Here is a 68470-nt window from a genome sequence, read left to right on the forward strand (position 1 = left end):
GAAAAAAAATTATAAGAAACAAAAAAATGTGGGCTAGGCATGAGTACCAATCAAGTAAAAACAAAATTTGCATAAGGAGATTTTGAACCCATAAGCCATACTATTTTACAGTAATTCAGTAGAAAGAGTATAGATTTGCTTTCCGCATTTTTGAGGTTTATAGTTTTCTAGTAAATTAGTTACCTTCCTAAAATGTTTTGTTCCAATATTGCTCTTTTCTTCTGAAAATAGGTACAAATTTATACTCACACAAACATGCTTACTTACTCCATAATTTTCTTACACCTAGGGTTTAGCTTAAGAGTAATGTATATATTTAACTTTATGTAAATCAAAACTAACAAGTCTGTATGTGTTTGCAGGCAGAGAAGCAACATGTTCAAAAATACATATAACAATTTTTTAATGCTTATTTAGGACTCAATGTGTGGACTTTATTTATACTTCTATATAATTTTTAGCGTAACCATAAAAATAGCCCTGTAGTCAATAACAATTGTACATTAAAAAAACTAAAACTGTAGAACTGGTTTATAATACAAAGGATAAATGCTGGAGATGATGGATACTTAATTTTTCCTGATGTAATTATTACATATGTCTGTATCAAAATGTGCTATATATGGCATAAATATACAATGTATCCACAAAAATTAAAAAGTATAAACTTAAATGAGAAATAAATATTTAACCTATGGGACCAACATTCTTTAACCTCCTTGCAGTTTAAAGTCACTGGCAAAAGGGATTACTAGAACTGTTAGTCCATTATGTTACCAAATAGTATGTTACCATCTTTTGCCTACACCCTTGAGTAAAGTGAAATAGGTTAAAGTTAGTGGCATAATAACTTTATTAAATGCACAATTTTATAAATGTTAAATAAAATTTTAATAAAATAAGTTCACACATAACTTAAAATTTTAAGAATGTACATTTTATTACATAAAAGTACAATTAGTAAAATAATTTACTAATTTTAACTGAAATTTAAAATCTTTTTTCTCACTATAATGCAGAATATTACTCTGAACACCTATCTCATGTGTCACTTATATTAACAAAAAGAGCCTCTCCACTTAGATTTTTATCATGTGTTTTACATTTTCATGTCCTTACCCTTCCATAAAAGATCATAATGCCCAACTAATAAAAAAAATTCTCCTATCGCTGATGCAGCAACAATTAGTCACAAGTTGAATACAATAGAAATGAACAAGAGTTTTGAATTTTGAGAGTTGAATTACATTATTCATGTTGCAAATAATCTGTATTTTTAAGGAAAAAGGTATACTTTCAATGTAATTATAACTTTTCAAAAAATCTTCTACACCTTTTAAAGTTATACACAAATAATTTATCTAACAACTTTAGTTCTGGATTCTTTTTTATACTCAGGACTCTGATTTACTGTAATGTCTGAAGTGTCAGTGCCTTAGACATTTCTACTGTGAGTTATCAGATATTTACATAGACTTAATTTTAGAATAGTTTTATATTTACTGCATCTGCAAAAAAATGTATATATAGAGAGAGAGAAGAAGAGAGAGGAGAGAGAGGAGAGAGGAGAGAGAGAGGAGAGAGAGAGAGAGAGAGGAGAGAGAGAGAGAGGAGAGAGAGAGAGAGAGGAGAGAGAGAGAGAGAGAGAGCTGGAGTTTCACTCTTGTTGCCCAGGCTAGAGTGCAATGGCATGATCTTGACTCACTGCAACCTCTGCCCCCCGGGTTCAAGCAATTCTCCTGCCTCACCCTCCTGAGTAGCTGGAATTACAGGCAATCACCACCATGCCTGGCTAATTTTTGTATTTTTAGTAGAGACAGGGTTTCGCTATGTTGACCAGGCTGGTCTCGAACACCTGACCTCAGGTGATCTATCCGCCTCAGCCTCCCAAAGTGCTGGGATTACAGGCGTGAGCCACTGTGCCCAGCCTGCAGAAATATATTTTAGTACTAACTCTCTGGTGTTTTCTAAAGCTATAGCTTTTGAAAAAATGTGTTTTTCTAAATGTATTACATTTGCAGAGTTTTTCTCCCAGACAGATTCACTGATGTTGAAAAAACTCTGAGCAACTGCTTCAGGGTTTTTCTCTAGTACAAAATGTATATGATAAGATTTGTGATACCAGTAAATGTACTACAACCCTCTTTATGTTTGTAATCTTTGTCTTCAAAACGAATACTCTTCTTCACTTTAAAGGCTTATATTTTCTTAAAATCTTTAGACAGTAATTGCATTTATAATGCTTTTATTAAGTACCAACATTCTGTTATTAAGATGTCAACAGATATTAATGGCTATTTTACATTCTTTGTATTTGTACAATTTTTCTTAAGTATAAATGCTTTCCTGTGCAATAAGGTTTGAGCCTTAATTAACAGTATTGCCAAATTCTTCACACTTGTAGTTTTCTCCAGTATGAATTATCTTACATACAATGAAGTGTGAAAACCATTTAAAGACTTTGACACATTCTTTACATTTCTAGAATTTTTCACCAGTATGATTTCCTTTATAATTAGAAAAGTTTGAGGTGTTGTCAAAATCATTGTCACACATTCCAGTTTTGTAGTTTCTCTCCAGTATGTATTTTTTTATGTTTAGTAAGGTTTGCAGATTGGTTAAAAGCTTTGTCACATCTCTCACATTTATAGGGTTTCTCTCCAGTATGAATTATCTTATGTTCAGTAAGTTTTGAGGATCGGCTAAAAGCTTTGCCACATTCTTCACATTTGTAGGGTTTCTCCCCAGTATGAATTCTCTTATGTGTAGTAAGGGATGAGGAGTGTTTAAAAGCTTTGCCACATTCTTCACACTTGTAGGGTATCTCTCCAGAATGAATTTTCTTATGTTCAGTAAGTTTTGAGGATTGGATAAAAGCTTTGCCACATTCTTCACATTTGTAGGGTTTCTTTCCAGTATGAAGTTTCTTATGTTCAGTAAGTTTTGAGGATCGGTTAAAAGCTTTGCCACACTCTTCACATATGTAGGGTTTCTCTCCAGTGTGAATTCTCTTATGTGTAGTAAGGGCTGAGGAGTGTTTAAAAGCTTTGCCACATTCTTTACATTTGTAGGGTTTCTCTTCGGTATGAATTTTCCTATGTTCCGTAAGATTTGAGGATCGGTTAAAAGCTTTGCCACATTCCTCACATTTGTAGGGTTGCTCTCCAGTATGAATGTTTTTATGTTCAGTAAGTTTTGAGGATCGGTTAAAAGCTTTTCCACATTCTTCACATTTGTAGGGCTTCTCTCCAGTATGAATTCTCTTATGTGTAGTAAGGGTTGAGGATTGGGTAAAAGCCTTGCCACATTCTTCACATATGTAGGGTTGCTCTCCAGTGTGAATTTTTTTATGTGTAGTAAGATTTGAGAATTGGTTAAAGGCTTTGCCACATTCTTCACATTTGTAGGGTTTCTCTCCTGTATGAATTATCTTATGTGTAGTAAGGTGTGAGGACTGGTTAAAGGCTTTGCCACATTCTTCACATTTGTATGGTTTCTCTCGAGTATAATCTTTTTTATATTCAGTAAGGTTTGAGAATTGGCTAAAAGTTCTGTCACATTCTTGACATTTGTAGAGTTTCTCACAAGTATAAATTCTTTTATGTTTAGTAAGCTTTGAAGATTGGTTAAAAGCTTTTTCACATTCTTCATATTTGCAGAAATTCACCTTGGTATAATTTCTTTCATGTCGAGTTAGGTGTGAAAGCATGCAAAATGATTTGCCACATTCTTTACATTTGAAAGGTTTATTTTCCACATGTTTTATCTTACGTCTATCTGAATGTGAAAATTTATTAAAGACTTTCACATATTTATCACACTGAAACATTTTGCTTTGTGTAGTTGGTAAACATTGGTTAAGACCATTATAACCTCCCTTGTGCACCTTACATTCATCCACACTTTTACAGCCTTTTAACTGAAAATTATCATTTCCACATTTTTCATATCTTCTCAGTGTCACTTTTTCAAAAGAATCTTTTATGTTCTGCTCTGGCCAAAACTCTTGGGCAAAATGAGAACACATTACTGAAAGAAATAAAAATAACACATTACTTTACAGACTCAGATAAATATACTTTCCAAACCTAACTTATAAAATTACACAAACTACATAAGCAAGATGGCACCACAGGCCATAATTAAGTGTATGCATTGCCCCAGGTGAGCACAATGCAAAGAGCCGCATAGAAAAAAAAAAATTCTGTCACATTTACCCAACACAGCTTTTTCTACTCCCCAACATAACATAATGTTTTTAGAAGTAAATTACAGCCAGGTGCAGTGACTCACACCTGTACTCCCAGCACTTTAGGAGGCTGAGGCGGGCGGATCACGAGGTCAGGAGTTCAAGACCAGCCTGGCCAACATAGTGAAACCGCATCTCTACTAAAAATAGAAAAAAAAATTAGCTGGGCATGGTGGCAGGAGCCTGTAGTCCCAGCTAATTGGGAGGCTAAGGCAGGAGAACCGCTTGAACCCAGGAGGCTAAGGTTGCAGTGGGCGGAGATTGCACCATTATACTCCAGCCTGGGTGACAAAGCAAGACTCTGTCTCAAAAAAAAAAAAAAAAAAAAAAAGTAAATTGCAAACTTCAAAATTATTTACATATAGAGGAATACCTGAGAGTGGATAATTTATAAAGAAAAAAGATTTGGGTCACAGTTCGGCAGACTGTACAAAAAGTGTGTGCCAGCATCTGCTTCTGGTGAGGGTCTCAGGAAGCTTACAATCACAGTGCAATGCACAGAAAACTGGACACATCACATGGTAAGATACAAAGCAAGTGTGAGGTAAAGAAGCCAGGTTTTTTTTTTTTTTTTTTTTTTTTTTTAATGAACTAGCTCTTACTTGAATTAACAGAGTGTAAACTTACTGATTAACAAGAGGATAGTGCCAAGCCATCCATGAGGAACTTTCCCTCATGACCTAAGCACCTCCCTCTAGGTCCCATATTCACCTTCTATCAGGACCCAAAACAATGATGATTACATTGCAATATGAGGTTTGGAGAACATCGACATCCAAGCCATATCACAGACCAAATAGGCTTAACAGACCTGTACAAACCTTTTTAATCAAAAGCAAGAGAATACACAATATTCTTATTTGCACCTGGTGTATTCTGTTAGGACACAAATCAAGTCTTATTAAATTTAAGAATGCTGGCTGGGTGCAGTGGCTCATGCCTATAATCTGAACACTTTGGAAGACCCAGCTGGGCCAGAAATTTGACACCAGCCTGGGCAACATAGCGAGACCCTGTTCCTACAAATAATCAAAAAATTAGCCAGGCATGGTAGCAGCCATGGCACGTCTGTAGTGCCAGCTACTTGGAAGACTGAGGTAAAAGGATCACTTGAGCCTGGGAGGTTATGGCTGCAGTGAGCCAAAATTATGCCACTGCACTCCAGCCTGAGTGACACAGTAAAATCTTCTAACAGCAACAATAAATAGATTTAGGAAGACCAAAATTATAAACACTTTCTGACCAAAAGTGAATAAAACAAAAAATTAAAAGCAAAAGTAAAACTGGCAAATTGAAAAATATATGAAAATAAAACAGTCTTCAACACATTCTTGGCTCAAGGGCCAAAACACTTAATTTTTCAAAAATGTCAATGCAACCAAAAGTGGTGAACAAATTCAACATAATCTCTATAAAAAATGCATTAGGAGTGGCTCACGCCTATAATCCTAGCACTTTAGGAGGCTGAGGTGGGCAGATTACCTGAGGTCAGGAGTTTGGGACCAGCCTGGCCAACATGGTGAAACCCCTTCTCTACTAAAAATACAAAAATTAGCTGGGTGTGGTGGCATGTGCCTGTAGTCCCAGCTACATAGGAGGCTGAGGCATGAGAATCACTTGAACCCAGGATGCAGAGGTTACAGTGAGCCAAGATATTCCCCACTGCACTCCAGCCTGGGTGACAAAATGAGACTCCATCTCAAAAAAAAAAGGTATATATATATATATATATGTATATATACACACACACACACACACACAACGGATTATTCAGCCTCAAATAAATCTTGTCACATTTTAAGATAAACTTTGAGATTATATCACCTGAAGTAAGCCAGTAACAAAATGATGGATACTATATGATTCCACTTATGTGAGATATCTTAATTAGTGACACTCATAGAAAGTGCAAGGGTGTTTGTCAATGGCTGGAGAGAGGATAAAATGGGCAGTTGTTAATGGGTATTGAGTTTTAGTTTCACAAGATGAAAAATTCATAGAAGTCTTTTGCATAACAATACAAATACACTAAACATGCCTGAAACGTACAGTTTTTTTGAGACAGGTTCTCACTCTGTCATCCAAGTTTGAGTAAAGTGGCACAATGATGGCTCACTGTAGCCTCAAACTGCCAGGCTAAAGTAATCCTGCACCATCAATCTCCCAAAAAGCTGGGACCACAGGTGCACACCACCATGCCTGGCTATTTTTAAAAATTTTTTGTAGACAGAGAATCTCCACACGTTTCCCAGGCTAGTCTCACACTTTTGGGCTCAAGCAATTCTGTCTTGGCCTCCCCAAATCCTGGGATCAAAGATATGAGCCACTATCATGCCTGGCCCTGAAGTATACACTTCAATAGATTTTAGATGGTAAAATTTACTTTATGTGGTTTTACAATTAATTTTTTTAAAACAAAAACTGGAAAAAATACAGAATTATAAATCTTTACATGAATTACCTTCAAATCACAAAAGCGTTTCTCTCACACAAAAGAAATATATATTTATTATTAAATACATGGTGAAAATAAGACTATCTCACCGGGTGTGGTGGCTCACGCCTTGTAATCCCAGTACTTTGGGAGGCCGAGGCAGGTGGATCACCTGAGGTCGGGAGTTGGAGACCACCCTGACCACATGGAGAAACCTCGCCTCTACTAAAAATACAAAAAATTAGCTGGGCGTGGTGGCACACGCCTGTAATCCCAGCTGCTTGGGAGGCTGAAGCAGGAGAATCACTTCAACCTGGGAGGCAGAGGTTGCAGTGGGCGGAGATCACACCATTGCACTCCAGCCTGGGCAACAAGAGTGAAACTCCATCTCGAAAGAAAAAAAAAAAAGACTATCTCCATGACTAATCACTTAGACAAGATAAAACAATCATTGAAAATCAGCTAAGAAAGAATACATACAAGATAAGCCATAAACAAAATTGGGGTCATATTCATAGATAAACACACATATGTAATCTGATTGGGATATATATGTGGCTGATTTATTTCTTAATTAAATCCCACAGACTTAAAGTGTACAAACAATTGCAAATTGTCTCAAATGGTAAAACAAAAAAACAATAAACAGATGTCAAACTGAAAAAACACACTAATACGGAATGGCAAAACCATAGTAAGAGAAACGTTTACTCATAAAATCTTGCAGGCAACACTGATGTAGCATTAAAAATAATGTGTCTAGGACAGATGCAGTGGCTCATGCCTGTAATCCCAGCACTTTGGGAGGTGAGGCTGGTGGATCACAAATTCAGGGATTCGAGACCAGACTCGGCAACATGGTGAAACTCTCTCTACTAAAAATGCAAAAAAATTAGCCAGGTGTGGTGGCGCACACCTGTAATCCTAGATACTCAGGAGGCGGAGGCAGGAGAACTGCTTAAACCCGGTAGGCGGAGGTTGGAGTGAGTCGAGATTACACCATTGCACTCCAGCCTGGGAAACAGGAGCAAAACTCCATCTCAAAATAAAATTTAAAATAATAATAATAATAATTTTGGGCCGGGCTTGGTGGCTCACACCTGTACCAGAACTTTGGGAGGCCGAGGAAGATGGATCACGAGGTCAGGAGTTCAAGACCAGCCTGGCCACCATGGTGAAACCCCGTCTCTACTAAAAGTACAAAAATTAGCCAGGCATGGTGGCATGTGCCTCTAGTCCCAGCTACTCAGGAGGCTGAGACAGGAGAATCACTTGAACCTGGGAGGTGGAGGTTGCAGTGAGCAGAGATTGTACCAGTGAACTTCAGGCTGGACGACAGGGCGAGACTCTGTCTCAAAAAAAAAAAAAAAAAAAAAGACAGAAATTTTATGTTTTAAATATATGCTATTGTTACACAAAACAAAACTGCTGTAATCCAACTTTAGAAGCAAAAAAATAGCCTTACATTGCTCTTTCTCTCTCTCTCTATATATATATAAAATGCTAAATATATATAAATGTTAAATATATAAATATATATATTGCAGAATATGGTTAGTGTCTGATAAATAAAACAAATACCTGCGAATAAATTATATTATTTAGATATAGGCTGGACAAAATGGGTGTAAATCATAGAATTCTTTTTTCCTACATCAAGCCTAAATTTATAAGTAACAGTTTTAGTAAATATGGAGTGTCTACAAATTATCTAATTTACTTTAGACATTACATGTAAATTCTAGCATATTGTTCTAAACTTCTAAATCTAAAACTACAGACAAAATTGAAACAGAAAATGGAGAATAAAAATGTATAGCAGGAGTGAAATCAGTAAGATGGGAGAATAAAAGGTGCCCTATTTTGTTATCTCCTGCACAGCAAGACAATTTGTCAGCCATCCCTGACAAAAATGCCTTTATGAGATAGCCAGGCATCATGGCTCACACCTGTAATGAAAGATACATGGTATATTAAGTTTAGAGAATTGCTTCAGGTTAGGATTTCAAAATCAGCTTGAATTATGTATGTAGCAAGACTCCATCTCAAAATAAGTGCCTTTGAGAGCTTTGAGATCCAGAGAGAGAGGGAGTTGTGGAACTCTGATAAAGCCCAAGATTTAAAAGTCTTCTTTTCAGAAGGCAGGCCCTCATTCAGGTGTAAACTACAGGATCCCTGTTCTTAACTACAGACTAGGAAATGGCCCACCCAACTTGGTCCCACTGAGAATTCTGAACTTACTATGTAACCATCCCAAACTCCTCCCAGCCAAAGTCTGGGAGAGATTCTGCTTTTCCAGAGGCCCAGAGGAAGATACCCATTTATAGCCATGTGGACTGGCCTAAGGTAAAGGACCTTAGCCTTCACTGTGGTCCTTGAAGCAGTTCAATGACTCAGTTCCAGCTCGCTGAGCCACAGTTTATGGTCAGTTCTGCCTATATAGAAACCCACATAGTGACCTGGAAAGATCCTTTCTGGTACTCGCTGAAAGCCATAGTCATTCACATTTTGATATAAGGCCCACCATATGCAGACCCTACTGCAAAAACCTGCCCTAGTGTCTGCCCTACAGAGCAAAATCCCCTGCCAAAATTCAGTCTGTCCAAAATGGGAATTTAAACTACCCAACTTTTTTAGGACAAGCCAACTAAAGGTAGACTCTAGTGCAGACCCAGCTGCCTTGTGACAAAGCTACAACCCTGTCTCCACTACAAACCCAGAGGGCATCCCATCGCCCTGAGGGTCCAACAAAAGATCTTTACCTTCTGAAACCAGTTTATAAAAACTTAAGGTGTTTTCTCCTGTACACAGATGCCAATGCAAAACTATATGGTGCCCATTGTCAATGCTGCTAGTTTAACATAACACTGAAAGTATTGGCAGAAGAATTAGTCAAAAAATGAAAGAGCAATTGAAACTGAAGACACATAAGTAAAAAGTTGCTGGCTGTAGTTCATATGATCATATATATATAAACACAAACAGTACATTAAAACTTGTAAATACACTCAGTAAATCAGAAAAATATAAAACTAACATACAAGTTAGGGTTCCATAAACTCTCTGATAAAACAGAGAAAAAAAATCTTATTTACAATAGCATTAAAATAATAAATTTCTGAGAACAAATTTAACCAAGGAGGTACAAAATCTTTACAGTGAGAGATGTATCAGTGAAAGATATTAGAAAAGACATAAATAAACTTGAAAATATTTTATGTCTATGAATTGAAAGAATAAATACTGTTAAAGTGCCACGTTATCCAAAATGATCTATAGATCCAATAGACTCCCTATCAAAATTCCAGTGGCATTTGTTTTTCACAGTAATAAAAAATATAATTCTAAAATTTAAATGAAACTATGATATACTTTAAATAGCCGAAGCAAGCTTGAGAAAAAAGAACAAAGCAGAAGGATATCATACTTTATAATTTTCTTGAGACGGAGTCCCGCTCTATAGCCAGGCTGGAGTGCAGTGGCACAAGCTTGGCTCACTGTAACCTCCACCTCCCGGGTTCAAGCGATTCTCCTGCCTCAGCCTCCTGAGTAGCTGGGATTACAGGCGTGTGCCACCACACCCGGCTAATTTTTTGTATTTTTAGTAGACACAGGGTTTCACCATGTTAGCCAGGTTTCCAAACTGCTGAATCAAAAGAAAGATTTACCTCTGTAAGATGAATGCACACATCACAAAGCAGTTTCTCAGAAAGCTTCTTTCTAATTTTTATCTGACCTCCTGATCCGCCCACCTCGGCCTCCCAAAGTGCTGGGATTACAGGCGTGAGCCACCGTGCCTGGGTGCCTGGCCCTTGAGCCGCTGCACCCAGCCCTTTATAATTTCAAGACTACATCTGAAGACTATAGAAATACAAACAAATAAAATGTGTAGAAAAATGAAAAAAAAAGGGCGAGGAATAGTGGCTCACACCTGTAATCCCAGCACTTTGGGAAGCCAAGGCAAGCAAATGACCTGAGGGCAGGAGTTTGAGACCAGCCTGGCCAACATGGTGAAACCCCATCTCTACTAAAAACACAAAATTAGCCGGGCGTGGTGGCACGTGCTTGTAATCCCAGCTACTTGGGAGGCTGACACAGGAGAACTGCTTAAACCCAAGAGGCAAAAGTTACAGGGAGTCGAGACTGTAGCACTGCACCCCAGCCTGGGCTACAGAGCAAGACTCTGTCTCAAAAAAAAAAAAAAAAAAAAAAAAGAAGAAAAGAAACCAATAGAAAAGAAACTACTTCTCACACGTTTCAGACATGATGGAAAAAAAGAACTTAAAAAAATCATTTAACAGAGTTTCTCAAAATTATGCAGGTATTTCTGTGCCTCCAAAAAAAATGAGTAAGGATTCAGATTGCACAGTCTCCTGTATGCCATGAAGAGGACACTGGTTCTCACCGAAAACTTGAAGGAAAATTACCAAAAACGTAAACAGAAACCTTAGAGAATTTAAAAGCATAAGACAGAAAATGCTCAAATCTGAGAGCATAAAATACTCAGGCTTTCCAGAAACTATTCCTTTAAAACACGGCTTCCCAAATCACATTTTAAGGACTGGCTTTCTCTTTGACCTTTCTCTTTGACCTTAGTATTTATTCTTTCAATTCATAGACATAAAATATTTTCAAGTTTATTTATGTCTTTTCTAATCTCTTTCACTGATATATCTCTCACTGTAAAGATTTTGTACCTCCTTGGTTAAATTTGTTCTCAGAAATTTATTATTTTAATGCTATTGTAAATAAGATTTTTTTTCTCTGTTTGGACCTCTCACCAGTGTCACCTGTTGTATTCACTTTCATTCTCACTTACCTGGGGGTTCATCCACCATCTCATGTCTCTTCACAGTCAAAGGCTCTTTTTCTTGCTCCAGACAGGTGATCAGGTCTTGCTTAGAGACAGCAATACCTGTTTTATTAAAAAATAAATAACATGAATCTTGCTCATATTCTCCAATTACCAACCTAGTAATGTGTTCAGTAAAGAGAATGTAATAGAATAGTCTAGTAAATTAATCCCAAAATACTGACTTATAACAGAAATTTTTAAATACTTAGAAAATATTCTAAATTTGTAGGTTCTTAATTTCACTACCCAGTATTACTGAATCAAAATTTGGTGTTGGCAAGTAGATTTTAAGGTGTGGGCAACAATATTTTATGCCACTAAACTTCTGAAATTACCACTAATCTAGAGTGAAGGACACAGATCAGCTCAGGAATGTGGTAAGTTCAAATCAAGATGAAACATACTAAAGAAATTCTTCTCTATACAGACAAATCCTTAAGATTTTCTCAAAAACAGGGATCTGAAACTCATTTATGCAAAGCATACATTACCAAAATATATTCTACAAAGAAGAGAAATGAAACCTTTACGGTATATTAGAAACTGTGTGTTGGGACAGGCATGGTGGCTCACACCAATAATCCCAGCACTTTGGGAGGCCGAGGCAAATGGCTCATCTGGGGTCAGGAGTTAGAGACCAGCCTAGCCAACATGGTGAAACCCTGTCTCTACCAAAAATACAAAAAAAAATTAGCTAGGCATGGTGGCTTACGCCTGTAGTCCCAGCTACTTGGAAGGCTGAGGCACGAGAATTGCTTGAACCCAGGAGGCGGAGGTTGCAGTGAGCCAAGATCGCACCACTGCACTCTAGCCTGGCAACAGAGCCAGACTCTGTCTCAAAAGAAAAAAAAAAAAAAGAAAGAAACTGTATGTTTAAGTTATCCTTACCCAGGAAGACCAGGTTTCTGTAGTTCTCTAAAATCACATTTTTATATAAATTCCGCTGTGCAGTGTCTAGGCATTGCCATTCTTCCAGAGAGAATTCTATGGCCACATCCCTAAATGTCAACAGTCCCTGAAAAACACATACACACAAACATATTCACCAGGTAGCCAACAGAGATTATAATTTGACTCAAGGTAAAATGAGAGACTAAAGAGAACAGGTTCTGACTTATAGGAGTGACTGAAATTATCCAATAAAATCATATTTTTTTACACAGAAATATTTCCTAATGTGTTCTCTAACCCTGAGAAAACAGAGTGGCACAAGAGCCACAACATCAGTGTATACATAATAATTTTCTAAATAATAACATATATAATAGGTCAGGCACAGTGGCTCATGCCTGTAATCCCAGCACTTTGGGAGGCCAAGGCGGGCAGATCACCTGAGGTCGGGAGTTCCAAGACCCACCTGACCAACATGGAGAAACCCAATCTCTACTAAAAATACAAAATTAGCCAGGCGTGGTGGCGCATGCATGTAATCCCAGCTACTCAGGAGGCTGAGGCAGGAGAATCACGAGAATGGCTTAAACCTGTGAGGTGAAGGCTGTGGTGAGTGGAGGCTGCCGTGAGCTGAGATCATACCACTGCACTCCAGCGTGGGCAACAAGAGTGAGACTCCGTCTCAAAAAAAAAAAAAAAAAAAAAAATACATAATTAAGGGCATAAACACAAACACGTACCTTTTTGAGTGCTTCACAAGCTTCTGTGTAATAAACGCTATCTTGTTTAAATAATAGCTAATTGAGAACACAGATGGAGCCTCAACATTAGATGTTCTCCATTTTTACTAAGGACCCCAGGTTTTCCCAATAGAAATCTTGAGTTATCTACACCTTCGCATGTTCAATAGCCACAGGTAACATTTTTAATATTGCAGATTATAAAATAATGGTGAGAATTCTGCATGGCATATAAGAAGTCATGATGTAGAGAAGGCGCTGGTATATGGAAAAGAAGTATTTTTCAGAGACTCTTGACTATCATAAGAGTTTTTAGAAGTAGTTAAAACAAACTCATTAGGGAGAAAAAACCCAAGTAGAGAAGTCAAAGTTTGCAAGTAATAAACGCATGGCATTCCAGGAGGCAGAGCAGACACAGCTCTTGATCTGAGACATGTTTAACTGAAAAAAAGCCATTTTTTCCTTTCTCTGAAAATTCTTTTCAGATGCGATTCTCTGGAAAAATTACACCTGCATCTGGAGAATATGCCTTTAAAGGCATCAGCACCACATGTTTACCTGGCACCACCACACTCACAGGCAGAAGGACCAAGACTCACAGAAAAAGTCCACCCATTTCTGTCCTTCATACCAGAAGCGATTCAGGAACCATGAGCTGCTCCACGGAGATAAAAGTAAAAGTTTATTTTCTTCTGTCCTCAGGTGCCCTCCCCTGCCATGGACACCAACAGTTTCTGCTACAGCAATGATAATTCGGGCCACACTTTCCTGTCACTAACAAACCAAACAGAACCAGCCCTTTGACCATTCTTTAGAGCAAAGGTGGAACTTAACTCTCATGAATATATCTTGAACCCCTCATACTTGATTTTGGCCTCACGTTAGAGTCACATGAGGCACTTAATTAAAACAACATGGGCAGGAACAGTGGCTCACACCTGTAATCGCAGCACTTTGGGAGGCCAAGGTGGGCAGATCACTCGAGGCCAGGAGTTTGAGAACAACCTGGCCAACATGGCAAAACCCCATCTCTACTAAAAATACACAAATTAGCCAGGCATAATGGTACATGCCTGTAATCTCAGCTACTTGGAAGGCAGAGGCAGGAGAATCGCTTAAACCTGGCAGGCGAATGTTGCAGTGACCTGAGGTCATACCACTGTACTCCAGCCTGAGCAACAGAGTGAGACCCTGTCTCAAAAACAAAAAACAAAACATGATACCTCCGCCCAGAATAAACAGACCTGTGGATAGGGCACAAGTAGATATTTCTGCAAACTGGCCATGTAATCTTAATTAGAAACCTGGGCTGGGCATGGTGGCTCACACCTGTAATCTCAGCACTTTGGGAGGCCAAGACGGGGGGATCACTTGAGGTCAGGAGTTCCTGACCAGCCTGGCCAACATGGTGAAACCCCGTCTCTACTAAAAATACAAATATTAGCTGGCCGACGTGGCACTTGCTTATAATCCCAGCTACTCAGGAGGCTGAGGCAGGAGAATCGCTTGAACCCAGGAGGTGGAGGTTGCAGTGAGCTGAAATCGCACCACTGCACTCCAGCCTGGGCACAGAGCGAGACCCTGCCTCAAAAAAAAAAAAAAAAAAAAATCAAACCTGGGCTGAAAACCACTTAGCTGGGCATTGCCTTTAAAGCTTTAATGAGCTTAAAAAATACTTGGAAACTGTGGCTCCACTCTCTGTGATGTAATTCTGCAGACTTAGGGTTCATGAGTGGTTTTTTTGTTTTTTGGGTTTTTGTGTGTGTATGTGTGTGTGTGTGTGATGGAGTGTCGCTCTGTAGCGCAGGCTGGAGTGCAGTGGCGCAATCTCAACTCACTGCAACCTCCGCCCCCTGGGTTCAAGCGATTCTCCTGCCTCAGCCTTGAGTAGCTGGGATAACACAGGCGCCTGCCACCACAAGCAGCTAATTTTTTGTGTATTTTTAGTAGAGGCAGGGTTTCACCATGTTGGTCAGGCTGGTCTCAAACTCCAGACCTCTAGTGATTCACCCAACTTGGCCTCCCAAAGTGCTGGGATTACAGGCATGAGCCATGGCAGCCAGCCATTAATGGGTATTTTAAACCCATTAATGTTCCCTATCAATGCTGACGTTGCTCTTCTGGGGCTCATGATTAGCATTAGAGAAAGCAGGCACAGCATGGAGTCCCTTACACTCAGCACTCTTGTTACAACACAAATACTTCTCAAATGAAGACTACCAATTTTCATATTCTTTGCTGGCTCTTTAAAGTTTACAGAATAAACAGAAGGCAGCAACATTTAAATAAGTCTGCATTTGGAAACCATGAGGTACACATGTACTAATGAGGCAGGAGAATAGGGTCTGGAGGCAGGGAACCTAAGACCTTTTCACACCGAATTCCTAGACCTAAATGGAAAGGAAAACTAACTTTCCATGCCTAAGTAACAAAAAGACCAGAGGCTATTGCCTTTGCAAATCCCCACCTTTTCTGTGAGGCAGATAGGAAATTGGCTGTCCACAACCAATCAGACTGATTGTGGGCTGAGTCTCTATTTGAATAAAAGTGACACTTTGTAACTTCACCTTAGCCTCTGATTGGTTGCTTTTGCAATCAATCGGATATTTGCTGAGGATTGTGACCTTTGTAACTTCCCATCAGCATCTGATTGGTTGCTTTCTGCAACTAATCAGAGCAATTGTGGGCCACCACTTCATTTACATGAGGTGAGCACCAAGTGGGCAATGAGAAACCTCTAGGGGATATCTGAACCGAAGAAAATTCTGTGTCTGGGACCTTAAGCCATTGTTCGGGCCCACTTTCACACTGCAGAGTGTAATTTCATTTTCAATAAACCTGTTTTGTTCCTTTGTTGCTTCATTCTTTTCTTGCTTTGCTGTTTCATCCAATTCTTTGTTCAAAAGGCCAAGAATCTGGACAACTTGCAGTCAAGACCCTCTACTGGTAACTTATTTTGGTGAGCCAGGCAGGAGAGGAGGTAGGCCTAAAGTATGGGATTTAATTTTTTCCTTTCTCCTTTTACATACAAGTCTTTCTCTTTCTCTCTTTCTCTCTCTCCCCTCCCCCCACCCCACCCAGGGCCACTTTTTGATGAAACTGAAAGGTTTCCACATGTAAGTGCCTCACTACCACCTCACAGTTTGGGTGAGGGACCTGAGACCTTTTTTTTGTTTGTTTTTCTGAGTCCTATTGTTTTTGTCCTTTTTCTTTTTTTTGTCCTTTTTCTGAGACCTTTTCCTTTTCTCCTTTTTCAGTCTTTCAGCAGCCATTTTCTGGTAGATGTTCGTAATTGAGTGGAACTAGCCAGATCCACTCTCTGATGTTCTCTGAAGGCCAACGAGCAAACAGGGTTGCCTGTCCTGCCCAGAAGGGGGAAAGATTTTCTATCCTTTCTGGTTACAGTCCCTGATCCCTACATATGACACAGTTGGCAGCGGGCAGTTCGCCCAGGGTGAACTCACACATTTCAGGTGACTTAAACCTTCTTTTCTTTTCTTATGCTAAATTCTTCCCTTCCCCCACTCAACTAGCTATGCACAGAAAACCCACCTAGCTATGCAAAAAGGTTATATAAGTCAGAGGGTCCAAGCATGTTGCAGGTGGTCTGTGAGGTGCATGGTGGAGGGGGGGAACTTATGAAAGGAAATGTATTATTGCCGAAGTTGAGAGAGTTAAAGGGTTGCTTTAAATGGGATAGATAAACCTTAAAAAAAGCTCATAGTAGTCCGGGTGCGGTGGCTAATGCCTGTAATCCCAGCACTTTGGGATGCCAAGGCAGACAGATCATAAGGTCAGGAGTTCAAGACCTGCCTGACCAACTAAAAATACAAAAAAATTAGCCTTGCGTTGTGGCACGCACCTGTAATGCCAGCTACTCAGGAGGCTAAGGCAGAAGAATCGCTTGAATCCAGGAGGCAGAGATTGCAGTGAGCCAAGATCACGCCACTGCACTCCAGCCTGGACGACAGAGCGAGACTCTGTCTCAAAAAAAAAATTAAAAAAAAAAAAAAAAGCCTCATAGTAGGTCATCAGTGATTGAGGGAACCATTCTAAAGTGGTGCTGGCACCTATCTAAGGTCAGAGCCATCTGACAGACTTAAGTCTGGGGCCTAAAGAAGGGATGTTCCCAGAGACCCCAGTCTGGGCCAAGAAGTTTTCCAGGGAGATGCCCCAGGAAAAATTTGGGTCACCTAATGAGCCCTCTACTTTGCAAAGTCCTCTTCTTTTTTCTTTTTTGTAGACCACTATGAGCAACTCTCAATCTATTTCACCTGATTCCACTGTGGGCAACTCTATTTCCAATTCTGATTCCCTGCTTGGCTATATCTTCCACCATTAGAATCAATTTGACCCTGACAGTCTAAAGAGGAAATGTGTAGTATTTTTCTGCAATACTGTCTGGCCCTATTATGAGCTGCTCAGTTCAGAACACTGGGCAGTCAATGGTAGCATTAATTATGACACTATCCTGCAATCAGGCCTATTTTGCAAGAGGCAGGACAAATGGTCAGAAATCTCCTATGTACAGCCCTTCATGACCCTGTATCAAAACCTAACAATCTGTGAAACTCCCAGAACCTACCCCCCAAAGGAAAGTTCTAAGGCAGAAGTAGATATTATAGATAACCTTCTTTTACAGGGCCACCTGGTTCTCAGGGTGAGCAGCGACCATCCTTGCCAAGCGACCCCTTGCCAAGTGCTTCTGAGGCTAAAACTCAGGAGCAAACACTGGGGACCCTACAAGTTCCCCTTATACTCAAGGGGGAACACTGTATTGAACTCTCTCTCCAGCCCTGCTACTTCTTAGGGTAGCAGGAGCTGAGGGGCCAGTCCTAATGAAGGTCCCCTTCTCTATAACTGATAAACAACAATGTAAGGAGAAGCTAGGAAGCTATTCTGAGAATCTTGGGAAATTTGCTGATGGATTTCAAACTTTGATCTCTCATGCAGAGATGTTCAATTTATTCTAGCAACCTGTTGCATCCCTTCAGAAAAAGAACAAACCTTTGAGGCCACCCACCAGGAAGCGAACGGATTATTCACCTGAAACCCTCAGGGCAATCACTCAGGACCAGAAACAGTTCCCACTACTGATCCTCATTGAAACTACAACACCACTGTGGGAAACAACCAGGCTAAATTTCTTGAGGCTCTCCTTGGAAGAATGAGAAAGGGAATAACTAAGGCAGAAAATTATGATAAAGTACAGAAGGTTACACAAAGCAAGAAGAAAAATCTAGCCATGTTTTATGGCAGGTTGGAGGAAGCCTTTTAAAAAATATACTAATCTAGTCCCTTCCTCTCCTGAAGGGAAAATATTAATGGCAAAGCATTTTATTAGCCAATCTGCCCCTAACATTAGACATAAGCTCCACAAGCTACAGATAGGGCCACAGACTAACCAAAACCAGCTTCTTGATACTATGTTTATGGTGTATAACAATTGTGACCTGAAGGAAGGAAAAAGGAAAGAGTAAAGAAAAACGGCAAGCCAAAATTATGGCAGCCATCATTGGTGATGTCCTGAATGCCCAAAGAGCATCTAAGGAAAATCTGAAGGGCCATAAAGATAAAGCCAGCAGAGACTCTTGCTTCAAATGCAAGAAAAGTGGGCATTGGGCAAAGGGATATACTAAGCCTCTGCCAGGTCCCTGCTGTCAATGCAAAGGTACCAGTCATTACCCCTGGAGAACTGACTGCCCCTGTGCCACTATGGGGTTGGGTCAGAAAACTCTAGCAGTGCAAAAGGAGGAATTAGATGAAGACTGAAGGGGCCTGGGATCTTCTTCACTGCCCCTGTCTAGGAACATCGTAGCAACCATATCATGCCCAATTCAGCCGTTTATCTAGTTGCTCGTCTAGACTAAAAGTTCCCGGATGACAGGGACCATGACTGCTTTATTTATTTATCTAATGGTCATATGAAATGGAAGCAATTAGTTTATCTGAGTCTCCAGACCTCTTCCTTGTTTTTCACCTAAGTACCAGGAAACTGGAGAAACTCTCATCTGAGTACCAACCAAAGACATCTCTTGCATGGGGGTAGGAACAAACACAGGATGACTTATCTCTCTTGCATTAAGACAGAAGCAGAATTAACCACTCATGTCAGCCTTACACAATTCTGTTCTGGACATTTTCAAATTTCTCAAAGATGCCTAGGTGATTGTGAGAGGGTTCTCAGTGCCCCTGAGCTGGTGGCCCAATGATAAGCTAGGGATGAGAGACTCAGGCTAAATGAAGAATGGAACTGTCCTGGTAGAGCTCCAGAAGTTGAATTGCATGTCTTGATTAGTTAGCTCTTGGGTATATTAAAAAAAAAAAAAAAAAAAAGGACAAGAATACTCTACTCCAGTATCACATTTTATGGGTAGGTATAGTTTGGTCATGGCACTGGATACCTTGTAGTCTTAATCTCTTACTCTGAAGATGCTTGTTTACACTTACAGATTCTGCAATCAGGTTCTATTTACACCTGGAGCCTCTCACATAACTGTAGAAAGTCACTGGACAAGATCTGAGAAGTTCAAAAACCTGCACCCTCAAAAAGGGCTTTTAACATTTCTATGTTGACATCTCACAATGCAGAAAATGTCTCCTGTATGTTTTCTGTACATTCTCAATCGAAAGCCTAACCTTGACTTGTGAATCCCAGAGGTTAGACCTTATGTGCAGATTCTACGTCAGATAAACCTGGCTCTGCATTCTTGTGTGTCACAGAAAGTGGAGTACAATCAAAGGAGAGGTCCACTCACAGAGGCTGCTCTAGCTCATTCTAAATGATATTTCTACCTAAAAGGAAAAAGCTGAGGCAACATAAATATAAATAGACAGTTTTGGGGGGACCAAGCTTGAGGATTATAACATGAAAGCAAAGACTCAAGTTGCCTAGAATTTATACTTTGCTTACCACCAGTTACAAGTGTATTTGTAAAGGTAAAAAGAAGACAGAGGCTGGTCCCTCTTTGGGCTGGTACAAACTTGTTTGTCAGAAACTCTTATTTATAGGAATAACATTAATTATTGATTGGATGTACATCATTAAGGTTTAGAGTGTCCAGTGTGGCATTATTAATTTAATTCACAGCTACTGGTGGCAATAGCAAACAGTTTCAAGGTATGAATACATATAGTTGAAAGTGGGGAGAAAGACATAATTGTGCCCTCATTTTAATGTCTCTTCAAGTTTGACAGCTAAAAGGACCTGCATTTCTCAGATATAAATTTTTTAATTTCCAAAATTTCAAGACCTAGATTCAGAATTTGGAGCTGCAGATTTAGGTTCTGGATGGATAAGAATATCAGCAGGTGTTACCTGCACATTTGTGAGCATTTCAGTAACAGGAGGAAGTGGAAAGTGGAGATTCTCATGTCTACGTGTATACTCAATGCACACCTGTTACTCTAATTGGGTTTGTGGGCCCCATGGTCTCTAAATCAGTTTCAGGTCTGAAGATACAAGAGTAATTGAAAGAGGTAAAATGGCTGATTGCTGCCCTGTGAAGTTCGTAGAAATCTGGCCTAGCCCGTCTAGAAGTGACTGTAGAGGACTATAGATACCAAATAGGAGAGACAATTCTGCCTGCATATTTAGGTGACAGCATGCACTTGCAGCAAATTTGGGAGTGACTGGAAGCCTGAGAGGGTAAGCCCACTCTAGAGTAGATCCTGGTTGGCACCTTATATATGTTTCTATCATATCTGGTAATTCCAGACAGTGTTTGGGAAATATCATTAAAATAAAAATTTTCTGGTGGGGGGCAAGGGGAGGGAGAGCATTAGGACATATATCTAATGCATGCGGGGCTTAAAATTAGATGACAGGTTGATAGGTGGAGCAAACCACCATGGCACATGTATACCTGTGTAACAAACCTGCACGTTCTGCACATGTATCCCAGAACTTAATAAAGTATAATAAAAAAATAATAATAATAAAAAAAAATTTTATCCAGTCCCAGAGAAACTCCACAATGATAGAACATTAAGAAAACTGTTGGCCGGGAACAGTGGCTCACGCCTGTAATTCCAGCACTTTGGGAGGTTGAGGTGGGTGGATCACCTGAGGTCAGGAGTTCTAAACCAGCCTGGCCAACATGGTGAAACCCTGTCTCTACTAAAAATACAAAAATTAGCTGGGCATGGTGGTGGGCACCTGTAATTCCACCTACTCAGGAGGCTGAGACAGAAGAATTGTTTGAACCCGGGAGGCGGAGGTTGCAGTGAGCCGAGATCAAGCCATTGCACTCCAGCCTCGGCGACAAGAGCAAAACTCTATCTCAAAACTAAAATAAAATAAAACAAAAATAAAAATAAAATCCTGAGTCATAAAGAATGCCAAAAAGTTTATTTACCTGTTAATATGATATATATTTATTTTTAAAAAGCAGAGAAAAATATCTACATATAACCTAAATGCTTAAAGAAGTGAGAGATGGGCAGGCCACAGTGGCTCACGCCTGTAATCCCAGCACTTTGGGAGGCTGAGGCGGGCGGATCACCTGAGGTCAGGAGTTCAAGACCAGCCTGGCCAACATGGGGAAACCGCATCTCTACTAAAAGCACAAAAATTAGCCGGGCGTGGTGGCAGGCATCTGTAATCCCAGCTACTCGGGAGGCTGAGGCAGGAGAATCACTTGAACCCAGGAGGCGGAGGTTGCAATGAGCCTGGTCGACAGAACGAGACTCCGTCTCAAAAAAAAAAAAGGAGAGAGATGAGCAAAACATTCTTCCTTATTTTCAGGTATAAAAACAGAGCCTTTTGGCTGGGTGCAGTGGCTCACACCTGTAATCCCACCACTTTGAGAGGCCAAGGTGGGTGGATCACTGAGGTCAGGAGTTCAAGACCAGCCTGACCAACATGGTGAAACTCTATCTCTACTAAAAATACAAAAATTATTAGCTGGGCATGGTGGCATGTGCCTGTAATCCCAGCTACTTGGGAGGCTGAGGCACGAGAATCACTTGAACCCGGGAGGCGGAGGTTGCAGTGGGCCAAGATCACACCAGTGCACTCCAGCAGCCTGGGTGACAGAGCAAGACTCCATCTCAAAAAAGAAAAAAAAAAAAAAAAGAGAGAGCTTTTTATTTCTAACTTACATTTTCTCTTACAACAGCCAGGTCTCTGGATATGTTGAACTCTTCAACATCTTAATTTTAGTAGACACTGGATTCAGGCATCTAAGGAGTAGCATTGGGCACACGGTATTCACTTGAAAGAATGTTTATGGGGAAAAAAGCAGAAGAGAAAAAGGTGCTATAAAAAATCCATGGGCCCACATAAATAAAGCAACTTCTTAGAGACCTATGAAGACAGTTGGATTTTTACACAAAAATAGTGGGAGGCTACAACACGCCACAGACACTAGTAAACAAATCACTGAGGCAGAAAAATTGACAAAGACATTAGGACCTAAACTCAACACTTGACCAAATAGTAATAAAACATCTACAGAACTCTCCATCTAAAAACAACATAATATACAATGTTTTCACCACCACAGGGCACATACTCTAAAACTGACCACAAAATCAGAAATAAAACAATCTTGAGCAAATTCAAAAATTTCAAAATTGTATCAACAACATACTCAGACCACAGCTTGATAAAAATATAATTCAATACAAAGAAAACCACTTGAAACCAGACAACGACATGCAAATTAACCTGAACATGAATGACTTTTGGGTAAATAATAAAATTAAGGCAGAAATCAAGTTCTTTAAAATAAATGAGAACAAAGACACAACATACCAGAATCACTGCAACACAACTAAGACAGTATAAGAGGGAAATTTATAGCATTAAATGCTCACATCAAAAAGCTAGAAATATCTCAATTTAATAACCTGACATCCTAAAGAAAAGAATGAGAGAAGTGAGAGCAAATCAACCCCTAAGGTAGCAGAAAACAACAAATAACTAAAATCATATCTGAACTGAAGAATATTTAGATGATGTAAAAAACTACAAAAAAGATTAAAAAATTAGAAGTAAATGTTTTGAAAAAACTCAGTAAGATAAATAAACCACTAGCTAGATTAATGAAGAAAAAAGAGAAGATCCAAAAAAAAACACAATTAGTAATGACAAACGGACATTACCACTGATTCGGCAAAAATACAAACAAGGATGAAAGTCTACAATGAGCACTTCTATGCACGGTAAGTAAAAAATTTAAAAGAAATGAATAAATTCCTGGACAAATACCTCCTCCCTAGACTGAACAAAAAAGAAATTGAACCCCTGAATAAACCAATAAAAAGCTCCAAAATCAAATTAATAATAAGTAGCCTACCAACCAAAAAAAGCCCAGGACCAGACGGACTTACAGCTGAATTCTACAAGATGTACAAACAAAAGCTGGTATTATTTTTACTAAAACTATTCCAAATAATTGAGAAAGGACTTCTCTCCAAGTTATTATATAAGAACAGCATCATTCTGATACCAAAACCTGGCAGAGACAAAACAAACAAACAAACAAAAAACTTCAGACCAATAGTTTTAATAAATATTAACAAAAAATCATCAACAAAATACTGAAAAACCAAATCCAGCAGCACATCAAAAATTTAATCCACCATTATCAAGTAGGATTTATCACTGGAACACAAGGTTGGTTCAATATATACAAATCAATAAATGTCATTTATCACATAAACAGAACTACAGACAAAAACCACAAAATTAACTCAATAGATGCAGAAAAAGCTTTCAGTAAAATTTAACATCCTTTATGTTATAACCCTCAACAAACTAGGCATTGAAGGTACATACTTCAAAAGAGTTATCTACAGCAAATTCACAGCCAACATACTGAATAGACACAAGTTGCAAACATTTTTTTTCTTGAAAACTGGCACAAGACGGCCAGGCGCGGTGGCTCACGCCTGTAATCCTAGCACTTTGGGAGGCTGAGGCGGGCAGATCACGAGGTCAGGAGATCGAGACCATCCTGGCTAACATGGTGAAACCCCGTCTCTACTAAAAATACAAAAAAATTAGCCGCGCATGGTGGCGGGCGCCTGTAGTCCCAGCTACTTGGGAGGCTGAGGCAAGAGAATGGCGGCGTTAACCCGGGAGGCGGAGCTTGCAGTGAGCCGAGATTGCGCCACTGCATCCCAGCCTGGGCAACAGTGCAAGACTCTGTCTCAAAAAAAAAAAAAGAAAGAAAGAAAAAAAAGAAAACTGGCACAAGACAAGGGTGCCCTCTCTCACCACTCCTATTAAACATGGAACTTTGAAGTCCTTCCTGGCTGAGTAATCAGGCAAGCCGAAACAATAAAAGCACCCAAAAAAGAAAGAGAGGAACTCAAACTATCCCCGTTTGCAGATGACATGACTCTACATCTAAAAAAAACCTATAGTCTCAGCAGAAAAGTTCTGTAAGCTGACAACTTCAGCAAAGTTTCAGAATACAAAATAAACGTACAAAATTAGTAGCATCTCTGTACATCAACCATATCCAAACCGAAGGCCAAATTAATAACACAATCCCGGCCAGGCACAGGGGCTCACGCCTGTAATCCCAGCACTTTGGGAGGCCAAGAGGGGCAGATCACCTGAGGTCAAGAGTTCGAGACAAGCCTGGCCAACATGGGGAAATCTCGTCTCTACTAAAAATACAAAAATTAGCCAGGTGTGGTGGTGCATGCCTGTAATCCCAGCTACTCAGGAGGCTGAGGCAGGAGAATTGCTTGAACCCAGGAGGCGGATTGCAGTGAGCCAAAATCACACCACTGCACTCCAGCCTGGGCAACAGAGTGAGACTCCATCTCAAAAAACAAACAAACAAACAAAAAATCCCATTTGCAATTGCCACAAAAAAGAATAAAATATCTAGAAACACAGCTAACTAGGGAGATGAAAGATCTCTAGGACAAGAATTACAAAACACTTCTTAAAGAAGTCAGAGATGGCCAGCTGCAGTGGCTCACACCTGTAATCCCAGCACTTTGGGAGGCCGAGGCGGGTGGATCACCTGAGGTCGGGAGTTTGAGACTAGCCTGACCAACATGGAGAAACCCCATCTCTGCCTAAAAATACAAAATTAGCCCGGGGTGGTGGTGCATGCCTGTAATCCCAGCCACTCGCGAGTCTGAGGCAGAAAAATCACTTGGACCCTGGAGGCGGGAGGTTGCGGTGAACCAAGATTGTGCCATTGCACTCCAGCCTGGGCAACAAGAGTAAAACTGTCTTGGGGGGAAAAAAAGTCAGAGATGACGCAAACAAACGGAAAATCATTTTGTGCTCATTGATAGAAAAGTTCGGTATTAATATGGCCATACTGCCAAAAGAAATTTACAGACATGTTATTTCTATGAAACTATCAAAAAAAAATTTTTTTTTTTTTTTGACGGAGTTTGGTTCTTGTCGCCCAGGCTGGAGTACTGTGGTGAGGTCTTAGATCACTGCAACCTCCACGTCCCGGGTTCAAGGCTGCCTCAGCCTCCCAAGTAGCTGGGATTACAGGCATATGCCACCACACCAGGCTAATTTTTTGTATTTTTATTAGAGACAGGGTTTCACCATGTTGGCCAGGCTGGTCTTGAACCCCTGACCTCAAGTGATCCACCCACCTTGGCCTCCCAAAGTGCTGGGATTACAGGCATGAGCCACCACACCCGGCCTTAAAAATATTCTTTTTTTTTTTTTTATCTTTTTTATTTTTTTATTTTTTTTAATTTTTTTTTTATTTTATTATTAAAAAATATTCTTAACTAAAAAAAAAAAAAAAAAAACAATTAAATACATATGGAACCAAAAAAGAGCTCTAATAGCCAAGGCACTTTTCTAAGCAAAAAGAACAAAGCTGGAGACATTACATTACCCAACTTTATACTACAAAGCTATAGTAACCAAAGCAGCATGGTACTGGAACAAAAACAGACTCAGACAAATGCAACAGAATAGAGAGCCAAAAAATAATGCCACGCACTTAAAACCATCTGATCTTCAACAAAGCTGACAAAGAGAAATACAGGAACAATTTCCTATTTAATTTTAAATGTTATTTAAAATTTTAATTTAAACATTTAAATTTCTGGCCGGGCACGGTGGCTCACGCCTGTAATCCCAGCACTTTGGGAGGCCGAGGCGGGTGGATCACGAGGTCAGGAGATCGAAACCATCCTGGCTAACACGGTGAAACTCCGTCTCTACTAAAAAATACAAAAAATTAGCCAGGCGTGGTGGCGGGCGCCTGTAGTTCCAGCTACTTGGGAGGCTGAGGCAGGAGAATGGCGTGAACTCGGGAGGCGGAGCTTGCAGTGAGCCGAGATCACGCCACTGCACTCCAGCCTGGGCAACAGAACGAGACTCCGTCTCAAAAAAAAAAAAAAAGAAAGAAAAATTAAATGTAAATATTTAAATAATCCTATTAAAAATAATGCCACACACTTACAACCATATGATCTTCAACAAAACTGACAAAGAGAAATATGGGAATAATTTCCTATTTAATAAATGGTGCAGTAATAACTATTCAGCACTATGTACAAGGCTAACCCTGGATCTCTTCCTTACAACATATACAAAAATTAACAAGATGAATTAAAGACTTAAATGTAAAACTTAGAATTATAAAAAACTCTGGAAGATAACCTAGGAAATATCATTCCAGACATAGGAACCAGAAAATTTTATAATGAAGATACCAAAAGCAATTGCAACAAATTGACAACTGGGATCTAACTGAAGAGTTTCTTCATAGAAAACTATTAACAGAGTAAAGACAAACTACAGAATAAAAGAAAATATTTGCAAACTATGCTTTTGACAAAGGTCTAATATCCAGAATCCATAATGAACTTAAATAAGTTTACAAGAAAAAAAAAAAAAAAACTCATTAAAAAGTAGGTGGCCAGGCACGGCCACCTACTTGCTCACGCCTGTAATCCCAGCACTTTGGGATGCCGAGGCAGGTGGATCACCTGAGATCAGGAGTTTGAAACCAGTCTGGCCAACATGGTGAAACCCTGTCTCTACTAAAAATACAAACTTACCCAGGCGTGGTGGCAGGTGCCTGTAATCCCAGCTACTTGGGAGGCTGAGACAGAAGAATCGCTTGAATCAGGGAGGCAGAGGTTGTGGTGAGCCAAGATTGCACCACTGCACTCCAGCCTGGGCAACAAGAGCGAGACTCCGTCCCCACAGAAAAAAAAAAAAAATTAATAAAAACAAAACATGGCCTGGCGCAGTGGCTCACGCCTGTAATCCCAGCACTTTGGGAGGCCTAGGCGGGCAGATCATGAGGTCAAGAGATTGAGACCATCCGGCCAACATGGTGAAACCCCGACTCTACTAAAAATAGAATTAGCTGGGTGTGGTAGCAGGCTCCTGTAATCCCAACTACTAGGGAGGGTGAGGCAGGTGACTCACTTGAACCTAGGAGGCGGAGGGTGCAGTGAGCTAACATCTGCACAGCTGCACTCTAGCCTGGGGACAAAGCCAGACTGTCTCAAAAAAAAAAAGGTACATAAACATCATGGAACACTGTGTGGCCATAAAAAGAGACCAAGATCATTTCTTTTGCACCAACATGTATAGTGCTAGAGACCACTATCCTTAGAAAACTAATGCAGAAACAGAAAACCAAATGCATGTTATTATTTATAAATAAGAACTGGCTGGGGGCAGTGGCTCACGCCTGTAATCCCAGAACTTTGGAAGGCTAAGGCGGGTGAATCACAAGGTCAGGGGGTGTTTGAGATCAGCCTGGCCAACATGGTGAAACCCTGTCTCTACTGAAAATACAAAAATTAGCCAGGTATGGTGGTAGGCGCCTGTAACCCTAGCTACTTGGGAGGCTGAGACAGGAGAATCGCCTGAACCTGGGAGATGGAGGTGGCAGTTAGCTGAGACTGAGCCATTGCACTCCAGCCTGGGCAACAAGAGCAAAACTCCGTCTCAGAAAAATAAAAAAATAAAAAAATAAGAGCTAAATAATAAGAACACATGGACACAAAGAGAGGAACAACAAAAACTGAGACTTAGTTGAGGGTGGAGAGTAAGAGGACAAAGAGAATCAGAAAAAAATACTTGTTTGGTGCCATGCTTAGTACCTCAGTGACAAAATAATCTGCACACCAAACCTTCATGACACAATTTTACCTATAAAACAAACCTGCAGATGTACCCATGAACCAAAAATAAAAGTTAAAAGTAAAAAATCCATGGGTGGAGGAGAGTGCAATGTAGGTGGAAGGACTGGTTTGTACTACAGATAGTGGCTTAGGTGAGGCTACACTGATTTATTTTTGTGCCTACGAAGGCAGATGAGATTATGAACAGTTGGTCAAAACCCTAGGATGGTGGAGAAAACAGATTACTACTGCAGATTCAGTGTCTGCAGGTGGGGATATTCCAGGAGACATAGTCATTTTTTGGGTTTTTTGCAGGAAGCACTAGGATAAACAATGCTGTTGTGAATTTTCTGAGGGTGGTACCTAGTCCTGGGAGGGGTGTGGGCACGTCAGTGTCTAGTGGGTGTGTTTGTGAGTGGGTGGAAATCTTGTGGTGGTAGCTGTGAAAAAGTGGGGTTTGTTATCACAGCTCTTGTCCTTTAAGTTTTCAGTCCTCGCTCACCCTTGGAGGAGACCTGAAATCACAGGACAACGAGCTTGTGTACAGGAGAGCAGAGCCTCCCATTCCCAGGCACCCAGAGTTCCATTCCAGGCCAGGCCTCTGTGATATCTTTTTTCTGGCACCAAATCTGTAGAGTTTACTGAACACCAAGCAATTCTCCAACACTCATTGTCTAACATTTGAATTCTGACACCACCCAGAGTCAGCACAGACCCTGATTCAGAGCACAGTCCACAACATTGTCTTTACTGCAGATGCCAGTCACAAACTTCATGGGCTGATCTATGCTTCTGAGCCACTGTTTAATAATTGGGGACTCCCAGAACTTTCCTCAAGTTCAGTAATATAATAGAGCTATTCACAGAACTCAGTGAAACACTGTAGTTATCTTTACCAGTTTATTATAAAAGATACAACTCAGAAAAAGTCAAATGGAAGAAATATATAGGACCAGGAAAAAAGGTGGGGAAAAATGAAGCACAAAGATAATCCTGGTAAAGAGCTATGATTAATAAAATTCTCCATCCTTTGTATTCTCCAGAAATAGTTTTTAAAAAGGAATACCCTCTTATTATGACTTAGATGGTGCTCTCTTTTCTTACCTGTTGTATAGCCAGACATAGACTGCATATTTTCTTCCTTTTCTTAAAAAAATCAGCTAAATTTGTCTTCAGTGGTCAAAATAAAATACTTCTTAATCAAACTTAAGTTTTTCTTTTTCCCACAGCAACTAAACTTTGAGCTATACTCAGTTTGAGCCAACATACAACCCCATTTTATGTTCACCCTAAGAACATGCTAACTTCAGGGTAAAACATTTTCTGATCTAAAACCTGATTTTTTCACCCTCTATTCACCATTCTTCTGCTATTTTCTTTCTAATCTTGTTTTCTCCCCTCTGTGAAAAAAAGTCTGCCTGAACTTTGCAATAATAGTTGGTACTTCCTCCTGTTGCAATACTCCTTTGGAATTAAAATTTTTTTTACATAAATCTAACTTTGTTTCATTTTACAAAATTTGGAAACTGCCTCAAAACAGTAATACTTATCTTCAGTAAGACCTTTTCAGTCTTTTTTCATTTTAACCTTAACTGCACCTGCCTGTGCATCCCCAGCTTCCCAGGGCTCTCAAGCTTCTCTCAGGATAAAGCCTTCTTCCATGGCTGGGGCGAGCAGGCTGACATATCTGCAGAAAAGGGTCCCCAGAAAGAACTAACTGGGCCTTTAATAACCTCCTTTTGCAGGCTCAATATTAGCTTGATATGGGCTCAAGCTTTAATTTTCATGTCTGAGTTATTCACTTGGTGTCTGAAACTACGTGTTTGAAAAATGCAGCAAAATTACTGATACACAGTGTTGATATATAAAAGAAAATTTTAAGGTGCTTCCATTTCATACCTCTATAAGAAAACCAAAAGTATCTATACCTTTCAAACAATTGAAGTATTATTTTATTATTTATTTTAAAAGTTATGTAGTAGGCCGGGCACGGTGGCTCACACCTGTAATCCCAGCACTTTGGGAGGCCAAGGCCAGCAGGTCACCTGAAGTCAGGAGTTCGAGACTAGCCTGGCCAACATGGTGAAACCCCATCTCTACTACAAATACAAAAATTAGCCAGGCGTGGTGGTGCGCATCTGTAATCCCAGCTACTCGGGTGGCTGAGGCAGAAGAATCACTTGAATCTGGGAGGCGGAAGGTTGCAGTGAGCTGAGATCATGACACTGCACTCCAGCCTGGGTGACAGAGCGAGACTCTGTCTCAAAAAAAAAAAAAGAAAGTTATGTAGTAAACAATTAGTCATATGAGAACACTTCTAGGAGGTACCAAATTTCATAACACTTAGCATTAAATTCAGAAATCAAAATCATAGGATATAGAACAGATATTCACTGTCACAAATTTATGGTGCAAAGAGGAACTATGTTTTCATGAATCTATGTAACTCACCAATTATCTACTACATCTTCTTGTGGAAAGGTATTTAATTTTTACAGCCAAAAAGGAAGAGAGATTGTCTCGCTCTGTCTCCCAAGGCTGCAGTGCAGTGGTGCAATCTCGGCTCACTGCAACCTCCACCTCCCGGGTTCAAGAGATTCTCCTGCCTCAGCCTCCCAAGTAAGTAGCTGGGACTACAGGCACGTGCCACCGTGACCGGCTAATTTTTGTATTTTTAGCACAGATGAGGTTTCACCATATTGACCAGGCTGGTCCTCAACTCATGACCTCGTATTCTGCCCACCTCAGCCTTTCAAAATGCTGGGATAATAGGTGTGAGCCACCCCACCTGGCTCTTATTCTTTTCCTTGGTAGAATTCTAACAGCTAAACCTTGGAATTCTGTTTGAAATTACCCACCCATAAACACAACTGACAAATTTTCTAAACTCACTCTGGGAAAGAAAAAGGTAAATAAAAACGTTTAACAAATAGAATATACAATTAGATTTTTTTTTCCTGAAACCCAACTCTTACATGCTCTTTGTACATATTTTCTTACCTTTCAAATGCTACTAATAAAATGCAATTTACATTTAAAAAAACTAAAGTCACCGGCTGGGCGTAGTGGCTCACGCCTGTAATCCCAGCACTTTGGGAGGCTGAGGAGGGCGGATCACAAGGTCAGGAGATGGAGACCATCCTGGCTAACACAGTGAAACCCTGTCTCTACTAAAAATACAAAAAAATTAGCTGGGCGTGGTGGCGGGCACCTGTAATCCCAGCTACTCGGGAGGCTGAGGGAGAAGAATGGCTTGAACCCAGGAGGCAGAGCTTGCAGTGACCCCAGATCGCACCACTGCACTCCAGCCTGGGTGACAAAGCGAGACTCCGTCTCAAAAAAAAAAAAAAAAAACAAAAACTCAAGTCTAAATAAGTGCACTAATCTTTTCAAGGTGACAAACCTAGAGAGTGGCAATGCTGATTAGAAAACAGATGTGTCGGCCCAGCGCAGTGGCTCATGCCTGTAATCCCAGCACTTTGGGAAGCCAAGAGGGGCGGATCACCTGAGGTCGGGAGTTCGAGACAAGCCTGGCCAACACGGGAAAACCCCGTTTCTACTAAAAATACAAAATTAGCTGGGCATAGTGGTGCATGCCTGTAATCCCTGCTACTCGGCAGGCTGAGGCAGGAGAATCGCTTGAACCTGGGAGGCGGAGGTTGCCATGAGCCGAGATGGCGCCATTGAACTCCAGCCTGGGCAACAAAAGCGAAACCCCATCTCAAAAAAAAAGAAAACAGATGTGTCTAATTCATGTGTCAAGTCAGGTCACCAATCACTTGAGAGATTCTCCCACCCCATCCTGCTCACTTAAGTGCTCAATGACCACCCTCTCACTGCACTATGCCTCAGTGACTGCCCCAAGTGCATTTTACTTTGCAAGTTTTTGCATCATTTCACTGAGGTCACTTTTTGTCTTTTGAAATGCTATTTTTTCTTTCACAAATCTTACACAATCCAGGGGACAGAAATTATCTCTGTGTTCTTCCCTCAATACCAGCATCTGATTGGCTGACCAGCAATATGTCTCCAAGAAACGGAAGCTGGGTTGAGTAAAGGCAATCTTAATGTCTCAAGGCTTAGTTTTTCTTTTTTTGAGATGGAGTTTCGCTCTTGGTGCCCAGGCTGGAGTCCAGTGGTGCGATCTTGGCTCTCAGCCTCCGAAGTAGCTCGGATTACAGGCAGGCACCACCACGCCCAGCTAATTTTTTTGTATTTAGTAGAGACGGGGTTTCACCATGTTAGTCAGGCTGGTCGTGAACTCCAGACCTCAGGTGATCCACCACCTCAGACTCCCAAAGTGCTGGGATTACAGGTGTGTGCCACCGCACAGGCAAGGGTTAGTTTTTCAAAGGAAGAGCACAGGGGAGAGTCCTATCAGTCCAAGGGCATCCATCTGTTCCATTGACAGGCTACACTCCATACCTCAGGTTGTTTTATGAAAGAAAATAACCCAGTAGATTATATTCACTAGACACTCGAGCAGACATAGCCATGGTAGATATATTGGTTTATTCACAGAAATTACTGAAGCCCAGGACCATAAAAAACTGAAGGTGGCTGAGGCCACATCACCCATAAAGTTTCCAAAGGGAAACCTTGACCCAAAAATATTCTGATACTATCTCTGTGCCTAGAGAAGATTTTTTAAAATGAGGCGAAAAGATTTTTTACAATACAGTGTCAGGGAATTGTTCTTCTTTTTCTTCTCATAAAAAATATTTTCAAACAGAAAACGATTTAAGTGCCATTCAATGTCAAAAAATGCTTAGTTAAAATACAGCATCTAAGGTGTACAATAAAAGACAAATAGTTGATAACGTGAATTAGAAAGGGGAAGCTGGCATTTGAGAATGTGAGAAGAAACTGGAAATTTAGTATTTTACTGCAAGTCATAGTTAGTCTGGAGGAATGGGATGACGGGTAGGCTTGAGACCCAGCTTGAGAGAACTGTGAAAAATGCAGGGGAAAATCAGTCCCCTGTGGAGTGTGAAAATAACTAAGTAGCAGGCAATTAGACTGAGGTTACTCTAGTCCCTGGGTTCCTACTTTTTAAAAACTCTAACTCAAATGCATTTTTTTGTAAATTACTGAATTGAGGGAAACAAAATTTAGGCTTAAACAATCATAAACTGCCAATTAACCTCTGATTACATAACCCCGAAATGTCCACCTTAATCGTACAAATCAAGTAACTATGAACTGTACCTAACCAATTATTTAATTTGGTTTTCTTCATCATGTACCTTTAAAAGTCTTTCCTTCAAGCTGCTCTCATAAGTCACAAGCGCCAAACCACAGCTAAGTGCTCCACAATTTTTGGATCACTCTTTGCTTAAATTCTCCAATATTTTTGTGGTGATCCCCATAATTTATTTATTTATTTAATGTATTTCTATATATTTTTTGAGACGGAGTTTCGCTCTTGTTGCCCAGGCTGGAGTGCAATGGCGTCATCTCGGCTCACTGCAACCGCCACCTCCCGGGTTCAAGTGGTTCTCCTGCCTCAGCCTTCTGAGTATCTGGGATTACAGGCATGTGCCACCACGCCCGGCTAATTTTGTATTTTTAGTAGAAACGGGGTTTCACCATGTTGGTCTGGCTGGTCTTGAACTCCTGACCTCAGGTGATCCACCTGCCTTGGTCTCCCAAAGTGCTGGTATTACTGAAGTGAGCCACCGAGCCCGGCCCTCCCATAAAATTTTAATAGGAGAAAACAGGAACTGGGAACCCCACGGACCAAAACTCTTCCCATTAATGAACCTGCACCCTGAGTCAGGATTTTCCCGTGACGCCCCTCCCGTGGTCCCTGCACAATCTGAGAGAGATGCGGCGCTGAGGGTACAGAGCTGCCCAGAGAGGGCTACAGGCCAGGGCACAGTCACTACGCAGAGAAGAGACGGGACGCCCCGGGGCTGGCTGTCAGGGCGCCGCCATCTTATGGCTGCAGGGCACTGAGGCCGAGCTGGGGAAGGAGAACTCGGGGTGCAGATTGTGGAGATGACTGCGGGGAAGCCTGAGTCCCGCCATAGCCACTTCCCACCGGTTCCAACCAGCCCCTTCCCCCTCTCGGGATGTCGCAGCCGGAACTCTCACCATTTCTAGGCTTCTAGGAGGCCCTGGAGTCTTAGCTGTGGATCTCCCAATTTCTGCAGGTCACAGGCCCACAGAGGCTGGACCTCTAGGAGCAGAGGACACAGAGCAGTGAAAGGAGACACGGAGCTCCGGCTGCAGCGAGAGACAAAGGCGCCGCCAAATCCCGGAAGCCATCTTGTCTGCTCCAACTGCGTGCCTGATTGGACGGTTCCCAGCCCAGCGTGCCTGATTGGACAACGTTTAAGGTCCTGACCCTTCAGGCCCTGAGTGACAGAAGATGTGATCAGACACTGGGCTGAGTGAAGAGTGACAGCCTACGCTGCAGCCTTTTCAGCCAGGGCTTCCTCTTTTAGCTGAGCCAGGCCCATCCCAGAGGGTATTTGTATTTAACCTTGTGTATAAGGTCATATACATTTATAAATGATATATGGCTACTCACGAATAAAAATAATATAATAATAATTATTTTAGAATTTCAGATTTTATGACCTTCCTGGCTTCTGGTCCTTTGAGTAGGCAGCCTGAGAATTTTAAAAAGAGGCAATCCTCAAATAAAATGTGAGCCTCATGTGAATTTTACGTTTTCTACTAGTCAAACTTTAAAAAGAAAAAAACAAGTGGAATTGATTGTAACAATCTAATTAACCCAATATATCCAAAGTACTATCATTTTAGTATGAGAGCAATATGAAATTATTGATGAAATACACATATATATGTATATATGTGTGTATATATATACACACACACACACACATACACACACGGAACTAAATCTTTGAAAATAACTCTGTATGTTACCAAACACATTGCAATTCAGACCAGCCACATTCCAGGCACCCAGTAGCCACACGTAGCCAATAGCTGCCACATTAAAGTGCAGCTCTGATGTCAGGGGGGTGAAGAAGAGCCTGAACATCCCTTTTTTGCCAGAGGTGAGGGGACAGCCTCTCTCTACCAACATCTCTCTTCAATTCCAAGGAAGAAACAGTTAGTGACCATAGAAAGAACAGAGGACAGATAGAATAAAATAACCACAGGTCGACCTGTGGTTACCTCTGGTGATTTTATTAACTACTGCTGCCCACCTGTTGCTTACCTTAATTCCAAACATCAGACAGTGAACAAAGAATGATGAAGCCACAAAACAAGAAAACTGCGTGTCTTCAGATCTGTCCACAGTCTTAACCTCCAATGTTTAGATATGGAAAAAATAGATTAAAGGCAAACTTATTTTGCTATTTGGCCTTGGCCCTAATGGTCAGCCTGTGGTTATCTGTTTTCTCCTGTGGTGTGGTGAACTGTGTGAGTATAAGCACTAATCACACGCAGACATGTCTACGTGTATTTTTTGCATTATTCAATATTCTCTTACAAGACATTGGACTTTAAATCAAGAATAAAGGTAATGCGAGTCTTTTTTCTTGCCTTGGCGCTGCCCACAGGGTGCATCGTGACATATTGCTAAGTTCGGTATTCAGGTTATGTGACTCTTTTCTTTTACCCAGGCCCAGAATATTTTGCACAATAGAACATATTACTAGGCCCAACATATATAAAATGGGAGGCCCTCGCCTGGGCCCTTTTTACGGAGGGCTTTGTGATATATCTCTACATCAATCACCTAAGAGATGCAACTCTCCATTTTTCCCTGCACTCTGCCCAGAGGAAAAATTGTGACTTATCACTAAGTCTAGGTACCAGGTGATGTGTCTCTCCTGCCTGGGCCTTGAACCAAAGAAAGCATTGTTACCTATTGCTGGGCTCAGCACCCAGGTGATGTGACTCTGCTGCCTGTGTCCTGCTGTCAGGAGAAGGTTGTAACATATTCCTGACTGAGTATTCAGGTGATGTGACACTCCTGTCTGGTCCTTGCCCTCGGAAAATATTGTGACATATTCCTGGCCCAAGTATGAGAGCCAACATGTCCTTCAGGAACACTTCAGGTCCTTTAACCTTGGGTACATCATCTCACAATTCAGAAGGGCCCTTCCAAACTCAGGAATGAACAAGTGGCTGTTGGCTGTCTAGGTTCTCCATGAGTTCTCATTTATCATTGAATTTATGTCCGCTTAAATATCAGGTTTGTTTCTTCAATTTAGGTGTATAACACTGATAACTGAGGGGTAATTATAGGTAATCTAAATTGAACCACAAAGTTTATTCAAATGGCATATCTAAAAAGTTTTAGTGCTGGCTTATTTAACACAAAAATGTGTCAGAGGCCGGGCGCAGTGGCTCATGCCTGTAATCCCAGCACATTGGGAGACCGAGGAGGGCAGATCACGAGGTCAAGAGATCAAGACCATCCTGGCCAACATGACAAAACCCTGACTCTACTAAAAATACGAAAATTAGCTGGGTGTGGTGGCACATGCCTGTAGTCCCAGCTACTCGGGAGGCTGAGGCAGGAAAATCGCTTGAACTGGAGAGGCGGAGGTTGCAGTGAGCTGAGATCACGCCACTGAGACTCCAGCCTGGTGACAGAGCATGACTCCATCTCAAAAAAAAAAAAAAAAAAAGTGGCAGAGTATTTTCCTGATGTTCAACTATTTTTGTTTTTCCTGAATTAGCAGTTTTATGAGTCAGTGTCTTCTTTAGAATTCTCACAATCCTTACCCAGTCCAAACAATATAATTTTAAAATTATCAGAAACCTGTACTCAACTTGTCTGGGCTATGTCCATCTTTTCATGAACCTCCTTACAGACACAGTACTCCAGGATTTTGCATGCTTTTAAAGTTTATAGAAACTGCATCAGAATTAAACCATTAACTGTAGAAATGACTTCAAATAATTATAAAGAAACAAATGAAACAAATTGATTATGTCTGTGACCTGCAATAACTTATCATAACCATAATTATGACTAATAGCTTGTACTCAGATATATAAGATTTTTAGAAATTTCGTAATATTATGAAATAAATGTTAATAATATATATTAAAATAGAAGTTGAAGAGGGTCAAACATTATCTTTAATTCAACAATGCTTTTCATGTAATTTAACATATCAAATAATTACGTTTTTCACTCTTCTGGATGTTGTGTAGACCCTCTGTAGCATCCAAAAGTCAGGGGTCTAGGCCGTGCCCAATGGCTCACACCTGTAATTCCAGCACTTTGGGAGGCCGAGGCAGGTGGATCACCTGAAGTCAGGAGTTTGAGACCAGCCTGGCCAACTTGGTGAAACCCCGTCTCTACTAAAAATACAAAAAATTAGCTAGGCGTGGTGGCAGGCAGCTGTAATCCCAGCTACTTGGGAGGCTGAGGCAGGAGAATTGCTTGAACCTGGGAGGTGAAGGTTGCAGTGAGCCGAGATCACGCCATTGCACTCCAGCCAGGGTGAAAGAGTGAGATGCTATCTCAATAAAAAAGAAAAAAAAAGTTAGGGGTCTAATAATACATAAAATTTGTGTTCAAGAGAAAATTGTTGTACTTTTTAATTAGTGTATTATCAATGGTAAAGCTAATTTTAATAAAACCTACGAGTAAATTCATCAAATTTGTCATTTTTGGCCAATCTAGATTTCCATAAATATGTTATAATCTCTCATAATTAATCGCTTAAACTTTTTATATTTTATGTTTATCTACTATTTTATTTTTTCAATTTGACACAACCATTAAGTAATTTCAAACTACACTAAATGTTTCTAACTTCCTTCATCAAAAGCATTTTTTGCTTTTGTTTCTACACTCTATGCAGAATTGTTTTTCATATATCTAATTGATTTAATTATATATAAATCACATTAACTCTTTTTTTTAAGATGGAGTCTAGCTCTGTCTCCCAGGCTGGAGTGCAATGGCGGGATCTCAGCTCACTGCAACCTCTGCCTCCTAAGTTCAAGCGATTCTCCTGGCTCAGCCTCCAGAGTAGCTGGGACTACAAGTGCATGCCACTATGCCCGGCTAATTTTTGTATTGTTAGTAGAGATGGGGTTTCACCATGTTAGCCAGGATGGTCTCAATCTCCTGATCTCATAATCCTCCCGCCTCAACCTCCCAAAGTGCTAGGATTACAGACGTGAGCCACGGTGCCTGGCCTCATTAACTCTTAACAACCTTTTAGTGAAATTCCTAGGAAGCAATTTTGAACTGTTTGTTTCAGTATTGGTAGACAAAATTTATTTTATATTTTAAATAAATATTTTTTTATTTTTTTTAAATAACAGGTCTAAATATATTTAGCTTTTTTATATTACATAAAAATAAGATTCTGATCAGGCATGGTGTCTCATGCTTGTAATTCCAGCACTTTGGGAGACCAAGACAGGAAGGCTGTTTAAGCCCAAGAATTCAAGACCAGCTGGGGCAACATGGCAAAATCCCATGTCTACAAAAAAATACAAGAATTAGCTGGGCATGGTTGCCTGCACCTGTAATACCAGCTATTCAGGAGGCTGAGGTAGGAGGACTGCCTGAGTCCAGAAAGTTGAGGCTGCAGTGATCCATGATGAAGCTATTGCACCCAATCCTAAGTAATAGAGTGAGAACTTTTATTTAAAAAAGGCCAAAGCATATGAACTTAATGTTATGGGGGTTTTTTGGTTTATTATTATTATTATTTTAATAGTTTTGGGGGTACAGTTTATGTTTGGTTACACGGATAAGTTTAGTCATAATTTCTGAGATTTTGGTGCACCCATCTCCTGAGTAGTGTACACTGTATCCAATGTGTAGTCTTTCATCTCTCACCCACCTCCCGCCCTTCCACCTGAGTCCCCAGAGTTCTGTGTATAATTCTTATGCCTTTGCATAAGAGCTTAGCTCCCACTATGAGTGAGAACATACAATATTTGGTTTTTCATTCCTGAGTCACTTCATTTAGAATAATTGTCTCCAACTTCATCCAGGTTGCTTCAAATGCCAATATTTTGTTCCTTTCTTGACTGAGTAGTATTTCATTGTTTGTGTGTGTGTGTATATATATAGTGATATATATACATGTATATATAGTGATATATATACATGTATATATATTATGTGAATTATATATATATATATGCACACATATATATCACATTTCTTTATCCACTCATTGGTTGATAGGCATTTAGGCTGGTTCTGTATTTTTACAATTGTAAATTGTGCTGCTGTAAACATGTGTGTGCATGTGTCTTTTTAATACAATGATTTCTTTGTGTGTGTGTAGATACCAAGCGGTGGGATTGCTGGATCAAATGATAGTTCTATCTTTAGTTTTTTGGGTTTTTTTTTTCTTTTTTTTTGAGACAGATTCTCACTCTGTCACCCAGCTGGAATGCAGTGGCGTGATCTTGGCTTACTGCAACCTCTGCCGCCCGGGTTCAAGGGATTCTCTTGCCTCAGCCTCCCAAATAGCTGGGATTACAGGCGTGAGCCACCCCACCCAGCCCTACCTTTAGTTCTTTAAAAAATCTTCGGACTGTTTTTCTATAGTGGTTGTACTAGTTTACATTCCCACCAGTAGTGTAAAAGTGCTTTTGTTTCACCACATTTCTGTCAACAGCTAGTATTTTTAAATTTTTTTAATTAAGACCATTCTTATAGGAGTAAGGTGGTATCACACTATGGTTTTGATTTGCATTTCCCTGATAGCTAGTGATGTTTAGCATGTTTTTATATGTTTGTTGGCCATTTTTATATCTCCTTTTGAGAATTTTTTATTCATGTTTTTAGCTTACTGTTTCATGGGATTTTTTTTTTCTGATTCTTTTGAGTTCCTTGTAGATTCAGAATATTTGTCTTTTGTTGGATGCATAGACTGTGAAGATTTTCTCCCACTTGGCAGGTTGTAAGTTTACTCTGCTGATTATTTCTATTGTGGTCAAGAAGGTTTCTGGTTTAATTAAGTCCCGTTTATTTTTCTTTGTTTTTGTTTTATTTGCTTTTGGGTTCTTGGTCATGCACTATTTGCCTAAGCCAATGTCTAGAAGACTTTTTCTGATGTTAGCTTCTACAATGCTTACAGTTTCAAGTTTTAGATTTAAATCTTTTCTCCATATTGAGTTAATTTTTGTATAAGATAAGAGATGAAGATTCAGTTTTATTCTTCCACATGTGGTTTGCCAGTTATCCCAGCAGCATTTGTTGAATAGGGTGTCCTTTTCCTACCTTATGTATTTATTTACTTTCTCAAAGATCAGTTGGCTGCAAGTATTTGGCTTTATTTCTGAGTTCACTATTCTGTTCTATTTGTCTGTGTGTCTACTTTCATACCAGTAGCATGTTGTTTTGGTAACTATAGCCTGGTAGTATAGTTTGAAGTTAGGTAATGTGATGCCTCTGATTTTTTACTTTTTGCTTAGTCTTGCTTTGGCTATGTGGGCTTTTTTTAGGCTCTATATGAATTTTAGGATTTTTTTCCTAGTTCTGTGAAGAATGATGATGGTATTTTGATGAAAACTGACTTGTAGAATGCTTTTGTCAGTATGGTCATTTTTACAATGTTGACACTACCTATCCATGAGCATGGGATATGTTTCCATTTGTTTGTGATATCTATGGTTTATTTAAGCAGTGTTTTATAATTTTCTTTGTAGATGTATTTCACCTCTTTGGTTAGGAATATTTCTAATTTTTGTTTTTTTTTTTTTTTTGCATGTTTTTGCAATGGGTTGAGTTCTTGATTCGATTTTCAGCTTGGTAGCTGTTGTTGTATAGCAGTGGTGCCAATTTGTATACATTGATTTTGTATTCTGAAAGTTTACTGAATGTATTCATTAGATCTAGAAGCTTTTTAATAAATCTCTAGGGTTTTCTAGGTATAAAATCATAAATTCAGAAAACAGTGACAGCCTGACTTCCTTTTTACAGATTTGAATGCAATTTATTTATTTATTTATTTATTTATTTATTTATTTATTTATTTTTATTGTCTAATTGCTCCAGCTAGGACTTCCAGCACTATGTTGAATAGAAGTGGTGTAAGTGACCATTCTTGTCTTGTTCCAGTTGTCAGGAAGAAAGTTTTAATTTTTCCTCATTCAGTATAATGTTGGCCGTGGATTTGTCACAGATGGCTTTCATTACCTTAAGGTATGTACCCCCTGTGCCGATTTTGCTGAGAGTTTCAATCATAAAAAGATGCTGGATTTTAAGTATGTTTCTCTCGTCTGAGTGTGGTGGCTTATGCGTGTAATCCTAGCAGTTTGGGAGGCCGAGGCTGGTGGGTTGCCTGAGCTCAGGAGTTCAAGACTAGCCTGGGCAACATGGTGAAACTCTTTACCAAAATACAAAAAATTAGCTGAGTGTAGTGGCACACACCTGTAACTTTAATTTTAGCTACTTGGGAGGCTGAGGCATGAGAATCTTTTGAACCCAGGAGGCAGAAGTTTCAGTGAGCCGAGATCATGTCACTGCACTGCAGCCCAGGTGACAGAGATTTCATCTGAAGGAAAAACAAATGTTATTCTGCATCCGTTGAGATGATCATATGGTTTTTGTTTTTAATTCTGCTTATGTGATGTATCACATTTATTGACTTACGTATGTTAAACCATCCCTACATCTCTGGTATAAAATGCACCTGATCATGGTGTATTATTATTTGATATGCTGTTGTATTTGGTTAGCTAGTATTTTGTTAAGAATTTTTGCATCTATGTTCATCAGGAATATTAGTGTGTAGTTTTGTGCTATGTTCTTTCCTGGTTTTGGTATTAGGGTGATACTGGCTTCATGGAATGATTTAGGAAAGATATGCTCTTTCTCTATTTTTGAAATAGTTTTATTTGGGTTGGTAGCAATTCTTCCTTAAATGCCTCATAGAATTCAGCTGTGAATCCATCTGGTCCTGGACCTGTTTTTTTTTTTTTTTTTTGGAAATTTTTTATTACTGTTTCAATCTCACTACTTGTTATTGGTCTATGCAGAGTTTCTGTCTTTCTGGTTTAATCAAAGAGAGTTGTACATTTCCAGGAACTTATCCAACTCCTCTAGGTTTTCTAGTTTGTGCATGTAAAAGTATTCATAGTAGCCATGAATTATCTTTTGTATTTCTGTGGTACTGGTTGTAATATCTCACATTTTGTTTCTAACTGAGCTTATTTAGATCTTCTTTCTTCTTTTCTTGGTTAATCTCACTAATGGTGTATTAATTTTGGTTATCTTTTAAAAAACAAGCTTTTTGTTTCATTTGTCTTTTGTGTTATTTAAAATTTCAATTATGTTAATTCTTCTCTGATTATTGTTCGTTTTTTTGTTTGTTTGTTTGTTTGTTTTTGTTTTTTGCTGGGTTGGTGTTTGGTTTGTTCTTGTTTCTCTAGTTCCCTGAGGTGTGAGGTTAGATTTTCTATTTGTGCCCTTTCAGACTTTTTGATGAAGGCATTTAATGCTATGAACTTTCCTCTTAGCCTCACTTCTGCTGTATTCCAGAGGTTTTGATAGGTTGTGTCACTACTATTGTTTAGTTATAAAAAAATTTAAATTTTCATCTTGACTTCATTGCTGACACAATTATTCAAGAGCAGGTTATGTAATTTCCATGCATTTGCATGGTTTTGAGGATTCATTTTGGAGTTGATTTCCAATTTTATTCCAATGTGGCCTGAGAGAATACTTGATATAATTTTGATTTTCTTAAATTTGGTGAGACTTGTTTTGTAGCCTATTATATGGTCTATTTTGGATAACGTTTTATGTGCTACTAAATAGAATGTATATTCTTCAATTGTTGAGTAGAATGTTTTGTAAATATCTGTTAAGTCCATTTATTCTAGAGTATAGTTTAAATTCATTGTATCTTAGTTGACTTTCTGTCTAGATGACCTTTCTAGTATTGTCAGCGGGGTATTAAAATACCCCATTATTATTTTGTTGCTTTCTATCTCCTTTCTTATGCCTAGCAGAAATTATTTTATAAATTTGGGAGCTCCAGTGTTAGGTGCATATGGATTTAGAACTGTGATGTCTTCTTGTTTGGACTAGTTCTTTTATTATTATATAATGTTATTCTTTGTTTTTTTGTTTTGTTTTGTTTTTTACCATTGTTGCTTTAAAGTCTGTTTTGTTTGCTATGAGAATAGCTACTCCTCCTTACTTTTTGTTTCCATTTGCATAGAATATCTTTTTCCACTTCTTTGCCTTAAGTTTATTTGAGTTTTTATTTGTTAGGCAAGTCTCTTAAAGACAGCAGATACTTGGCTGGTAATTTTTTTTTTTTTCTTTTGAGATGGAGTGTTACTCTTGTTGCCCAGGCTGGAGTGCAGTGGCACGATCTTGGCTCGCTGCAACCTTTGCCTCTCAGGTTCAAGCAATTCTCCTGCCTCAGCCCCCTGAGTAGCTGAGATTACAGGTGCACGCCAGCACACCTGGCTAATTTTTCTATTTTAGTAGAGATGGGGTTTCACCGTGGTGGCCAGGCTGGTCTCAAACTCCTGACCTCAGGTGAACCACCCACCTCGGCCTCCCAAAATGCTGGGATTACAGACGTGAGCCACCATGCCCAGCCATAAATTTTTATTTATTCTGCCATTCTGCATCTTTTAAGTAGAGCATTTAAGTTATTGACATTTAATGTTAGTTTTGAGATGTGAGGTATTGCTGTATTCATCAGGTTAGCTGTTGCCTGAATATCTTTGAGTTTTTTTGTTATTGTTTTATAGGCCTTGTGAGATTTATGCATTAAGGAGGTACTATTTTGGTGTATTTTGAGGTTTTGTTTCAAGATTTAGAAGTTCTTTTAGCATTTCTTCTATTGCTGGCTTGGTACTGGTAAATTCTCTCCAACACTTGTTTTACTGAAAATGACCTCATCTCTCCTTCATTTATGAAGCTTACCCTCTCTGGATACAACACTCTTGGCTAAAAATTGTGTTGTTTAAGGAGGCTAAAGACAGGACTCCAGTCCCTTCTTTCTTGTAGGGTTTCTGCTGAGTAAACTGTGTTAATCTGGTAAGTTTTTTTTATAGGGTACCTGATGCTTTTCCTCACAGCTCTTATGATTCTTTTCTTCATCATGAATTTAGATAACCTAATGACTATATGAATAGGTGATGATCTTTTTGTGATAAATTTTCCAAGTGTTTTTTGAGCTTCTTGTGTTTGGATGTCTAGATTGCTAGCAAGGCCTGAGAAGTTTTTCTCAATTATTCACTCAAATAAAATTTCCAAACATGTAAATTTATCTTTTTGTTTTTTTCAGGACCACCAATTACTCCTAGGTTTGGTCACTTAACATAATCCCAATTTTCTTACAGGCTTTGTTCATTTTGTTGATTCTTTCTTCTTTGTCTTTGTCAGACTGATTTAATCTGAAAGACTTTTCTTCAAGCTCTGAAGTTCTTTCTTTGACTTGTTGTAGTCTATTGTTTAAACTTTCCAGTTTATTTTGTATTTCTGTGTGTCTTTCATTTCCAAAAGTGGTGATTGTTTTTTAATTTATAATATTTATTTCTTTGGAAATTTTTAAATTCATATCTTGTATTAATTTTTTAAATTTCTTTAAGTTGGTTTTCTTGTTTCTCTGGTTTCTCTAGTAGCTTAATAATCAACTTTCTCAATTTATTTTCTGGCAACTCAGACATTTCTTCTAGGTTTAGAATGATTACAGAAGAGCTAGTGCAATATTCTGGGGGTGTTACAGAACCTTGTTTTGTCATATTGGAATTACTTCTCTGGTTTCTTCTCATTTGGCTAGACTATTTCAGTGGAAAGATCTTGGACTGAAAGGCTCCTGTTCAGATTCTTCCGTCCCATGGAGTGATTTCTTGATGTGGTGCTTTCTCACTTTTCCTAGGGATGGGCTTTCTGCAAGTCAGACTACAGTGATTGTTATTGTTCTTCTGGGACTAGTAAACCAGCGGAGCTCCACAGCTCCAGGCTGATATTGAGGAATGTCTGCAAAGTGTCCTGTGATGTAATCTGTCTTCAGGTCTCTCAGCCATGAATACCAGCACCTGCTTCAGTGGAGGTGGCAGGGAAGTGAAGTTGACTGTGTGAGAGACCTTGGTTGTAGTTTTATTTAGTGCATTGGTTTTCTCAATTGCTTGTTATGCAAGCAGTGAATTTGTCATGTGGACAGACTCAGGACCTCTGGTTAGCCAGGATGTTACAGGTGGTGGAATTAGTTTGTTTGTTTTTTTTTCCTTGGAGCAGGGCTGTTCTGTTACGAGTTGCTGTTATGGCTTGTGTCAGTTGGCCTCCAGCCAAAAGGTGGTGCTTTCAGGAGAGCACCAGCTGTGGTAGTAGAAAGGGGGTATAGACTTGACCTATGTTAACCAGGATACCCGTTCAGGATTCTCAGGTGATGGGTGGGACCATAGATCTTCCAAAAGTTAATTGATTTCGCCTTCGGCTACCAGGTTGAGTAGAGAAAAATCATCAGGCTGAGGCAGGATTAGACCGGTCTGAGCTCAGACTCTCAGGGGGTGTGGCTTGCTGCAGCCACTGTTGGAGGAGAGGTGGTTCTCAAGCCAATGGAGTTATGTTTTAAGGGAGGTTATGGCTGCCTTTGCTGCTTCATACAGAGCACCAAGAAAAGTGAGAAAAAGCTGGCAGTGGCAGGCCTCACCCAGCTCCCATGCAGCCAGCAAGGTCAGTCTCATTCCGTTCCCACCCTGTCCTGCCAAAAGCATGGAGTTTATATCAAGGCAGCCAGCGTGCAGAGTTGAGATCTTGCCCCAGGCTACATGCCTATCCCTGAGAAAGTCAGAAAGGCTTTCAGGCTTCACCCCTCCCCACCTGCCCACACCCTTCGCTGCACAGCTTCTGTGCTTGTATCTGCACTTCCTATTCACTTCTGCAGACTCTGCGCAGTAGAATTTATGCTTGGTCAAAATTATTGCACAGTTCACTAAAAGCTATTTTATTTTTTTGGCCCCTCCCTAATTCTGCTGGCTGCCTTTCGCAAAGACCCTTGTGAAATAAAGTCAGGAATGACTCGTTTGGTCTTGAGCTGGGGACTGGGAATGCCTATAGGCTCTTTCCCCGGCTTTTTCTTCTTTTATATTTCACTCAGCTCCCTAAATTCTTTTCAGTTCTAGGTAAGGTTAAATACGTTTCCTTTGATCTAGATTTTTCAGATCCCCCAGTGGGGATGTGTGTTCAAAGGTAGACTTTCTTTCTCTCACACTTTGGGGAACTCACAGTTCTTCAGCTGTGTCACAGAGTTTGCAGTAACAAGCTGCTTCTTTCAAAGGGTCTGTGAAATCTTTTGTTTTTTCCTGGTATGTTCCTGCAGTGGTTATGTCAGAGGCTTTCGAAACAGAGCAACTCCATTTTGAGTGAGGGCTACAAAAATGAGGCTGAGACCTCGGGCACGGTGGCTCACGCCTGTAATCCCAGCACTTTGAGAGGCTGAGGCGGGCGGATCATGAGGTCAGGAGATCAAGACCATCCTGGCTAACACAGTGAAACCCCGTCTCTACTAAAAATACCAAAAAATAGCCGGGCATGGTGGGGGGCGCCTGTAGTCCCAGCTACTCGGGAGGCTGAGGCAGGACAATGGCGTGACCTGGGAGGCGGAGCTTGCAGTGAGCCCAGATCGTGCCACTGCACTCCAGCCTGGGCGACAGAGCCAGACTCCGTCTCAAAAAAAAAAAAAAAAAAAAAAAAAAGAGGCTGAGACTTGCTGGGCTGCATGCCCAGAAAATTAGGCATTCCTAGCCTCTAAATGTTTATGGTTAAGGGAACAAATTAATAATGTTTACCAAACAGACTTGGTGGTGTCCAGATATCCTGATATCTGGAGAACAAAGGCATTCCTAATTTTGCTTTAAATATAATATAGTAAGAAAATTAATTATGTATTACAAACCCTTGTAGCAGAACACATCTCCCCATATATACAAGCATCGTACCTAGGGTGGATGCATTCCTTCTCTTACTTTCAGGAACGTCCTGTTTTGTCTATGGAGTAGCTGTCCTTTCACCACTTTACTTTCTTAATAAACTTGCTTTTGCTTTGCACTGCGGACTTGCCCTAAATTCTTTCTTGTGTGAGATCCAAGAACCCTCTGTTGGGGTCTGGATCGGGACCCCTTTCCTGTAACATGTTTCTGGTGACCACAGAAGGGACTACAGTGCAGAAACCCTGACCCAATGGCTACCTTTGCCTAAGTGCTGAGGTCCTGTAACATCTTTCTGGTGAACCACGGAAGGGACGATACTAAAGAAACCCTCCAACCCAAAGGAAATAGGCTGCAGCTCTGATTGGATGACTTTGGGTAAGTGGTGGGGTACCCGGTTAAAGAATGGGACTGGGTTGGAGGACCCTCTTAATAAAAGGAAAGAATGCTTGACTGACCCCGAGGTCATACGCCTGATTTAGGAGAGTTAGTGTCCCTTCTAAGGTTTAGGGACCTCTCGGTAAAGTCCCTCTCAGCTGAAAACGGGTTTGGCACTGCAGGCTATGCTTTTTGTATTAATCTGCCTTCTCCTTGCTGCATGAATCAATTTCTTGGGTGCTGTCTCTGTTTCATTGTCATGATTTTATTTTATTTTATTTTTTAGATGCGTCTCACTCTGCCTCCCAGGCTGGAGTGCAGTGGCGCGATCTCAGCTCACTGCAACCTCCGCCTCCGGGTTCAAGCAATTCTACTGCCTCAGCCTCTCAAGTAGCTGGGACTATAGGCGCTTGCCACCATGCCGGGCTGATTTTTGTATTTTTAGTAGAGGTGGGGTTTCACCATGTTGGCCAGGCTGGTCTCAAACTCCTGGCTTCAGGTGATCCACCCGCCTCGGCCTCCCAAAGTGCTGGGATTACAGGTGTGAGCCACCATGCCCGGTCTTCACTGTCATTTTCAGGAAACTTTAACTGATCTTAGGGATGTTAACTTATTCTTTTTTCTATGTGCCTCCTGATTTCCGTCCGTTTGCTTGAGAAACATTGGGAACAAAAAGCACTGAAGGCTCCATCTCCAAAACGGCTGATTGAGATTTAGTATTTAACAGCTATGAGTAATAAAATTACATAGTTGTGGTTATGCTTTGTTGCTGCTGTAGTGACTAGGTGTGATCGAGAAGCACTAGGATGGAAATCAGGGAACTTTTCTCCTTGCTGTTTTGTTTCATTTTGCACACTAAAAATACAATTCTTTCCTTTCTTGGATTCAGGCAAACTGGCTCTGCTTGTTTAATCCACACTGTTGCTATTGCCCAGAACCTGCTTGCTCTGGTCATTCCCATCTATATCTTCATTTCCTTTGCCTTATTCGACATTTTTGTCAAAGTCCATTTGTGGTTTAAGATTCATGGCTTGGCTTACTTATGTTAGTTGGATAATGTGAAATATATTTGATGAGAGAAACAGAAGAAAAAGAGCTATACATGCAAGATGATCCTTTAATGCAAACCCCCCCCTCCGCCCCCCGCCCTCGCCCCCGCCCCCGGTTCAGCGGGCAGTTTTGAGTGAAGCAGACCCTTCTTCTGTCACCTCTAAAGGTTCAGATGTGTCGGTCCTTTCTTCCTCTAATCCACCTGAAAATTCTGTTGATAATTCTTCATCTCCTCCTCCTTACCCAACTAGTCTCTCTCTACACCCACCACTCCCTGAGGAACTCAGCCCAGCGAGTACTACTCCTAGTGGAGCTGCCTATCAACCTCCAAAGGGAAATCTTTGTCCACTTACAGAGGTGGCAAATAGGGAAGAAGGCACTGTGAGAGGACATGTCCCCTTTTCTATGTCTGATTTGGCTCTATGTAAAGAGAAGTTTGGTCATTTCTCTGAAGATCCAGGAAAATTCCTAGATGAGTTTGAGAAATTAACTCTGACCTACAGTTTAACTAGGCAGGATCTGCACATTTTGTTGTCTCTGTTGTACAGTAAAAGAGAATGCATTTTGGCGACAGCTAGGGCCCATGCAGATGAGGTATTGGCTTGAAACCTGAACCATAATATATATCAGGCAGGAGGTTTAGCAGTTGAAGATCAAGATCCACAGTGGAATTATCAAAGAGGCAGTGAGGACATGGGGTAGAGAGAGAATATGGTCACTTGTTTTTTGAAAGGGATGAAGAAATGTATGAAAAAGCCTGTTGTGGGAGGCCGAGGCAGGCAGATCACGAGGTCAGGAGATCGAGACCAGTCTGGCTAAGATGGTGACACCCCATCCCTACTAAAAATACAAAAAATTAGCTGGGCGTAGTTGTGGGCGCCTGTAGTCCCAGCTACTTGGGAGGCTAAGGCAGGAGAATGGCGTGAACCCGGGAGGCGGAGCTTCCAGTGAGCCAAGATCATGCCACCGCATTCCAGCCTGGGCAACAGAGAGAGACTCCATCTCAAAAAAAAAAAAAAAAAAAACAAACAAAAACAAAAGAAAAGAAAAAGAAAAAGCCTGTTGACTATAAAAAGGTTAAGGAAGTTTCTGAGGGCAAAGATGAGAATCCAACTTTGTTCAAGGGCGTTTAGTTGAGGCAATCGGGAAATATACTAACATTGATCCTGCCTCAAGGGAAAGATGAACCCTTCTGAGAGTATATTTTATAACCCAGTCTGCCCCTGATATCCATAGAAAACTATTAAAAGCAGCTGTGAGTCCCCAAACTTCTAAGGAACAGCTTTGGATATGGAATTTTTAGTTTTTAATAACAGGGACAAAGCAGAGGAAGCAGAAAGTGCAAGAAGGACCTCCCACAAGTACAGCTCTTGGCTGCAGCCTTAAGCTCACCTCAAACATGGGATTGCCTCCTGGCTCTTGGCCTGAACAAGGGAAGCTGAAAGGTGGAAAGCCCAAAGCTGGGCATCAGAGTCACCATACCTTGGGCATAAATCAGTGTGCACATTGTAAGAAAACTGGCCATTGGAAAAGGGATTGCCCAGTATTCTGAAGGGAGCCATCAGCACCCAAACCCATAATGGCTGAAATAGCCAGGCAAGCCCAAGGGCGATGGGACTGAGACCTTCTGCCACAGCTCCTGTTGGACAACTAACTATATCTATGGAGGAGCCTTGGGTAACCCTTGATGTGGCAGGTAAGAATATTACATTCCTTCTGGAATGCTAACTCTGTTTTGACCCACCATGTTTTACCTATCCTTTAAGCTGCTCTTCAGAGACTTTGAGTGCCCCTCCCCTCATTGGGAAGGGATTTGTTAATTCAGAATAAATATCAGTGATATGGTTTGGCTGTGTCCCCATCCAAATCACAACTTGAATTGTATCTCCCAGAATTCCCACACGTTGTGAGAGGGACCCAGTGAGAGGTAATTAAATAATGGGGACCAGTCTTTCCTGTGCTATTCTTGTGACAGTGATTAAACCTCACCATATCTGATGGGCTTATCAGGGGTTTCTGCTTTTGCTTCTTCCTCATTTTTCTCTTGCTGCCACCATGTAAGAAGTGCCTTTCACTTCCCACCATGATTCTGAGGTTTCCCCAGCCATGTGGAACTGTAAGCCCACTTAAAACTCTTTCTATTGCCAGTTTCAGGTATGCCTTTATCAGCAGCATGAAAATGAACTAATACAGTAAATTAGTACCAGTAGAGTGGGGCACTGCTAAAAGGATACCCAAAAATGTGGAAGAAGCTTTGGAACTGGGTAACAGGCAGAGGTTGAAACAGTTTGGATGGCTCAGAAGAAGAGAGGAAAGTGTGATAAAGTTTGTAACTTTCTAGAGACTTGTTGAATGGCTTTGCCCAAAATGCTGATAGTGATATGGACAGTAAGGTCCAGGCTGAGGTGGCCTCAGATGGGGATGAGGAACTTGTTGGGAACTGGAGTAAAGGTGACTCTTATTATGTTTTAGCAAAGAGACTGGCGGCATTTTGCCCCTGCCCTAGAGATTTGTGAAACTTTGAACTTCAGAAAGATGATTTAGAGTATCTGGCAGAAGAAATTTCTAAGCAGAAAAGCATTCAAGGGGTGACTTGGGTACTGTTAAAGGCATTCAGTTTTATAAGGGAAGCAGAGCATAAAAGTTTGGAAAATTTACAGCCTGACTATGCAATAGAAAAGAAAAACCCATTTTCTGGGGAGAAATACAAGCTGGCTGCAGAAATATGCATAAGTAGCAAGGAGCCTAATGTAAATCCCCAAGACCATGGGGAAAATGTCTCTAGGCCATGTCACAGACCTTCATGACAGCCCTTCCCATCAGATGCCTGGAGGCCCAGGAGCAAAAAATGGTTTTATGGGCTGGCCCCAGGGTTCCTGTGCTGTTTCCAGCCTAGGAACTTGGTGCCCTGTGTTCCAGCTGCTCCAGCCATGGCTGACAGGGGCCAATGTACAGCTCGAGCTGTGCCTTTAGAGGGTGGAATCCCCAAGCCTCAGCAGCTTCCATGTGGTGTTGAGCCTGCAGGTGCACAGAAGTCAAGAACAGAGGTTTAGGAACCTCTACTTAGATTTCAGAAGATGTATGGAAACCCCTGAAGGCCCACACTAAAGACTGCTGCAGGGGCAGGCCCTCATGGAGAACCTCTGCTAGGGCAGTGTGGAAGGAAAATGTGGGGTCAGAGTCTCCACACAGAGTCCCTACTGAAGCACCATCTAATGGATCTGTGAGAAGAGGGCCACCATCTTCCAGACCCCAGAATGGTAGATCCACCGACAGCTTGCACTGTGCACCTGGAAAAGCCACAGACACTCAACGCCAGCCCATAAAAGCGGCAAAGAGAAGGCTGTACTCTGCAAAGCCACAAGGGTGTAGCTGCCCAAGACAATGGGAACCCATCTTTTGCATCAGCATGATCTGGATGTGGGACATGAAGTCAAAGGAGATCATTTTGGAGCTTTAAGATTTGACCGCCCCACTGGATTTTGGACTTGCATGGGGCCTTCAGTCCCTTTATTTTGACCAATTTCTCCCATTTGGAATGGCTATATTTACCCAATGCCTTTACTCCCATTGTATCTAGGAAGTAACGAGCTTGCTTTGATTTTACTGGCTCATAGGTGGAAGGGACTTCTCTGGTCTCACATGAGACTTTAAACTGTTGACTTTTGAGTTTATACTGAAATGAATTAAAACTTTGGGGGACTATTTGGAAGGCATGATGGGTTTTGAAATGTGAATGTATGAGATTTGGGAGAGACTGGGGCAGAATGATATAGTTTGGCTCCATGTCCACATGCATATCTCATCTTGTAGCTCACATAATTCTTCCCTCTTGTGGGAGGGACCCAGTGGGAGAGGATTGAATCATTGAATCATAGATGATTGAACAGCGTCTTTTCTGTGCTGTTCTCATGACAGTGAATGGGTTTCATGAGATCTGATGGTTTTAAAAATGAAAGTTTCTCTTCACAAGCTCTCTGTCTGCTGCCATCCATGTAAGAAGTGATTTGCTCCTCCTTGCCTTCCATCATGATTGTGAGGCTTCCCAAGCCATGTGGAACTGTAAGTCCAATAAACCTCCTTCTTTTGTAAATTGCCCAGTCTTGGGTATGTCTTTATCAGCAGCAGCATGAAAATGGACTAACACATTCATTTATATTTTATTTAGTTAGAACATCCCATTTTCATTTATTAATTGGAGAATCCTACATAAGCCTACATTTCTTTAGTTATTGTTCCTTTAACTTTTTATAAATGACATAAGTAAATTTATTGATTGATTGAGCCAATTTGTTCAGGTAAGTACTAGGGAGACTTCATAAGTCATGAGGATGTTTCTATACATAAATGCAGCAAACAAACATGACAGTGCTTGCTGTGTCACAGATGCTTTATAATACACCATAAATATTCCTGCTGGAGTTAGTTTGTAACTTCAAGTCAGGGATGGAAAATAGCAATGGTGAAGAAATAACATTTATTCTTCATGTGGAGAGGACATGTTTTCCAGGCTGCAAAGCTGACTCTTGCTGAATTTAAAGATGAATTCTGCCTTTTTCCTTTCCTAATTATTCTCAGTGTTGTTTGTCTTATTATGTGGATTCCAAGAAGGTATGCATCACAGCCCTTCTTTATTTATTGTGTATTGGTGACAGTTTTCTCACTGTTGTCTTTATGCCATGACATTTTACATGGTACTTTGTAGGTTCTATTTTAAAAGTTGGTACTTTTTGTTGCACAGAAAATTGGTTTTAACTAGAAAATTTACTTAGCAATGTAACTTTCAGATTAATTAAAATAAGAGGCATATACTGTCCACAGGTGAGAAAATTACATCAGTTAGCATTGTTTTTCTTTGTTTGTCAAAGAAAACTCTTATTCAATTCTTTTTTTTTTTTTGAGACAGAGTCTCACTCTGTCGCCCAGGCTGGAGTGCAGTGGTGCAATCTCAGCTCACTGCAACCTCCGCCTCCCAGGTTGAAGCGATTCTCCCACCTCAGCCTCCTGAGTAGCTGGGACTACAGGCGCGTGCCACCATGCCCAGCTAATTTTTGTACTTTTAGTAGAGACGGGGTTTCACCATGTTGGCCAGGCTGGTCTTGAACTCCTAACCTTGTTATTCACCCATGTCGGCCTCCTAAAGTGCTGGGATTACAAGCATGAGCCACCGCACCCAGCCTAGATTCATACACAAAGTCTGGCAAATATAAAATTTGTGAGATACTATATCTTTGAAATTAGACTTTTGAGAGAGTTAATGATACATAATTGTTTTAAATTTTTATTTTATTTTATTTTATTTTTGAGACGGAGTCTCACTCTGTTGCCCAGGCTGGAGTGCAGTGATGTGATGTTGGCTCACCACAACCTCCGCTTCCCAGCTTCAAGCAATTCTTCTGCCTCAGCCTTCCAAGTAGCTGGGACAACATGCGTGCACTACCATGCCCGGCTAATTTTTGTATTTTTAGTAGAGATGGGGTTTCACTATGTTGGCAAGGCTGGTCTCAAATTCCTGATCTCGTGATCCACCCACCTCAGCCTCCCAAAGTGCTGGGATTACAGGCATGAGCCACCCTGCCCGGTCAATGATACATAGTTTTAAATTTAATTTTGCTGTGATATACTTACAGCACAACTTTCTTTTTTTCTTTCTTTTTTTTTTGAAACAGAGTCTTGCACTGTTGCCCGGGCTGGAGTGCAAAGGTGTGATCTTGGCTGACTGCAACCTCTGCCTCCCGGGCTCAAGCGATTCTCCTGCCTCAGCTTCCCGAGTAGCTGGGATTACAGGTGCCTGGCACCACGCCTGGCTAATTTCTTGTATTTTTAGTAAAGACAGAGTTTCAGGATGTTGGCCAGGCTGGTCTTGAACTCCTGACCTCGTGATCCGCCCACGTTGGTCTCCCAAAGTGCTGAGATTACAGGCATGAGCCACCGCGCCCGACCCAACTTACATCTTTATATAGAGTCTTCTATTTTTACGTGTGAATGTTAAATGTTGCGAAATAATAAAATGAGCTCTGTGGATATGAAATTTGGAATAATATTTCTTTCACATATTGCTATAACAATATGAAGAAATTTCTCACTCTTATTTTATATAATTTTTTCTGTGAGTGAAGTTCAGTCTACAGTTTTTACTGTTAGTCACCTAACTGTAGGTATCTCCTTGGTCACTCGTAAGTGACTGATTAGTAATGCCAATCTATTTCATTTTAGTCATCAAGAAAACAATATTTTAAAATTTTCAATAGAAAAAAGTATTATTATATTATTGTTTCTGAAACTTTCAGAAACTGTAGACCAATCGATAATGATGTTGATGTAGACAACAAATTTTCTATATAAGCTCATTTTAGCTTTTAATGTAAAAATTCAGTAAATTTTATAAGTAAAATTAGCAGCTCTTTTAAATCACTAGGGAAATATTGTTGTTAGAATCCATTTACCAAAGTATTTGTGTTAGGCTTAGTAATGAGTACTTTAAACCAAAAATCAAGTTCTACATACTATCTAAGGGTTAAAAAAAAAAAGTGGTTTTTAAGTTTCTTTTTATTTCTACTATATTATAAAATTCAAAGCTGAAGTGTTAGGTCAGGAATGAAAGCAAGAATTGGATATGAGGGTGTTGGGCACAATAGTTAAGACTGAAACTTGGTATCAGGTGGTTCCTGATTGCATCTCATGTCTGCCACTTGTGGGTTGTATGACCTGAATACATTTTCATGATATCTCTGTGCTTGACTCTTCAGTTGTACAGTGAGGATAATAGTGCCTAAATTCTAGGGTTTTGTAAAATTAAGGCAACTAATGCAGATAATGATGCCATAGGTACACCAAGCACATAGCAGGTGTACAGAAAATTTATTAACTTTTATTTGTTAATTGTTACATCATAATAAATGTTAAGCCTGAAAAACAGGTGGCCACATCAGTGATTTGCAACCCATGTTTATTCTTTTTTTTTTATTTTTTATTTTTTTTTGAGACAGAGTCTCACTCTGTTGCCCAGGCTGGAGTGCAGTGGCACGATCTCAGCTCACTGCAACCTTTGCTTCCTGGGTTTAAGCGATTCTCCTGCCTCAGCCTCCCGAGTAGCTGGGACTACAGGCACCTGCAAACACAACTGGCTAATTTTCGTAGTTTTAGTAGAAAAGGGGTTTCACCATCTTGGCCAGGCTGGTCTTCAACTCCGGACCTTGTGATCCATCTACCTCAGCCTCCCAAAGTGCTGGGATCACAGGCATGAGCCACCACGCCCAGCCACCCATGTTTATACTAATCAGCCAGTCTTGGGCTATAATGGTAGTTAGATTTATTTTATTTTATTTTTGAGACAGAGTCTTGCTCTGTCATCAGGCTGGCATGCAATGGCACTATCTCGGCTTACCGCAACCTCCGCCTCCTGGGTTCAAGTGATTCTCCTGCCTCAGCCTCCTGAGTAGCTGGGATTACAGGCGCATGCCACCACGCACGGCTAATTTTGTAGTTTTAGTAGAGATGGGGTTTCTCCATGCTGGTCAGGCTGGTCTCAAACTCCCGACCTCAGTTGATCTGCCCTCCTTGGCCTCCCAAAGTGCCGGGATAACAGGCATGAGCCACTGCACCCGGCCAGTAGTTGAGTGTTTTTAATACTATCCTTGGAAAATTCCCATATATTTACATATATCACGGATATAAATATTATAAAAAGATTTCTCATTGAGTATTGCTCATTAGCACTCCAGTAACACAAGATAAATAAGCAGTTAAGGCTGGGCATGGTGGCTTACGCCTGTAATCCCAGCACTTTGGGAGGCAGAAGAGCGCAGATCATGAGGTCAAGAGATCAAGACCATCCTGGCCAACACGGTGAAACCCGTCTCTACTAAAAATACAAAAAATTAGCCAGGCGTGGTGGCACGCACCTATAGTCCCAGCTACTTGGGAGGCTGAGGCAGGGAAATCGCTTGAATCCGAGAGGTGGAGGTTGCAGTGAGCCGAGATTGCACCACTGCACTCCAGCCTGGTGACAGAGGGAGACTCTGTCTCAAAAAATAAAATAAATTAAATAAATAAATAAACACAAGCACTTAAATATTGAGCATTTGCTAGTTTTAAAATGAAAGTAGGCAACTTGTTTCTATACTTATTTAATGAATTTCTGATTGCCAAGTATTTATGTTTATTTGAAAAATTGAAATGTAGTGTAAAAATATATTTAAATACCTTTATTTCCTAACAAATAAAAGAAATCATTTATTTAGAGAGAATTTTACTCTAAACAATTGCGTTAGAGTCTGTCTTTTAAAGTATTATATTATTTTGAACATTAAAAATAAAGATAATGGGCTGGGCGCAGTGGTTCACGCCTGTAATCCCAGCACTTTGGGAGGCCGAGGTGGGCGAATCACCTGAGGTTGGGAGTTCAAGACTAGCCTGGCCAATGTGGTGAAACCCCATCTCTACTAAAAATACAAAACATTAGCCGGGCGTGGTGGCACATGCCTGTAATCCCAGCTACTCAGGAGTCTGAGGCAGAAGAATCGCTTGAACCTGGGAGGCAGAGGTTGCGGTGAGCTGAGATCGTGCCATTGCACTCCAGCCTGGGCAATGAGCAAGACTCTGTCTCAAAAAAATAAATAAAATAAATAAAAATAAAGATAATTTATTCCTGACTACTGGGTTCAGACTATTCATAATATTAGAAGTTTTCTCATCTACATCACTCATTCAGTAAGCCAATTCAAAGAACAAAAATGCTTATGTTTTCTGAAATTTTAAGATTGAAAAACACTGTTTTCTCTGGCCTAATTTCTTTTTTTTTTCTTTTTCTTTTTTTTTTTTTTGAGACACAGTTTTGCTCTTGTTGCCCAGGCTGGGGTGCAATGGCTCAATCTCACTGCAACCTCTGCCTCCTGGCTTCAAGCTATTCTCCTGCCTCAGCCTCCCAAGTAGCTGGGATTACAGGCATGCACCACCACACCCGGCTAATTTTGTATTTTTAGTAGAGACAGGGTTTCTCAATGTTGGTCAGGCTGGTCTCGAACTCCCAACCTCAGGTGATCCTCGCACCTCAGCCTCCCAAAGTGCTGGGATTACAGGCTTGAGCCACCGCGCCCAACATCTCTGGCCTAATTTCTTAAAATTTACTTCTCCGAGGAGGGCGGATCACGAGGTCAGGAGATCGAGACTATGGTGAAACCCTGTCTCTACTAAAAATACAAAAAATTAGCCGGGCGTGGTGGCGGGCGCCTGTAGTCCCAGCTACTCGGAGAGGCTGAGTCAGGAGAATGGCATGAACCCGGGAGGCGGAGCTTGCAGTGAGCCGAGATTGCGCCACTGCACTCCAGCCTGGGCAACAGAGACTCTGTCTCAAAAAAAAAAAAAAAAAAAAAAAAATTTACTTCTCAATTTTTAAAAAATGTATTAATAGTATTTTTGATTGGCAAATTATAGTTATATACATTGATAGTGTAAAATGTGATGTTTTATTATATGTATACAATATAAAATGATTAAGTCAAGTTAAATAAAATATCTAACAACTTGCTTACCTATCATTTTTTGTGGTGAGACATTTGAAATATAGTTATTTTGAAATTTACAACACGATTGTTTACTATAGTCACTCTGCTGTTCGATGGATGTCAAAACCTATTTACCCTGTCTATGTGAAACCATGTACCCTTTGATAAACAATCTGTATTTCTTTCTTTCTTTTTTTTTTTTTTTTGAGATGGAGTTTTGCTCTTGTTGCACAGGCTGGAGTGCAATGGCACAATTTCGACTCACTGCAACCTCTGCCTCCCGGGTTCAAGCAATTCTCCTGCCTCAGCCTCCCAAGTAGCTGGGATTACAGGCACGCACCACCACACCCGGCTAATTTTGTATTTTTAGTAGAGATGGGGTTTCTCCATGTTGGTCAGGCTGGTCTCGAACTCCCGACCTAAGGTGATCTGCCCACCTCAGCCTCCCAAAGTGCTGGGATTACAGGCATGAGCCACTGCGCCCGGCCACAATTCTCTATTTCCTTCCCACCACCCTCAACCTCTGATAAATATTATTCCAGTTTCTGCTTTTTTGAGTTAAACTTTCTTAGGTTTAACATATAAATAGGCCGGGCGTGGTGGCTCACGCCTATAATCCCAGCACTTTGGGAGGCCGAAGTGGGTGGATCACCTGAGGTCAGGAGTTTGAGACCAGCCTGGCCAACATGGTGAAACCCTGTCTCTACTAAAAATATTAAAAAAAAAAAAAAAGAACAATTAGCTGGGCATGGTAGTGGGCGCCTGTAATCCCAGCTACTCAGGAGGCTGAGGCAGGAGAATTGCTTGAACCCAGGAGATGGAGGTTGCAGGGAGCCAACATGGTCCCACTGCATGCACTCCAGCCTGGGTGACAGAGTGAGACTCCATCTCAGAAAAAAAAAAAAAAAAGTCCATTCAGGTGGGAACAAAAAATTCTAAGATTATCCTCAAGATTATCAGTTTGTTGTACACCTGTAATCTTTCATTTTCTTGCAAAAAAGTGTGTGACTGTGGTGGGAAATGACCCATGAAATTAGGTTACTATTGGGTAAACTAAATCAGAGTTGCTTTTATTTATTTTATCTTATTTTATTTTATTTATTTAGAGACGGAGTTTTGCTCTTGTTGCCCAGGCTGGAGTGCAATGGTGTGATCTCGGCTCACCGCAACCTTCAGCTCACCGCAACCTCTGCCTCCCAGGTTCAAGCAATTCTCCTGCCTCAGCCTCCCTAGTAGCTGGGATTATAGGCAGGTGCCACCACACCCAACTAATTTTGTATTTTTAGTAGAGACAGGGTTTCTCCATGCTGGTCAGGCTGGTCTTGAACTCCTGACCTCAGGTGATCCGCCCGCCTCGACCTCCCAAAGTGCTGGGATTACAGGCATGAGCCACTGCGCCCAGCCAGAGGTGCTTTTAATAGAAAGGGACACATCATAGAAAACACTCCTTGGCCTGGAAGTAAGTGACTTCCAGCTGGGCCATGTTGTAATCTGCTCATAGTGGCCACATGGAAGGAAATATATTTGTATATTGTCATTGTATCTGCCTCCTACATGTTGCTTCAAGTAGGGAGAACAGGAGGATCCCCTGGAAGAGGAAAAAAAGGAGGTCTCATTTGTGTGAGAAATAATCACCTCTAATCTGGAATAGCTTATGATAAACAGAAGAGACCACAACATGACCACATCAATGGGAGAAAAAAGTCAACCTGGTTAAAAGTGCTCACTGGCATTTTTAGGCAGCATTTAGTAAGGCTTAGTGAATGATCAGCCTCTGGAATACCAACAGTCTACCAACAAGGCTGAACTCATTCTGGTTAAATCAGCATTCTAGTGGCCCAGTTTTACACTATTCATTACAGAAATACTATGGAGACAAGTGGGTACCCTGCTAGAATTGGCCTTATTATGAAAAAGCATACCTAATTGTTTGTTTTCACAATTTAAAAACCTTGAAAATGACCAGGCGTAGTGGCTCACGGCTGTAATCCCAGCACTTTGGGAGGCTGAGGCAGGTGGATCAAGAGGTCAGGAGTTCAAAACCAGCCTGGCCACGATGGTGAAACCCTGTCTCTACTAAAACTACAAAAATTAGCCAGGCACAGTGGCAGGCACCTGTAATCCCAGCTACTCAGGAGGCTGAGGCAGGAGAATTGCTTGAACCTGGGAGGCAGAGGTTACAGTGGGCCAAGATCACGTCACTGCAGTCCATCCTGGGTGACAGGGTGACTCCATCTCAAAACAAACAAAAAACCTTGAAAACATCATGAATTTATTAAAAATGTACTTCTGCTAATTGTGGAGCATTCTACTGTACTGTAATATAATATTGAACTTTAAGCACCTTAATATGAATGTTTCTTGATGCATGAAGAGTTATGTAGATGGTTTCTTTTAAATTAACATGAGAGAAGTAATAGAGAAAAGATTTGAAGTGGAATAAATAATCTAAAACACATTTTTTTTCAAAGGCTTGGCATAATTGCTACGCTTTTTGAAATGGCCATATTACTAACCAGAAGCAAAAACAAGATTTTTGTTTTTCTCAATCAGTATGTTTTTGATCTTTTGAAATTTCAAATCCTGGCTAAAGGATTTGATTTTAGTAAGTGGCTTACTAAAGTATTCAAGGCAATACAAGGATAATTTTTATAGGTAGGAAAATGCATACTATATACACACATTGCTCTTCCCTGATTTGCCTTTTTTTTTTTTTGACGTGGAGTCTCTCTCTGTTGCTGAGGCTGGAGTGGAGTGGCGCTGCAACCTCTGCCTCCCGGGTTCAAGCAATTATCCTGCCTCAGCCTCCCGAATAGCTGGGATTACAGGCGCACACCACCATGCCCGGCTAATTTTTGTATTTTTAGTGGAGACGGGGTTTCACCATATTGGCCAAGGTGGTCTCAAACTCCTGACCTTGTGGTCGACCCACCTCGGCCTCCCAAAGTGCTGGGATTACAGGCATGAGCCACCGCGTCCAACCCTCTGACTTGCTTTAACATTGAAAGACTGCAGATTGCAAATCTAGTCTCTTGATTTAGAGTAAATTAACAAAAGATTTATTTTGCAGCCAAATGATTGTATAAAATCAATGGGTGGGGTTGAGCGGTGGCTCATGCCTGTAATCCCAGCACTTTGGGTGGCTGAGGCGGGTGAATCACGAGATCAGGAGTTCGAGACCATCCTGGCCAACATGGTGAAACCCTGTCTCTACTAAAAATATAAAAAATTAACTGGGCGTGTGGCAGGCATCTGTAATCCCAGCTACTCGGGAGCCTGAGGCAGGAGAATCACTTGAATCCGGGAAGTGGAGGTTGCAGTGAGCCGAGATCATGCCACTGCACTCTAGCCCAGGCGACAGCGTGAGACTCCGTCTCAAAAAAAAAAAAAGGGTAACAGATGCCCAGATGCCATTATCAGCCAAAAAAATAATATGACTAGATTTAGTAAGTATCCAGCCATGCAAATAACAGCCCAATTAAATTCAGACCTTAATAAGTGCATGTGGAAAGCATATATGTGCAGCATGGTGCATATCAACTCAGCACCTGCTTCTGCCTCTTTAGAGATATACCAATTTTCCCTGAGTGACTCAGGGTGACTACTAGGAACTGAGAATTCTGTGTTCAGAGGGATTACTGGAAACATGGTTAATACACTTTTTTAATATGATAATAAAATTTTTTGAATCTTACTCTCCCTCACAGTCTTTTAGTAAACAAATTGTTTATATATAGTACTCAGTTTGGATTCATGGAAAATTTCAATATTCCAGGTAAGTCAGACACACTTAAATGTCAACCAAATTTCATAAAACATATTTGAATCAGATTCAAATATGTTTACTCATATGTAATCATGAGTCATATGTCATGATTTTACTCATATTACCTGGTGAATCAAAACAGAGTAAACTCATATGTTTACTCATATTACCTGGTGAATCAAAACAGAGAAGAATAACTTATTTGTTAAAGTTAGAGATGTAGGGAAGACCCACTACTTTTGACCAACATCTCCTCCACCCCTAACCACAGGCAATTATCATTCTACTCACTGTTTCTGTGAATTTGATTTTTTAATATTCTACACAGAAACGAGATTATGTGATATATTTTTATTCTGTGCTGGCTTATTTTACTTAGCACAATGTCCTCCAGGTTTATCAATGTTGTTGCAAATAAGACTTCCTTCTTTTTAAGGGCTGAATAGCATTCCATTGTGTAAATATACGACATTGTCTTTATCCATTCACCTGTTGATGGACACTTAGGTTGATTCCATAACTTAGCTATTATGAGTAATCACTTCCTACTCTTTCATTTGTTTGTATAACTTTTCTTTCCTTCCTTTGTCATTTCTAGAAGTATTTTAATATTAAAATATAAATTACAACTCTCAAATAACTTCATTTCTATACCTTCTATTGGTTAATATTTTGGCTGACCGAACAAATAAGATTTTTAAAAATTACTTGGAACAAGGCCATTACTTCATATTTAACATAATTTGAGACAAAACAGTACTGAAAATCAACACTGATTAGTGAAACAATGATTATCTAGCCCCTGGTAATAATTTTCTCTCCCATTCATCATAAAAGCTGTCTTTGTGTCATCTCTCCCAGTTGTAAGAAAGAGGCTTCTGATCCAATTGGTCAGCATAAAATATTGTAAAATTTAACTTTTTGGTCCCCAAATTAAGCTGCTTATTAACAGAAAAGTTGATTTTTATATGTATTATTTTATTGTATTATATTTAAATTCTTCAGAAAAACTAAACTACAACACATACATTTAAAATTCTCTGAAAATTAAAAATGCTTAAGAAACATTTTTATAGAAACTAAATCTAAAATAATTTTAGATTCTTAGAGAACATTTCTCAAATACTTCAAGTTCTCCTGTTCTGACAGTAGCTATATATTTTTCCATATTGCTATAATAGAGCTTTGGCTGTTCTTTGTGGCTAAATCCACCATTTCTATTCTATTTTGTTGTGTAGTATTTATGTTATGCATTTTACATTTTAAAAGTTGTAGTCCGTGCAATGCAATTTTAAACAATTGACAAACATTTTTTCATGTAAAATTCTGTGCTTATTCAGCAGTCACTTTATTTTCACTCTTCAAAGGCATTCTAACTGCCTGAAAAGCAAAGTGACAGTTCAAGTGAGTGTGCTAAGCTGAAATGTTGCAGGAAGTCAGGGACCCCAAACAGAGGGACGGGCTGAAGCCATGGCAGAAGAATGTGGATTGTGAAGATTTCATGGACATTTATTAGCTCCCCAAATTAATACTTTTATAATTTATTATGCCTGTCTTTACTGCAATCTCTAAACATAAATAGTGAAGATTTCATGGACACTTATGACTTCCCCAATCAATACCCTTGTGATTTCCTATGCCTGTCTTTACTTTAATCTCTTAATCCTGTCATCTCCTAAGCCAAGGAGGATGTATGTCACCTCAGGACTCTGTGATAATTGCATTAACTGCACAAATTGTAGAGTATGTGTGTTTGAACAATATGAAATCTGGGCACCTTGAAAAAAGAACAGGATAACAGCAATGTTTAGGAAACAAGAGAGATAACCTTAAACTCTGTGGAACAGAGCCATATTTCTCTTCTTTCAAAAGCAAATGGGAGAAACATCGCTGAATTCTTTTTCTCAGCAAGGAACATCCCTGGGAAAGAGAATATGCAACTGGGGGTGGGTCTCTGAACTGGCCCCCCTGGGCGTGGCCATCTTCTATGGTCGAGGCTGTAGGGGTGAAATAGAGCCCAGTCTCCAATAGCACTCCCAGGCTTATTAGGAAGAGGAAATTCCCTCCTAATAAATTCTGGTCAGACCGGTTGCTCTCAAAACGCTGTCTCCTGATAAGATGTTATCAGTGACAATGGTGCCCGAAACTTCATTAGTAATTTTAATTTCACCTCGGTCCTGTGATCTCGCCCTGCCTCCATTTGCCTTGTGATATTCTATTATCTTCTGAAGTACTTGATGTCTGTGACCCACACCTATTCACACACTCCCTCCCCTTTTGAAAGTCCCTAATAAAAACTTGCTAGTTTTGTGGCTTGTGGGGCATCACGGAACCTACCGACATGTGATGTCTCCCCCGGATACCCAGCTTTAAAATTTCTCTCTTTTGTACTCTGTCCCTTTATTTTGCAAGCTGGCCGACGCTTAGGGAAAATTGAAAAGAACCTACGTGACTATAGGGGCAGGTTCCCCGATACTGGAACTCTCCAGTGTCAGTCTATTCACATTCATACAGGTGATCTTCTGATGAGAGTGGACTTCAACAGCAGTATCACAGCAATGTGGAACAGATGTAATGAAATAAAAGATGAAACACTGCTTTTCAGGAAAATGAGCTAATCTTTCTTACTCTGTGTATGAGATTATGTGATGGTTGTAAGTTTTAAAATAAAGACTAGGCCAGGCGCAGTGGCTCACGCCTGTAATCCCAACACTTTGGGAGGCCGAGGTGGGCAGATCATGAGGTCAGGTGTTTGAGACCAGCCTGGCCAACATGGCGAAACCCCATCTCTATTAAAAATAAAAAAAAATTAGGTCATCATGGTGGGCGCCTGTAGTCACAGCTACTTGGGAGGCTGAGGCAGGATAATCACTTGAGCCTGAGAGGTAGAGGTTCTCTCTGTCACCCAGGGTGTAGTGCAGTGGCATAATCTCAACTCTGGGGTTCAAGCATTCGTCTCCCAGGCATATAGGCATGTGCCACTATGCCTGGCTAATTTTTGTATTTTCAGTAGAAACAGGGTTTCACTATGTTGGCCAGGCTGGCCTCAAACTCCCGACCTCAGGATATCCACCCACCCACCTTGGCCTCCCAAAATACTAGCATTACAGGCATGAGACACCATGCCTGGCCATTGCATGCTTTTTTTTTTTTTTTTTTCTTTTTTGAGATGTAGTCTTGCTCTGTCACCCAGGCTGGAGTGCAATGGCACAATCTCAGCTCACTGCAACCTCCACCTCCCAGGTTCAAGCAATTCTCCGCCTCAGCCTCTCGAGTAGCTGGGATTACAGGTGCCCACCACCATGTCTGGCTAATTATTGTATTTTTTAGTAAAGATGGGCTTTCACCATGTTGGTCAGGCTGGTCTCGAACTCCTGACCTCAGGAGATCCACCCACCTCAGCCTCCCAAAGTGCTAGGATTACAGGCGTGAGCCACTGTGCCCGGCCTAACATCCCTCTTTTTAAACAACCAGTTATTCTCTTTAGAACAAAAATTTACCATACAAAATCCTTTCTTATATACAAGCTGTTTATGTAATCTTTTCTGCATAGCTAGGGTGTGACATATTACCAAACCCAATATGAAGTCTTAGCAGACTCAGTGATTATAGACTATTATCCCTGCTATAAAGATAATAATTAAGCAATATACTACAGCAATTGAGATTCTTTGTTTGATATTCCACTCTGGGGGGTGCTACAGTATATAATCCCACTGCAAAAAGTAAAGTGAGTATAACAATTCCCTGCCCAGTGCAGTGGTTCACACCTGTAATCCCAGCACTTTGGGAGGCCAAGGCAGGCAAATCACCTGAGGTCAGGAGTTCAAGACCAGTCTGACCAACATGGAGAAATCTCATCTCTATTAAAAATACAGAATTAGCTAGGCATGGTGGCACATGCCTGTAATCCCAGCTACACAGGAGGCAAAAGCAGGAAAATTGCTTGAACCCGGGAGGCGGAGTTTGCAGTGAGCTGAGATTGTGCCATTGCACTCCAGCCTGGGCAACAAGAGGGAAACTCCATCTCAAAGACAAAACAAAACAAAAACAAAAACAAAAAAAAGACAATTCACACAAGGGTGGTGTAGTGGATAATTTCTATCTAAAATTTTCCTCACCAATTTATAGAATTTCCCTTTTGGGGTCTATGAAGTTACAAATGTAATCCCATAAATAATCAAAATTTCCCTGCAAATATGCATCAAAAAGAAGTTATAATAGTTGATGGCAAATGTTGAAAGGAAAGGTAGGAATGACTGAAAGTATTTGGTAAGGTAGTAGGCCTCACTTACGTACTTATCTTTTATAATTTTTAGCTTAAGATCTCCTATTTCTTCACATTAATATCTGGGACTTTCCTCTAGGCTGTTCAGGGTTGCTCCCTCAGCTTTCCAGGTTTAACTGAGTATGATGTATCCAAGAGTCAATTCCTGTAATTTTCATTGCAAACAGGGTTCAAACAAGAAGAGTGAAAGGTCCTTCCCAGTTTGCGCTTAGGGAGGGAGAGAAAGAGAGAGAGGGGAGAGCTTTCACCAATACCAAATCTGGGCTAAATGAAGGTGTTCTTAATTTCTGGGGTTGATACTCTGCTAAATATGTTAATTCCTCTTGAAAGTGAGCAAGAAAGGTTACATGCTTAACCAATTCAGAGGTCTCCTGGTCTAATAGAAACCATTGTAAGAAAAGGCCATTCATACAGCATCTTGAAAGGGCTCAGACCTAACTTTGAAGGGGTATTTCTCACTTGCAGTAAAACCATGGAGAGAAAAGTGACCCAAGAAAGGTGAGTTTTTTGGGGACAGTTTTTTTTTTTTGAGACGGAGTTTCACTCTTGTTGCCCAGGCTGGAGTGCCATGACATGATCTCGGCTCACTGCAACCTCCCTCTGCCTCCTAGTTTCAAGCGATTCTCTTGCCTTAGCCTCCTGAGTAGCTGGGATTGCAGGAATGTGCCACCAAGCCTGGCTAATTTTGTATTTTCAGTAGAGACAGGGTTTCTTCATGTTGGTCAGGCTGGTCTCGAACTCCCGACCTCAGGTGATCCGCCTGCCTTGGCATCCCAATGTGTTGGTATTATAGGCGTGAGCCACTGCACCTAGCCTGGGACTGGGCCATCTCTCAAGGGTATGCTTCCCAGCCCTCAGGATGGCCACAGTCAGATAGGTATTAGGCCCATCCGGCCTAATACATGTTTTAACATAGAAATATCTTCCCATAATACACAAGTTTTTCAAAGAATAGATGAATGTATTTAAATTAACTTTTTAAAATGTAGCATAGATTCACAATGGAATACTATTCAGCCTTTAAAGACAAGATGTCTTTTAACAATATCATTTGTCTTCTCTACCTTTCCTGAGTACTGGGATCTTTAAGCACAGTGGAGATAATACTATATTCCTAGTGCTTTTGAGACCCACTGTGTAATGGCTGCTTTAAATGAGGTGCCACTGTCACTTTGGAGGTACTTAGGTAGACAAAAGTCGGTAGTAATTTCATTAATTAACACTTTTATTACCTCAGAGGTGTTTTCTGTATGGCATGGAAATGCTTCTACCCAATTTGTGAAACTATCTATTAATTCCAGGAGGTATTGCATGCCCTTTGTCTTTGGCATGTGGGTAAAGTCTATCTGCCAGTCTTTTCCTGGTTAGCTTCCCATCCTTTGGATTTGAGAAGAAAGAAGTGGCCTGTTGAGATTATCTTTAAGACAGACTTTGCAAGCATTAACCTGTTTGACTGTTTTTAATAGACTCTTTCCTGGCCGGGAGCAGTGGGTCTTGCCTGTAATCCCAGCACTTTGGGAGGCCTAGGCAGGCTGACCATGAGGTCAGGCATTCGAGCCCAGCCTCGCCAACATGGCAAAACCCTCGTCTCTACTAAAAATACAAAACAAAAACAAAAACAACAAAAACCAAAAAACTAGCCAGGTGTGGTGGCGGGCGCCTGTAGTCCCAGCTACTTGGGAGGCTGAGGCAGGAGAATCGCTTGAACCTGGGAGGCGGAGATTGCAGTGAGTGGAGATAGTGCCACTGCACTCCAGCCTGGGTGACAGAGTGAGACTTCATCTCAAAAAAAAAAAGGTATTTCCTGAAAGCAATCTCTGAGGACACTGACAAATTTTATTCTTTCCTAAGTGAAATGTTTGATGGATTTTAAGGACTTTCCATTGGCTGGAGGCTGGCAAGTGGAATTTGCCATTCTCTGACTGTGGCCATCCTGGGGGCTGGAAAGTGTACCCTTGAGAGATGGCCCATTTTATCTTTTCAGGACTACTAAAGCTTAATTTCTTTTATGGAGCCTTTATACATTAGAGGGGCTTCAAGTGTGTTGATGCCTGAAGGCTTCCTTGCAACTGACTAGGCTGCCTGATTAGCTAACTTGTTTCTTTCCACTATTTTATCTGTTCCCTTCTGAAGGGGTGGGTTGCCCCTCCACACCTGTGGGTGTTTCTCATAGGTGGAACCAGAGACTTGGAAAGAAAGCGACACAGAGACAAAGTATAGAGAAAGAAAAAGGGGGCCCAGGGGACCAGCGTTCAGCATACAGAGGAACCATGCCGGCACCGGCCTCTGAGTTCCCTTAGCACTTATTGATCATTATTGGGCATTTCCTGGAGAGGGGGATGTGGCAGGATAA

General features: G+C 40.6%; 1 protein-coding gene across 1 annotated transcript; it reads right to left on the reverse strand.

The window, feature by feature from the left end:
• Nucleotides 1-867: 867 nt before the first annotated feature.
• On the reverse strand, nucleotides 868-34526 carry LOC129020612 (zinc finger protein 675-like). The gene is given in 5 exon segments (XM_054465198.2): nucleotides 868-2569; nucleotides 2571-4029; nucleotides 11503-11598; nucleotides 12427-12553; nucleotides 34356-34526. Coding segments are annotated over 5 exon segments (1773 nt in total). The 5' UTR covers nucleotides 34359-34526; the 3' UTR covers nucleotides 868-2481.
• Between the last annotated feature and the right edge of the window lie 33944 nt (nucleotides 34527-68470).

Source organism: Pongo pygmaeus, chromosome 20 (genome assembly GCF_028885625.2).
Source record: "Pongo pygmaeus isolate AG05252 chromosome 20, NHGRI_mPonPyg2-v2.0_pri, whole genome shotgun sequence".
NCBI lineage: Eukaryota > Metazoa > Chordata > Mammalia > Primates > Hominidae > Pongo > Pongo pygmaeus.